The 69809-nt window shown below is 47.6% G+C and overlaps 1 protein-coding gene and 2 long non-coding RNA genes across 5 annotated transcripts; all 3 read left to right on the top strand.

The window, feature by feature from the left end:
• The first annotated feature begins 16828 nt into the window (after nt 1–16828).
• Nucleotides 16829–21284, top strand: LOC118170215. Its single transcript, XR_004752576.1, has 3 exons — nt 16829–18077; nt 20790–20889; nt 21005–21284. It is a non-coding gene; the product is annotated as an uncharacterized LOC118170215 (long non-coding RNA).
• A 1632-nt stretch (nt 21285–22916) lies between these two features.
• Nucleotides 22917–48451, top strand: NAB1 (NGFI-A binding protein 1). Of its 3 annotated transcripts, none has more exons than XM_035331441.1 (8): nt 22918–23117; nt 27399–28233; nt 33849–33982; nt 34986–35037; nt 40725–40835; nt 43249–43390; nt 44522–44647; nt 45732–48451. In XM_035331441.1, the coding sequence occupies exons 2-8, from the start codon at nt 27415–27417 to the stop codon at nt 45821–45823; spliced, it is 1476 nt and encodes a 491-aa protein (XP_035187332.1). In that variant the 5' UTR covers nt 22918–23117; nt 27399–27414; the 3' UTR covers nt 45824–48451. The 3 variants fall into 3 exon arrangements, with proteins under 3 accessions (XP_035187333.1, XP_035187332.1, XP_035187331.1); XM_035331440.1 differs by having other exon boundaries at nt 22919–23117; nt 44522–44671; nt 45732–48349; XM_035331442.1 differs by lacking the exon at nt 40725–40835 and having other exon boundaries at nt 22917–23117; nt 44522–44671; nt 45732–48349.
• Nucleotides 38558–40667, top strand: LOC118169800. Its single transcript, XR_004752279.1, has 2 exons — nt 38558–40366; nt 40542–40667. It is a non-coding gene; the product is annotated as an uncharacterized LOC118169800 (long non-coding RNA).
• Nucleotides 48452–69809: the final 21358 nt, after the last annotated feature.

The following is a 69809-nucleotide window of genomic DNA, read 5'->3' as shown; positions in this document are numbered from 1 at the left end:
ATTCCCAGGTGTGCCACTAACATCTCAACATGTGCTCCAGATGACTCAGGGCACTTCCTCTGATTTTTTTTTTCCCCTTCCCTCTTCTTACATCAGCAAACGGTGTGCTTTGTTTGCAGTTATGGGGCGGTCTACCCGTCTTTGGCCAGGACCGAGCGGCTGCAGGCTTGTGAAAGCAATGGCATTCCTTCTTCCTTAGGCTGGCGTGTGGGCGTTGGATTGTGTCACTCGTAGGAGGTGAGCGTCAAAGGAAGTGGGATCAACTGCTGGAGATTTGTAATCCAGGTACTTAATACTTGGTTTCCTGGAAAAAAAGGGAAAAAGAGAAAAACAGGCAGCCTTTGTGTCTTCAGCTTTCCCACGTAGTCAGAACAACACAATACCTATACGTGCCTAAGCATATTTCTGTGGTTTTTTTTGCTTTCATTTACTCAGGATGAAGAACTACTCTATTCCCTTTTAAATAGTTTCATATGTTTTGGCGGCTTCTGTTGAATGTTTATTCCAGTAATGCAAATAATTTGTGTTCCGTAAGTGCCCTCACAAACAATGCAATTTATTATCAGGTACATTATGTTGTCTTTTATTTGATGTAAATGGTCTCTTAGAGTTAAAATTAGACAGAAGAGCCATTTGAGACTATTTTGTTCATCTCCAGCTGTTTTTTCAGGAGTGCATTAGTTTGAAGTATTTCACTGGCAAAATACGGAGTTATTTTTTGGGGAGCAGAACTATCTACACAAGATAAGTACAGCTGCTTATTTTTCCAGCAGTTTTATGGTAATCTCTATTTTATTTGACACGTATAGATACCGAGCTAGGTACTGCTCTACTAGGGATATTTATCTCTCCTGAACTGCTCTAGGCAGCAGATAATCTTTTACAATCTTTCTTCAGGCTAAGCTTATAAATGAGCAAAGGAAATGGTTTTTGAAGGGTTACCTGTGTCATATTTTACTGATTAGGCAAAAGGGCCGTATATTGTCATTATGCTGTATTTTTTCTCTTTTTTTCTAAAACCTTTGCATATTTAATCTGAGTGCAGGGCACTTACTGTAGCCACCCATGCTTTCAAAGCCCAAAGTGCCAGAACACGCCTTTTGCTGTTCTGTCACTGGTGGGGGGTCAGGCAATCCAAGGCAATCCCAGTGTTTTTAGATAAACACTGACCTTTCGCAGCCTTTCCGGCATTTAACCCTGCGTTCGTTGGATGCTCGTTTTCCCACAGATCTCAAAAGGGCCTTTAGGTCAGAAGGGAGGAAAGCTCAGCCTGCTGATGGCAGAGTGTTTGTGGGAGGATGCGTCTGCAGTTTCTGGAAACAGACATTCACTTCGCTCTGCCTTCAGCCAAGTATTTTGGTGTAAGTTCATTGATCCCATTGATGTTATTCCTGATGTACACAACAGCAAGCGAGTTCAGCTCTAGGCTTCTGCTAAGTAGCAGTGGGCCTTAAATATTTATCTAGTTTATTTTTAGCACGCCAAATGTAGCTATATTTGTAGCAAGGAAGCAGTGATAGAAATCTTGCTGGACTCCTCTTTTGCTTTGCGTCTGCAGTGGGGAGGCAGTTTGGGTTGGTTTGCTGTTGTTTTTTTTTTTTGAACCGGAGCTCTTATTAGTGATGTTAAAGTTGCTCTGGTGAATATATGATAGATTTCATTTTTTCAGTCACCTCTTAACTCCCATGTTTAAATTGAACGGATCTTGTTACTTGCCTAAAGGAGCACCGAAACAGCCTAAGGAAATAAGAGCCGTAGCCACTTCAGTTACTTCACATACAGCCCTGCAAAGCATTTCCAATTCCCACTGATACCACAGTCCAGAAAATCACGTACTGCTCCACAGAAATAGCTTTTCTGCCCATCTCCTCTACAAGCAGAGACTTGTCTCATATGAGGGGAAAATGTTAAGAGCGCATTCATGACCCAGGCAGCTGTAGGAAAGCAAAGCCCTTTTCACTGAAGCACTTGAGAGTAAAATCTGAGCCTCTTTTAAAATGCAATTTAAATAAGATCACCTGTAGCAGAAGTCCCTGTACCCTGAGTGTATTTACTCGTGAGCTGCCCTTCCCAGCTTCCTTATCGGAGGCCTTGCGTGCTCTTTGCACGAAGTTGGATACGGTGCTGGCTCAGACCCGAGGGAAATGACCAGTTCCTGCACCAAGGCACGCGAGCAGCTTGGCACAGGGAAGTCACGTTCACCGAAGGGCCCCACCCCTGTGGCAGGGCGTACACCAAGGCACCAAGCACGGTGCTGGAGCTGAGCGTATCCCCAGGACATGCTGCAGCCACCCAGTCCCAAAATAAGCAGTCTGCTGCTACGCTGATGGTGCAGAGCAAGGAGCCAGGGAAGGGGGGGCTCCTTGAACCAATGACCAGATTTTGAGCCTTTTTCATTCCCAACTCTTTCTGCAGAGGTAGAAGGAGACTGGGGTAACAAAGTAATAGCAATTGATCTGGTCTCAGAGCGGCTCAGCGTGCCCTGGGATGGTGTGTAGGCATGGATACCTCCCATGGGGAAGGGTCCCAGTATTACAAGAAAACCCCCAGGCAGAGCCCCTTAGAGCAAACACTTTGAAAGCTGGCTCTATGTTTTAAGGACTTCTAGCACGCAGAACAGATAGAAAACAGACTTACAGGTGGTTAGCTGCTTACTGGCGGAGCCCTAAAATAAAAGATCTTCTCCTCTGGGAAACTTTTGCTCGATATAGGACAGGCAGATGGCCGCGCTGATGTGAGGGAGCCCACGTTTGTAGCTGCGTGGTGGGGGAAAGGCAATGCCTCGGAAAAGACACGTGAGGGATAAACTAGGCTGGTGGCTGGAAATGCTGGAAAACAGCATGCAGTTGGACAGCACGGCTCAGAAATGAGCACTTTGGGCTCTTGGGCCACTGATTTACATGCAGCTCTCAGCTCAGTACTTCCCCAAATCTACTACTTTAACTCTGCAGATGGTCGGTAGTAAATAGATCCTAGCCCAGAGATCAGTTGCTAAATAACCACATCGCAAAAGCCAAGCGCTCCTCCCAGTGTTGAGATCCCACCTGGTAGGCTCAGAAATGTGCCCAGGACATCACTGGGAGCTGGAGTCCTCACCACACAGAGGCAGACAGGCAAGTCGTGGTCTTGTTGCGTCTGTCCCGTAGGGAAACAGGACTCGCCCATCGCCATGAACTGTAAAACATCCTTCTAAATCGCAGGGTTTGATTTAAAAAGAGATTGTGAAAGCCTGGGAGGGAAGGAGAACTGACATAGAGTCAATCTCCCGTGTCTACTATTAAAATTCACGGGACGTGATATGCAGGGGGGCCGTGGGAACAGCGTGCTGTTCGTGGATAAGAGTGTGTGTGTCTGCCTCACGCTTTCAGTTTGATATTGGTGTTAACTGTTGTTGTTACTATGTTTATGTAGTAGCCTCTAGTAATTGTTCTGGGGTTTGACAAAGCACTCTTGGAAAAATGAATTGCTAGCGGTATTAAACAAATACCGCTTTCCAATGGCTCTTTATTTCCTGAAATTAAATTTTAGCCCTGGTACGCCCAATTACCTTCATGACTAATCTCTGTGCTGTCAGAACAGCTTGTCAAGCTCTTTTAGATCAAGGGAGGTTGTTAAGAAGATTCTGACCAAGTCTTCCTATCGCTTTGTAACCACACTGCTGCCGTTACTGCTGTGCCGTTGTACCTGCAGGGGAAAACCAAGGACTTTGGCTAAGCCAGGTGCAAGTTTGGATGGCACCTCTTCCTAACTGTGCCTGCCCGTAACCAGGGAGAGTGTCATACTGCCTCAGCGCCTGGCCCTTCGTGGTAATGCCCTGGGCACAAGTGCACTAAGTTGTCAATTGTCGGTTCTATTACAGGTTTTCTTGGGAGGCTTCGCTTCAGAAAACGCTCCCGTGAAATTTAGGAGAGGGTAGCCTGCCTCAGCCAAGGTGTCAAGGACAGAAGAACTCAAGAGAACGGCTTCTGTAACCCCGTGTGTCACAGTCCAGCACGCTGTGTTTGAAGCAGTCGGCACTGGTTTTAACAAAGCAGATGTTGGGCAAGAAAGGGCAACCTGAGCCATGCTAGTATCGAAAAGGCCCAGAACGGACAGCCCTTCGTAAAACTGCTGGGGACGAGACAAAGGTAGCCTGTGGTTTTTGCCTGCCATTTGATCCATTGGGTTTTTGGGTGTCTTGCTGCTTCCTCTTTTCTTTTCTGTGCGTGCTCAGACTGGTCCAGCTCAGGCTGTCTGTTCTTAACACACCCTTAATGAAGCATTTGCAAACTCTGTAACATTTCTTTCAGAGCCTGTTCGTTTTCAGTTGTTCAGTGCTTCTTTTCACAGCCTGCCTTTGCTTACCTGCACATCTCGGTACTCCTTTACCTCTCTCCCCCATAAAAAATTCCCAGGTTTGCCATTCCCATTATTAGTAAAACGTGCCAGTTTGGCATTCCTCCCCTCCACTCCCAGCACTCTTGGCTTCTTAAAATTTCTTCCTTTCCTGCTTTCAGACAGAGTCCTCCTCCATTACAAAGTTTCTTAGCCTGCTCGGGGTGCTTTAATAATAGGTGGATCTGGGAAAAGAAGGGTTTGTCTCTTTCAGGTTTGGAGTAAAACACCTAGCGTATTTTACGGCAGCAAACATGCATCTTGATCTAAATGCATCTCCAGACAGGCTGTGTTGCACAGAGGCAGCTTTCCAGTATCTCTTCCCAAAGCAAGGTGATGAAAGGGCTGTCCTGTGTAAATCCCGAAGAGCAAAGGACAGCAACGCACGTCGAAGTGCCTCGGTAGGGAGAGCCAGGATGTACAGTCATTTTGCCCCCGCTAGTCACAGCCGCTCTTGCCGACACTTGCGGAATGCAGGATGTGCCTCAAATAGAGCTTTACAAATATTCTCTGCTGCAGTCGTTTCAGCCTTTCCTGGTATTAATATTAGTTCTCACTGACAACAGCTGGGGATTTTAGTGACAGCGACTGCAGAAGAGTACAAATGTGTTTTGTTGTTGTTGTTGTTGGTTTTCCTTTCCACTTTCATGCCAGCTGAAAAGTGAACATCAGACTCCCTGTACTGACTCAGATGAAAGGTTGAACAAGCCCAGGCTCCTGTCTCTGGCAGTGGCCAGAGAAGCTTAAAGAAAGCGTAGAAGAGCAAAACAAGCATAGAACAATCCTTTCCCCACTCCATCCTCCCCACAAAGTGAATCTGTTCAGTTCTGGCACCTATCCTGATGAGATAAGGAAGAATAACTTAAAGAATCCAGTGGCAAGGAGGGGAGGGAGGTGCTCCCTTCAAAGTGCTGGCAGGTTTTTGTTTTCTGATCCAGTGCCAAATGCTACAGTGGTACTTGCCAAATGCCCTTGCCATGGTGCTTGTCCGAGGGCTTTACGGCATTACACACGCCGCCTGTGTTGTGCTGCTTCTGCTGAAGTCTGTGGGATTCCTCTCGTGCTGAAACTGCTAATTGTGAACACCCAGCTTGTTTGGACGTTAGCGTGCATCTCCGGAGCACGAAGAAAAGGAGATCCCTGCCCGTGCTGTTAGCAGGACAAGCAGTTGGTAAGAGACAGGTTTTTACCTGGTTTAGCTGAGACTGGAGAACACGCATGCTGCACAGGCGGGCGTCCTGGTTTCCGGAGCTGTCACAGAGAGCTGGTTTAATTGAGACCACACTCTGAAAGGTGGGGCGGGTGCCATTCTCCTCTAAGGACCCCTGGACAATCCCACCTCAGGATTAGGTCTGCACGCAATGATGGAGGCGCAAGCGTGATTCCTGAGGGGAAAAAACCACACCAACTTTTTAAGCTCCTAATTTTAAGAGCGACGCAGTCTGGAAGCATCAGCGTTTGTTCTGTCTCATTAAACCTCAAGCCTGAGTTCCCAGAACAGCTTTTCCAGAGGAAAGCATCCATAGGCAGGTGTTTCTTGCCAGCTGATCTGGACCTTCGGCAGTTCCTAGCTCCGAGCAGGCTCCCTCAGCAGAGGGACGCGCCAGAGCACCACAGGCTTGCAAACGCCGTTCGCTGCTTCAAAGAACTTAAAAGTACCAAACGCACCAGCGGACCTTGCCAGCTCCGTAAGCCAAGCAAGCTGCGGTGTAAGGAGGTCAGAAAGAACTCAGACACACCTGGAAATACTCATAAAGCTCTCCAGCCTAATCACTGTTGCTCAAGGTGTCCAAGAGCTCTGCAAACATTTGAACAACGTGTGTGAGCCAGACAGGTGTGGCTTCAGCAGCTTGGATGCCCAAAGGAACCCAGCAGGCCAGGAGCGCTCACCCACTTCTTAATTTGTTTGGGTCAGGATCAGCTCGGAGACCATCCAGCTCTGCAGGCAGGTGACCGCAGCTTGTGCTGTGGCTCTCCTCCTCATCCTACGTACCCTGCCTGCCGTTGGGAACAGCACCTTCCAGCACCACAGCTCTGAGGGACGATGGCCACAGCTGCTGCAAACGGAGGCTTGAAACGTTCACAGAACAGCAGAAATCAAAGTGGTGTGAAGGGACTAACCATTATGTGCCCAGAAACTGGTAACGAAAGCAGAAACGGAGGTGGGGTTTCTTAGCTGTGGGGATAACGCGGCCCAGAGCTCCTCTGGGGACCGTCTGCAGGAATCTGCATGATTCGGGTGCGTCATTTAGGGGGAAAAGCAGGAAGCAAGCTGAATCAAAAATACTAACAATAATGCTAGAACCCATCGTGGTGCACTCCAGCTGGATCTCTTTTGCTACGAGAAAGCAATGTTTAGAGACACTGATGCTATTGTACTCGTTAATTCGGAGGTGTTTTCTATAGATATTTCTTGAGAGCTGCTACCCCAGGGGGAAAGACAATAGCTACGGCATTTGCTTAAGACAGTGCTCCAGAATTTCAGCAGCTGGGGTAGAAATAGGAGCAGGAGACTGAACGCAAGTAGCGTCCTGTTGCAGCAGAAGGGTGGGATGCACAGGGGGCCACTGCCCTCTGTTAACTCGAAGGATAATTAACCATGAAGCTTCAAACTCTTACCTAAACAGCTAATGCCCTAAGGATGCTCAGGATCGGAGCGTGGTTGCCACCGCTGTGCTGTGGCTGGCTGCCTGGCCCAGGGGGACCTGCTTTCGGGGGGCACCTGCACCAGCCAGCGCTGCTTCTGCGAGCCTACTCGAAAAGAGTTTCCCTTCCTCCTGAGAAATGCTGACGAGGCTGTAATTGTTTCGGTGATTCTGACGCGGAGCCTGTTCAAAAACCCAGCTGCAGAGCGGTGGCATTATAAATACCGTGCAGTTCCTGTTCTTAGTGGTGTCGTTTTCAGCATTGCTAACAGCCCGTGCGGACCGTGCTGTGCGTCGCTCGGTGCTTCTCCGAAGTGATGTTCTCAGGGCAAGGTTTTCTCGCTCCCCCGATGCCGTAACGCACCGCGCTCGTTCCAGCGCGGAGGCAGCGTCCCGTGCTCGTTCTGCACTGGCATTTTCAGGAAAGAACATTTCCCATTCTTGGCCGAAATAACTCCTTTTCTGTAGGAGCTGCGTGCTTTTGGTTTGTTAGTGGCAGAACGTCAGACTAGAACCGGGTCCGCTCCTTAGCTGGCTTCAGAAGAGCGGCTATTATCACCAGCCACATCTTTTTTAACAACTTGTAGACCGCGGGGAAGTCGAACAACACCGTAGCAAATAAGGTATTTCACGTTTACGACCTGTGCTTTCACCACAGGCTGAAACTGCCCGTACTGGTGTGGTGTGGGGCACGGTGCTCGGAGCTGCAGGACCCCGCCTGCCTCGTGGTGCTGTGTGCTGTTACCGTACCTGAGGTGAGGTGCTGCTCGCTCATCGCAATGCCGAGCAAGCCTCCTTCTGATGTCCTTCAGAGCAAGGGGGCTGTGTTAGGAAGCATTCTGATCGCGACGGGCCTATCTCCTTGTCTAGAGTGAGGATAACTTTCATGTTGATTTTCGGCCGTTCTGTGCTGGGCAGCAGTTTTTCACAGCAGTGGCTTCTGATGGTGAGGCTGGTCCAGCCGGTGAGGCGTGAGCTGTGCATGCTGCGGGGGGAACTGAAGGGAATAAACTGCAAGATCTGCACGGGCTGCGTGGGCTCCAGCCTCCTGGGACTGTCCTGCAGCGACAGGGGGTTGGAGAGCATCACTGGAGAGCTTGGTTCTGTTACCAGCGCTGCTGAAAGAGGCAATAGAGCATCTCGGAGGAGCTGCCTGGGGCAGAGGAAAGGCAGGATGGGCACGGTGGTGAAGTTAGGACTAGGAGGGAGAGGGCAAGGCAATGCCATGCCAGCGTGGATGGGACACAAGTGAGCAGGGTGTAAGGAGCCTTATTTGGCTGCCAGTCCTCCCAAGTGCAGCTTGGCTACAAAACAGTGAACCTCTGGCAGCTAGGAGCTGTCAATTCTTCCTTAGGCGGGTATATTCCATGCAACAGAAACTCTGTTAACTCCTTTAATGACAGTTTGTAGCACGCGTCCTGACTGTTTAATTGGATTTATCGTGGCTATTGGGAGCATAAATGTGTTTACAGATTTGTTGTGAAAGCTTTTTAGTCTGTTTTTCTCATAGCAAGTCAACTTCCATGTGGTGCAATTATGTTCAAGATGTTCCCTGTAGCACTGGAATAGTGTCAGATTATATTGTGTGTGCATATTGTTCTCCAAAAGGATTTCATCCGAGGCACAATGCACCGTGTCAGAAGAAGGGAGTCTCAGTTTTTATTGAGAAAGGCGGGCTAAGCTCAAAACACAGGAAATTCTGTCAAATCCTCTCGTCTTATTAGAGAGAAATGCTTGTCTCTGCCTACTGAAACGTGAAACTTTTCCCCATTAACTCCCCTCCTGCGACATCCAGCTCTGCCAGAACTCAGTCCATCCATCTGCAGTTCTCCCTGTAGCGCAGCCTTTTCAGCGATGGAAGTTAGCAGCAAACGGCGAGACGTTTCAGAGAGGAGTCGGGGCGAAGAAAAGAGGACTTCCATTCGGTTTGAAAGGTTTTGCAGTTTTTGTTTGCTTCACCACCCTGTCCGTGTAGTTCAGCCTGGGAACTTCCCGTGTGCGTGATGTGGTCACGCTCAGAAGGCCTCTGAAGAAGCCAAAGTTTGTGATTCCCTAATGACGTTGTGGAGGGGAGCAGTAAAGCAGTGGCTGTAACAACTGCTCTGTGCTGTAGGTGCAGAAAGAAATGAGACGTGCTGTCTGTGGGGCTGGATGTCCCTCGGCCCCAGCACCAAACACGGCTGGAGGAAGCTTTCTAGCCTAACTGAGAAAGAGCTGAGGCACTTCTGTAGGAAATAAGAAGCTGTTCTCTGCTGCTTGTTCCTCGATCCGGTGGCTGAAGCCATTCCTGGCCTCGTGTGGCTGCTGCTGGAGGCTCTGAGGTCCCGCAGGGCTTGCTGGGTGGGGTGGGAGCAGGACCAGGCGTCAGCCCCTGGTGCCCCAGCTTTGCCTGTCACACCTCGATCACCAGAGCTGTCTGAGGAGCGTGCTCCACCTCATAAAGAGGCAGCTGAAGCATCCTGGCAAGGAGAAAGCAGGCAAGTGGAGGAGAGCAGGCTCCCATGAGCAAAATCATCACCTGCCGGCGCTCCTCCGGGGACAGCCTGGCATGGCCGGAGCCCAGCGGGTACCAGCAGGAGCAAAGCACAGTAAAAGTTCACATTGGCTTCTCGCGGGGGTGGCAGAAAGAGGTCGTGGAGCTGCATGGATGCTGCAGGGGGGACGTTTCGGTCCTGGACCCAAAGGTTGGATGTCAGGGGCTCCACCAAGCAGTGTTGCACCAAGGATGAAGCTGGCCCCTCATGCTCATTCTTGACGTGTTGGTTTTTTTTTCCCACTTAGGTAACAATGCCATTTCCTCTCTGATGACAGTTCAGATATTAAATGTCACATCTGCCTAATACTTTCATTCTTAGCTACAACAAGCTTTCCCAGCGCTTCTAAAGCAGACATTTGTGGTACATTTCCCAGCTGAACGATACTCAGAAACCAAAATTTGTTCTGTAACCCTTTGTTGTTGTTGTTATTAGTAGGGAGCCTTGTACGGGGCTTACTCAGAGCAGCAGCACAACAATTCTCCCTAACGTGGGAAAAGTCAGGGCTTTCAGACGCCACCATTTGGAGCCTGTAACCTGTATTTCAGTAGCAGGTTTTCTTGTTCAAAGTTGCACTGAAGAACAATTTCCAGGGACTTTCCTCTCTCCTCCGTCCACAAGGATGCAGCTACTTGCCCTTCAGTCTTGAGCGCTAAGGAGATGAGGGAGCAGGATAAAGGACACAAGCAGATCAGAGCTACGTGGGAAGGAAAATCCATAGTGCAATTGTTTGATAAAAAGGCAAGGGATCTCTGGCAGTCGTGTTTTTGGTGGCCCTATGCAGCTTCACATCAGCTGAGAATCTGGGCCAAGAACCTGAGAGTAGAGCTGTGACCACGTACGCACAAGCTTCAGCTGATCTTTCTCATTCGTTTAGTATATCCAGATCTGCGGGTGTCCTTTGCCAGCTGAAAACTTTGGCCTTGATTTATTTCATTTTTAAAGTCTGAAGGTTTGTACAAGTATGTAAGAGCATACCCAAGAATGCAGAAGCCTTTGTGTGTGTGCTTAATCAGGTAGGTATTTGCCGGGCTTTCCAGAGCAGTTTAATGTACTTTCAGAAGAGGGAGAAGAAAAAAAAAAAGGCATCTTTAAAAAGCACAAAATATACTCTGTGTACTCTCTGGAAGCTCAGGGTCCAGGTCATTTTACAGAACTCAAGTTTTTGCTATGCTTCAATCCAGTTAAAAAGCCCCAAAGATGAGCCGTTTTGAAGTAGTTCACAAGACCCATGAGTCATGCAAAACCCTATCACATTTTTTCCTCTGGTGGAAATCACAGAAGTTGTGAATGGTAAAAGAGCTATTAAATCATAGATAAAGAATGCTGCAGGATGGGTTGGTAAAAATTAAAAAAAAAAAAAAAGGAAAAAAGAAAAAACAACAACCAAACATAGAAGCTAGAATCTAGCTTCTAATTCCCTGGGCGTGAATTCAACAGGTTAGACTGAAATATTGCAGCTTACCCTCAAAAAGGAGTGGCATGCAGCTGTATCCTTTGGAGAGCTGCTATTCCTTTTCTTCTTTTCCTTACTGCTCCAGGCATACAAAGATTTTAATACTTCTCCTTTATCTAGCACAGTTAATTTCCCCACCCTATACCAGCTGAACTTCTCCGGCAGGTATGTTTGGGGGATTGTGGACCCAAGCTTTCATCTGCTCCCAAGTCTTCTGCGAACAAAACTGAGCATTTGTGAGCCCACAGAACCAGCTCCTGGCTCAGCTGCTGGTCCGGCAGGCAGGGGAGAGGCGACGCAGCGTCCGTACGCTCACATCTACCCGGGCAGCTCCGTTGGGTGGTGACCTAGCAGTTCCCCTGGCACAGGCCAGCTTACACTGGTGGCCGTCCAAGAGGAGGCTCCTGAACACGTGCAGATGGATTGCACGGTGAATAAGAATTTGGGAAACACTGTTTTTTGCACTCAGTAAATCACACAGGAACAACCTGATTTACGAGAGCTTTGCTGCCTTCGGGTCTGTGGTCCCAATAAATCACAGCTCTGCCCAGTGTCAAAATTCAGAGCCTATCAACTGTCTGGCACGCGCATTAAATCCTGACTGAACAAAACATATGCTTGAAAATGAGAGGCCAGCTTTGAAGTCTGACCTATGAATTCTTTGAATCAAAAGGAGATTATGGCATATTGTGCTCTTAACACAACTGCTGAGCAATTCCAGTAATAAGTTAGTAACAAGCCTTCTGTGTGCTATCTTCTAAGGTGAAGAGGAGGGATTAGGTTCAGGTATGTAGAAAGAGACGGCAAATCTAAAACCCATATAGACAAGATAAGGATAATAGAGGTTAGATTTTCTGGATTATTCTCTTTGCAATAGTTATTGACTTCAGAAATTGATTGTGAGGATATTTATACCCCCTAGATATTTTTATTACTAGAATAAAGCCTACCTGAAACTCCTGCTGCTTGGATCCCTAGGTAAGTGGTGCAGTGGCCTTCCATTATTATTGGTTTGTTTGTTTGTTTGTTTTTTATACTTATGTCTTATTCCACTGTAGTTGTCAGGATTCTTCTCCTTTTAGTTTCTTTTCCCTGAAACACTGTGGTCAGATTTCCCAGATCTTGCATTCTTTGTTGGCCAGAAATTTCTAAAGGCTGAAATGGAAACAAAGGAAAATGCTAGGCAAGGGGCTTTGTGACCATAAGCCATAAAAGCATTTCATCTGACAGAAAGTCTCGCTTCCTATTTCAGTCTCAGTTTTTTGGGCACATATTCCAGGTCAGAACCTTTGGCGCATATAGGCTAATAGGAAGATAAACATTTGCCTTATTTATTTATTTATTTATTTATTTTGCCAGCATACTGTGAAAAGATTGAGGGAAACAGTTATGTTTCTATACATGTATGGTTCCAATCTAAATGATTAAACTGTTTTTTAGATGAGGGAAAATAGTGTAGTTGAGTAACTTTGCTTGTTGCATAGAGAGAAACAGTTATGCTTCTCAGCAGAGCAGAAACAGTCTCACTATTAAATAGATTTCTGATGATTTCGAGCTACTTTTTCATGTTCCCATTTTCTCACATTTTTTTCCTCTCCCATAGTCACTTTATCCTCTCTCTAACAAGTTCCTGCTTGAGAAAAATAGAATGGATGAAAAGTAACCAAAATCAGCCAAAGTAAGAATTGCACGTGGTATTTGCAGTGACATCTCAGAGCTACATCATTGCCACCAGACACAGGACAGGGAACCCCAAACCCTGCTCCTCAGTGTGGAGAAAGCAGTGCTTGCCAAGCATGGCCGGTCCTTCTTTAGCATCTTTTAGCGATTGCTCTATAGCCTAATCCACTGCTCTTTGCAATGGAAAGGCAGCAGGCTGGCAGCAAGCTTTGGGCATTCTGCTTCTTTGTTGTTCCCCACCACTGTGGTGGATCTGCCATCTGATCTTCCTCGTAGCACGGCGAGAGGCCAGTAACGCTGTTGACAACGTCCTAGGTAAAGCTAAACATCTCCTGTTCTCAGATGGTTGCAAAATCCCCAAGTTGAACCTCCGTGGTGACTGAGGTGAGATACTCGTTTCTTGTAAAATTACTCTCAGCTACGCTAACTTAATGAGCGAGGTATTGCCAGTGCTATAAATAGGTCTGAACGTAGATAAGGCCTGTGGAATGAACAAAACTGCTCATTCCCCCCCAAAAAAGGTCATCTGTTGTCAAAAACATCTGATACGTGACATCTCCCTAGCTCTCTTTCCTGTGGAGTAAGAGCAGACCTGCTTCACGAAGTACGGGCTCTAGTGAGGGATTGCCGTGTCTTGTGTAGGGAGGATGCGGATGTCAGACTTCTGAGAACAGGTACAAAGTTGCATTGATCTTAAAATATTAACTTAAGGTAAATACCTGACATGGAAAATGTAATCCAAATGATTAAAGTTTAGCAAGATCAAAGCATCTCAAAAGAGGGTGTCATTACAGGAAATGTTAGGTAACAGATGAAACTCTCAGCCCTGCTGGTAATCATCACGTTAAGATGGATCAGCACCCTAACAAGATCCTATATTATTCTGTCTTTGAAAAGCTGGCAGCTTATTTTGAAAACAAAAAGGCCTGTACAGCAAGTGCTGGAATGAACCTCGCAGCGATCCACATTTTACTCAAACGTGACCGTGTGCTTTCTGCTTTGTTTCTCAGCAAACCCCTCTGAAAAGGTCGCGCGTGTATTTTACTTCACTGCACGTCCGTGACCTTTCTCACTGATGTCGAGCTTGCACAGAGGAACGCAAACCACGGTCTTGACTTCTGTTTGTTACTTTTTGGTTTTGGTCTGTTAAGCCCTGTGTCTCGCGTGTCTGTCTCAGCTACCAGCTGCCTTCTGACAGACACGCAGAAATCACGAGGCTAATCTTTATTCCAGTCCGTGCAGCTGGCACTCGCGCACTCTGAGGCACCCAGCCTGGGCCCTCCAGCAGAAGACAAATTTTGCTGCCCTACCTCAAGGAAGTAGCCAGAAGAAAATGATGGAGGAACGCCTTACTCCAAATCCAACAGCGGCTGGCGGTGCCGTGATGCAAGCTTGGAGGGTTTTGCTTTGCCCCAAGCACGAGAGGTCTTTAAGGACCAGAGGAAGAAAAGTTGCTCTTCATCTGTCTGTCAGCAGCACCAGGATAACTCAAGTGCAGGTCAGAGCCCCGTGGTGCTGTTGACAAGACAGCCCCCATGTTAGGAGATAAGAGGATGCTGTGTGGAGTTAGCAGATGGCGGGATCAGTCTGAGGATAGATACATTTACAGAGTTTTGCAGAAAAAAATAAAATCCTACTTTCCTAGGGAAAGAGTGACTTGTAGGCATCACGGCAGGAGTGCCTTTGACAGCAAGATGTCTGCTTTGTACCTTTGGACAGATTTCTTTCCACGGGAAGAGCGCTCTTTCTGGAACGTCAAACGCACATTCTTGGTTATCATGCGGTAGATTGTTCCCATGCTTGCTTGTCACGACGGCGCTGGGCTAAGAAAGCTGCAGATCAAAAGCTTTACAGAGCGGTACGGCTAAATTGTTTCTTCTTTCATCATCTATTAAAAAAAAAAAATAATAATAATAATGGAAGATGAGAAGCTGCCCACTTCAGGTTTGTATGCGAATAATTATAGGACAAGGCAACAGCAAGGTGCTTTCTGAAAGATGAGTAAATGGAGGGGCCTCTTCAGGAAATCTGTGGTAAGCAGGTCATTCAAAAATAACTTTCTGAGGCTATGGGAAGTGGGTGAAAAGCAGTTAAAAAAGAGCTACTGAAGAGAGGAAAATGCTGATGAAAGAGAGTGTTTTATCTGATACCAGAAACTGTTGGTTTTCCTTCTGATCCCGTTGTTTTTTTTCTTTAGGTAGCTTTTAGAGTGCCCTTCAGTTATCTCAAAAGGTTATTAATTTTTCCACTGGCATCAGAAAGGCTGAAATGATATTTGCAATGAGAGTAAGTGACTCCCTTGAGGTTTTCACACCCACAGCTCCAGCCTAACTGGAAATGCATTTAATCAATCTAAAAATTGGGACCTCTCAGCCCTCAGGGCAGTCAGACCAGAGCAGCCCCACGAGGGACATACATGTGGGAAAGCTGAGCTGTCCAGAATGAATGCCGGCTCTTAGAGCTCTGGACAAGGTCTGAAGCAGACTGAAGCAGTGAACGCTAATCCAGAACTGAGACCTGTCATGAACAGGGGATTGCTTCAGCCACTACAAGAGGACTGCGGCAGCCAGGTGGTGATCTTGAGTGAGCCTTCCTGGCAATCAGAGAACTCGCGCTGGTTCGTGCTCCTGGGGACGTGGTTTGTGCTCCTGGGGACGTAACATCATCTCAGTTGGTAATGCCTGAGACATGGAAGCCTGTTCCTGGTGGAAGCTGGCGTGGAGGTCGGTGATCAGGACCATATAACATGTGCGGAGCCAGGAAATGGACTCAGTGCCCCTTGTGGGTCCCTTCCAGGTCAGGATATTCTATGATTCTCTGAAGACCAGCCACCATCTATGGTATGCTGTCATCTACACAAAATGCACTTCATTCCAGCTTATCTGGAAGCAAAAGCATCAGTGAAAGGGCAGTGATGGGGGCTGAAAGCCATATGCTGAATGCCAGGCTGCTTCCCAGGGTCCTTTTGAAGGTTTTATTGCTGGTTGGAAATAGATCATAAGGTCTGTAATGCTTGGCATCGCTACTTTATCCTCGTTTTGTGATTTTCTTCATGTGCAGAGAGAACCATTTGCAATTTGAATTGGTGCTAGATATTGTCAATAGAAAAGAAAATAAAAATGGGCATGCTACATGGACAGAAGAGCTCTTAGAAGATGGACAAATCAGCACGGGACAAAAGGATAATACCAGGAAAGTATGTGTATGTACACGCACCCCTATAGACAGTTGTATCTCAACTGTACAGCATTGTTCTCTGCCTCACCATCGGTTACTAACTTGCTGTTTTCTTTCCAGAAAGAAAATCCTTGACAGAATTTAAGCAATGAGTAATGACTCCATTTTCTTCCCTCCTCGCTGCCAGGCAGGCACATACATGGGTCCCCCACTGGCCCACAAAACGTGAACGTTTTAACCTGTTCTTGTTGTCCTGCACCTGCACTGTCACTTGGTGCTTTGGCGGCGTTTTCCCCCTTTAGCCAGGCCTACTTCTCTCAGTAAGCAGGGCCATTGCATCTACAAGAAGCAAGAAAACACTTCAGTGGTAACAGCAGCATGCGTCTGGGGAAAATGTCAGCGCTTCAACCAGAGTCTTGCTATTCCCTCGGCGTTGTCATTGCTGGATCCTCTGCCCTTCCTTACAAGTGGGTTTGAGGAGGTGGTTGTTTTGGCTGGAATTAGAGAGGCACAGGTGGTATCACCAGCTGTAAATTGGAGGAGGCACTTCCTGATTATGACCACTGCCTACACTAAATCACTGCCAAGAGAGGAGCTGGGAAGCACAGAAGCCTTCTCCTTACTTGGAAAGAGGGCCTGGAGTGTAATCAGAACTCCCCTCTTCTGCAGCTTTTTCACCTGTGGGCTTCAGGGTTCTTTGCGAGCGCTTGGCTTCCCAAAATGCTGTGACATGGAAAAGCCTCATCCGTGTTTGACAGAAGGCTAGACTGAGGCATTGGGCAGTTAAGCTCATGCACTTAGCATTTGGGTCCTCAAGTCCCTGTAAAGCACTAGGAGCTCAGGAGACAGGAGTACAGGGTGCACTGGGCAGCCAGGACTTCAGCAGAGGTTCAGGTGTCTGTTCAACCACACCGAATCATCCCCTACGAGTGGTGGATAATCCCTTGGTCTCTGTCAGGCCAAGATTTTGCCCTCTGGCTTTCCATGTTTGTGGCGAGGGGCTTGTCCAAAGCTGCAGTGAGCGCTAACCTGGGGTCTCTGGCAAGGAGCCTGGGTGCTGCTTTTGGAGGGCACTGTTGGCTATCTGCAGCAACGCCGCGCAGGTGGGCAGCGTGCTGCTCTCAGGTGCCAGCACACCCAGCCACGCGTAGTTACGCGCTTTCATTGCCAGGTTAAGAGTGTTTTTTTGGTTTTGTTTTTTAATTACTGTCTGGCGCTCTACCTAATCACCTGTACATAATGAAGGCCTCTGCTGCTGGCCCTGACTTGCTTTGTCTGCAGGAAATTTGGGGTGTCGCGTCTCCTCATCTGCCTCCTGCTGAAAACCAATTCTGTGGGGTGATCGCTCAGCCCGTTGGGGGCTCATGGTCTTGGTTTTGGGGTGTCTTTTCCCCTTTTAACCCGTTGTATCCTAAATGCGGGTCCATTGCATGTACAGATGGAGAGCAGCAAATGAGGGAGAGGTGTTGCAGAACCAGCCCACCAATGTGTGCCACTCACCCACACACATGGGGAGAGGGAAAGATTAAAAGATTAAAGTTACAAACTAAAAACCGCCCCAGGCTACCGCTGAGATCTGAGTGACTGCCTGCGCAGCCAAACTCCCACTCCGGAGGTGCCGCGCCACGCTCGCTGTCACTCACTCCACACTTGCTTTCTCCCGCCATCCCTTCCTGCCACTGGCTTTGCTATTTTTACAGACCCCAGAATTAAATAATAATTTAGTCTGGCTACAAAGGAGGATCCTGAGCAACTCCTGGGCATCGCCTGGGGGCTCGTGGGGGTAGTTTTCCACCCCTCATTGCACTCCTGGACCCTGGAGACTCCTCTGGCAGCCTTCTCCTGTGCCTCACTTGCCCACATGGCAGCCAGTTTTGGTTCAGTTGCTGCCCAGGACTGGCGTGGGAGGGACGGCAATTCACAGCCCATAGAACTTCGGTAACAACGTGGGGAAGTCTGTAAGGTCTTTAATGCTCTCCCTTCCCTCCAGAGAGATGTCATGCAAGCCTTACCCTATCAAGCTTACAGTGAAGCGTGCCTACAGTTTTATATTCCTTCCTGCCATTTGTTAGTGTTTTCTCACTTTTTTTTTTCTATATCTTCACTAGGAATGGACGAAGCATGGCCATTTTGGTTTTACAGCTGAACAGTACAGAAGTAAAACTGAGGCCTGGGCTCTCCGAAACAGATACTAGTGCTGCGCCTGCGTTGGTATGTACGATACAGAATTAAAGATTCATTCTTATTTGGGTAGCAGTTGATCTGAGCCCAAACGATGGCTTTGTTTAATACTCAGAGCGTTGAGCTCCAAAAGTAATTTTACCTTTTTTTTTTTTTTTTATTGTTGCTGTTTTAAAGTTTGGGGTACTTTTTTATCAGAAACATGCTGTTTCAAAGCAAAACGTTCAGCTCTGCTATTTTGAAAATGTTGAAATGGTCTATTTTGACATCTCCGAAGTTCCTCCTCCTCCCTGTGCTCTTCAGATGAAGGTATTCGTCAGACGCAGGCTGAACTTGCAAATACGTTCGGTTCCTCTAGGGTTCCATCAGGTATTTTGCCCAGCTCTGCTAAGCACTGGGGTGACACTAGAGAAAGGGGAGCACTGGGACCTTCTTTCTTGCTCCTGCTTGGGACACGTGGGATGGCTGGACAGCCAGCTCATAGCTTGGCTTCCCTGCTGCTGAGGACAGTGGGAACCTTACAGATCAGGACACGCTGAGGTGATGTGTACCTGCCCTTAGATACCTGTGCATCTTCCGGCGTGACTGGTTTCTCTCATCTGCTGCCAATGGTCTTGTCAGGGCAAACGTGCTGCGCTGATCGGATGCCCTGGTAGGAATAGCTGCAAGGGGAGCTTTTCAACCCTGCTGCTAGAAAATGGAGATGCTGACCTTTACAGCAGGACTGGAACTGTTGATGCTGAGGAGTCGGATGGTTCCCCTGTCTGCCCCAAGGAAAAACTGTATGAGAATGTACAAGTACCTGGCTGCATATAAATTAATATAAATATAGTTATTGAAAACTGCTTCTGTCCGCTCTCCTGCTTGTGCCAGGGTCCTGGGCACGGTGTCAGACAGGTAACGCGTGTCCCGGGAGCAGCATCCTGCTGGGAGCTTCCTGATGCAAGCGCTCACAGCCCTTCGTGCAGCTCTTCCATGCCTTTGGCAGAAGAAGCTCAAATTGCTTGGGTCTGTGCCTCGAAGGAGGCCAGCAGCAAGATCTCTGCTTCCCACGGGAGGTGCAGTTCTTGATAAGCATCTTGCTGTCTGTAACGGGCATGGCTAAAATACCACGCTGGGCACAAATCTAAAATGGAATCATTTCCACGTTCCTTCCTGTTTTGATGACGACTCAATGAGAAATTTTTGCAAAGTCTTGTTTTATGCACCATATGCTTGCTTGGGTCTTTGTGATGAATCTGTACCTTCCAACTAATTATAATTAGTGTGCTATTTTGTTTACATAGGATTAATCTAATTCAAATGACTAGATGAAATTCTTTGATCTTCAGGGTAGAGGAGGTCAGGCTATGATGATTTTACACAGTTGCTCCCGGCCGTAAAATCTGTTCATTTGACAAAAAATAGAAAGATACCACTCGCAGTGTTGATAATCTCCTCCTCTCGTCAGCCCTGACTCTGTTTTCCTGGTTTTTGCTCTCCTGTCAAGTTTAAATCTCGTCTTCTTGGAGCTGCACTCTGCTCTGTCCTGCCCTGCTTTCTGCCCCCACTGAAGCCTGCGCACCCTTCCGTTTCCTAGTCTCCACCCAAGCTTTCTCCTTGACTGCCTTCTCTGCCCTCATTGCCCATGGTCTTGTCCATGTGTGTGGGTACTGTCCTCTTCATTTGAAGCCACTTTCTCATTTACATTCACCAAGCGTGCAAGTTCTCTTCCAGAACTCTTCCTAACCGCGCATTCCGTGAGGTGGTGTAGCTGCCAAAAGCAAAACCAAACCACCAAAGCATTCTGCTCCCTGTTTGTTCTTCGTTCTGTTGCACGAGTTTGTATGCACAGCGTCTGGGAGGCTGCAGGCTTTCTGGGGCATGGTCTGTAACAAGTCATCGGTCCAGCCAGCCCTGCCCATTGCACAACTCTGCATGCTATGAATATTTATAAAGCTAAATGATCATCCTTGCCTCTCACCTAGCACTCTTCACCAGCAGATCTGAAGTTGCTTCAGTGAGGACATCAAGTCGTGATTCCAGACGGGGAAATGGAGGCAGTGGAAGGTGAAATAACCTGCCGGGCATCGCCCCATCAACAGCAGAGAGCCAGAAGCCACGTGCAGCCCTCTCTGGCCCCAGCCACGTGTTCCAGCCGTGAGACCCTGCTCCACGATAGCTAAGAAAATAAGTGCTTATGCAATGCATTTTTGTCTTCTCCATTACGAGCAAACAATTTGAGCGTTTTCCTCCCGGGCATTAATAGCATCCTTGAGAAATATGTTTCAACATGCATTTTCGGTAATACTTGTGTGTTACGACCCAGCTAGCAGTTGTGACCTGCTAAAGGAAACAGACTGCAGCGAGGGGGAGAGGCGGCACCTACGCCCCCGCGCTCTGCTCTTCCTCCTCCTCCGCCCCTCAGCTCTGCTGGTGGCAGTCGGAGACGCTGGGGACCAACCACGGAGACGTTCTGAGCGGAGCTCTTCAGGGAGCTATACCAGCTGCTGTGTTGGCAGCCTTGGAGTTGCCTCTGGGTCTGCCTTGCCGTCTTGTCTCCTTGAATATAATTGCTTGCTGCTGATTTTTTTTTTTTCTTTGATTCTGTGGAACTCATATCCTACCCAGATTCCTTCTCAATCTTGCAATATGGGGAGTCGGAGGAAATAGAGGACTGATCAGCTGCCTGTTTCCTCTGTATATTATGAGTGTCCCTATGCCATGTGTGATTTTAATCTTTTTTTTTTTTCATCTGATCAGACAGCACATCAAAGAGTCAGACTGTGCTGGCGAGGTCTGTGCTCTGAGCAGGGAAGGATCCGTTCCTGCAGAGAGGCTCCCTGCTCTCAGCTCCACAAAGGTGACAGCAAATCTATCACCTCCCCCCTCTGTAACCCTGTGCTGCACCTCCCCCCCACCACACGCTATTCAGATTTGCCAATTTTCCATGGCACAGCATCTGATCTTTCTTGCAGAGCCCTCTGTGGCAGAAACTCTTCAGCAGCCATGTCTAGGGAGGGTCCTTCAGGAGTGGCAGAACGTGCCTGCCCGGAGGCCTGCGCATACTGTGAATAAACCCATTTCTCACTCTTTAGAGGTCACCGGGAACCACATCACTTCAACTAACCAGAATTTTAAGCAGTGACTACTTTCTCTTCTGTGTATAAATGATACCCAGCTCCCCTGTGACAGTGGTAGAAAAGCTCCCGCAGAAGGCTGGTTGGGTTTCCTTGGGTGTAAGGGCACGAGTGCTATGTGCGCGTTTGTTCTAGACGTGCACCACGAACTTTGGTGCAACTTTGGCTTAAAACTGCTGGCTGTGAATCCGTAGCTTGCTATTAGTGCAGAAAAAGAAGGTCTGACGTAGAGGTGGTCTTCTGAGCTACAGTTCTGCTCCCTCCATCGCTGGATCCACCTGATCTATTTACTTTCGTAACGTTAGAAATCCTTGCTTTCACCTCACCAGTCTCGGTGCACTGCAACCGTTTCAAAACCAAAATGTCAAAGTATGAAAATAGCTGTGAAGTTACCGGACCTCTTTCCATCCCATCCTTCCGTTTGCGCGGGGCAGACACCTTCAGGAGACTTCTATGTCCCGACGGCTGGGAGAAGGATCAGACCGAGCACTGGGTGTCCTCTGGGACGCCAGCGGAAGCAGTACCTGAGTGGGAAAATATCTGAATTTTAACAATAGAGGACAGCGCTAAAAACTACTGTAAAAACACTTCCCTGCCTCTCAGTGGGGAAGTTTTAATTTGTCTCAGCGGCTGCCTCTGGCTTTTCGCCCAGCGCTGCGCGATCGACTGGTGAAGGGAGACAGCAGAGCAAGTTTGTCCTATTCCTCTTCCCCAGTGCGCGACGCCAGACGCGAGCATGTAACGCTGCCGCTCCCGCTCGAGGCACGCACCTCGGGGGGCACTTCTAGGAGGGGGCTGCGGTCTCCTGAGCCCTCTCATCCATCTCCCTGATGTATTACGGAGTCCAGGACAAGGCTGACTGACACATCAGTCCTGCCGGCTCCCAGAAGCGTGGCTACACACGGCTGGTGTCTTGCTGACCCCCCTGAGCGCTCCCGAAGAGGTGGTTTTGCTCTCGTTGGGGCGGTCACGCACGGTTCTGGGTGGCAGGACTGCAGCACAGGGAACTTTTTGCCACCGAGGGGACTTCCATCAGCCGGCCCTGGTGTAAATGTTACTCCCCGTCTTGCTGCGCACCCCGCACACGACGCGTTTGGGCCGAAAAGCCTATAAAGGCGCGATGCTACTAATATTTTACAGCCTTAATTACCGCGAGCGTGGTGCCTGCAGGCGGCTGCGAGAACGCCTGGAGTGGGAGGGGAGGAGGCAGCGCGGCGAACATTTTTGTGGTTTCGCCGGGCACCGCGCAGCCGAGTTTTCTCATGGGAACCCCGGCGGGCCAGGGAGCGAGGCGGAGCGGAGCGGGAGCGCAGCCCCGAGGCAGGGCGGGCGGCGGCGGCCGTGTGGTGGCCGCGAGGCAGCAGCCCCCTGACGGCCGCCATTTGGGGGGGGGGGGGGGTGGGGGGCTGCGTAACGAGCGCGGCTCCTCCTGGGGCACCAGGAGCGGACGGGCGGAGGGAGCCCCCTGCGGGAACGCGGCCGGCGCTGGGGCCCGAGCGGGGCCCCGAGGGTCCCGAGCCCCCCCCCCCCCGCCGCCATGTCAGGCCCCACGGCGGAGGCGGCCCCGCCGGGCGCTGCGTCACGCGGCGGCCGCGCGGGGGCGGCGGAGCGCGCGCGGGGTCCCCCCCCGGGGCCGGGGGGGGGGGGGGGGGGGCGGTGCAGGGCCTCCCCCTCCCTTCCCCTCCCCTCCCCTCCCCTCCCCACCAGCAGGGGGAAGCCGGGGGGGGGGGGCCGGCGCCCCCCCCCCCCCCCCCGGCGCCTCCCCCCCCCTTCCCCGCACCGAGACGGCGACGGGGCCAGGGCCGAGGGGGCCGGGAACGAGGGGGCCGTGGCCGGCTCGCCCACCCGATGGGAAAGGAGGAGCCTGCGCGGGGGGGGGCACGGCAGGAACTTCGGCGGGGCTGAGGCTGCGGCGCCGGGACGGCGGCGGTGGCGGCGGCGGGCAGCCCCCCGGTAGGTCGCGGGGCGGGGGGACGGGGCTGGGGCGGTGCGGGAGCCCCGCCGGGTGTGCGTGTGTGTGTCCCCCCCTCCGGCTGCGGCGTGGAAGTGGGGTCGCGGGGGTGCTGCCCCGGGGGCGCTCGGACGCCGCTCGCCGGGGGCAGCATCCGCGTCCCCGCACGCCAACCCGCGGGGTCGCTCCGCTGCCCTGCTTCAAAACCAGCCGCCAAGAGCTGCTGGCCGAGTCCTCGCCCCGTGCTTCTGCCCCCCTGCGCCCCCGTTTCCCGTCCCCGTACCCCCATGCCCACCTCCCTGCAGCCCCCCAGAACGGGGAGAAACCGGCAGCCCCCCACCGGCACAGGCACGGGGCCGGGGGCTGTCGGAGCGCGTCCCCTCGGCGCAGGGAGTCGGTGGCAGCGGCTGCTTGCAGAGAGTTAGGAGCGCTGAGCTGTCCCCATCGTCTTTTTCTTTTTTTTTTTTTTCTTTTATTTTTTTTTTTTTTTTTTACTTTCCTCTCTTCCCAGGTTTGCGGTCGGAGTTCAGGTGGCAGCCCCTGAGCGGAGAGGAGGTGGGGCGGTGGGCTCTGGGTGTCGGGGAGGTGACACCGAAAAGGAGAGGGCACGGCTGCGAAGGCTGAGCGAAGGTCTGGCCGGTGATTTCCTGGCTCTGCCGGGGCTGTAGCAGCTCGCAGCCTGAAAGGTGTTTTAAACAGCCGTTTCTGTTAGGGGGAATTTCCTAGCTTCTTTGATAGGTCCGTGCATGAAAAATGGAAAGCAGCGAGCGCCCTTCCCTGCGCGCTCCCACACCCCTCGCTGGCAGGGATGCTCAGCAGCCAAGGGGGAGAAGCAGCAGCTCGGCTGCCACCGCTGCCTTGGTTTACCCTTGCAGACCCTGACACGTTGGCTTCTCCTTCCTGTCGTTTGCCACGAGAGGCTTTGCAGCTGGACGTCCCTTAGAAGATCTGCCCCTAAGGCAGCAGATTGCAGGGGTTAGCTCCTCAGAGTTTGCCAGGGGACATTACCAGCTCGCTGCTCCCCAGGCAGGTTTGTCTGGGGCTGCCAACGAGGAGGCCCGAGGCTTACCGAGCAGGCTGTGGACGAGGAGCGATGCCCGAGGTGCTCTCCCGGGTGAGGAGCATATGCAACTCCTGGCAGCCTTCTCGCTGCGTGACCTCGTTGCACGCCTGCCCTTTGTCCCAGCAGCGCTGCCCCTGCTGCGCTCAGGAATGGGAGCAACAGTGACAAGCATGACGTTAGGTCTCCTAGAAGCTGTTTTAAGGTCACCGGAGGGTCGTGTGGCACTGAGACCTGAGTGGGTGTGCTGAGTCTTGGACGCTACCCGATAGCTCCGCAGGGCCTGGCAGCGAGAGCCGTGCTGCATATCCTCCAGGTTAGCGGTCCCCTCTCATCCCGGTGCCGCCGCGCTGCTGGCTCGGCAAACCTTTTCTGTCGCCTGTCCTCCTGAGCCCTGCTGCCCAGGTGGACAAGCTTACCTGCTCCGCTGCCTTTGTGGCCTGCGAGCCGAGCTGTGGAGCCTGACAGGAGTCAGGAATGCCCGAGGAAGCGGCGCAGCCGGCCGCGTGGCGAGGCCGTCCTGGCAGGGACAGGAGGGGGCCTTCCTGCCTCACGAGCTCCAAGACGCCCGGCATGGCGGCGGGGCGAGCGTGGCTGAACCCACGGAGCTCAGCTTAGAGAGAGGGCGAGAGAGGTCAAGAGGGGGAGCGTTCAAAAATGTCTTCTCTGCAGAAATCAGGAGCGATCTTAAATGGAAAAATTGCACGGCCCTCTGAGGAGTTGCTGTACTAAATTTGGAAGACGGAGTTGGTCTTCCAAGTGCAAAACAGAGGGATTTCAGCCTTGCTTTTAACGCAAACCTCAACGCGGTCTGAACCGTGGACCCGCTACTGACGCCTCCGTAGTACATAGTAATCCAGTTTTATCTGTCAGGAGGAGATTTGTTGATTAGGAGCCTCGAGGTAAAGACTACTCCTGGGCTATTGCTGCTTCTTCCAGCCCGTGGGCTGGAAAAATTAGCTCCATGCCTTGCCTGGAGCGCTTGGGCTGTGTGTAATTTCCCTGCCACCTTCATCTCGGAATTCAATTTAGTTCTCTGCACAAAGTCCGTTTATGTAGATTTATGTAGATGTGGTGCAGAGATGGATGGCTCTCGGGGAAAATGCTGATTCTCGCAGCAGTTGTATAAATAAGTTGATTCGTGGTATTGATGGAAGAGATTCAACATCATTTGAAATGGGAGGCTAGGAACAGTTTACTGAAACACCACTAATCCATAAGCTGTTAGTTTTGTTTGTCTTGTCAAAGTTTGCATGGAAGGGGAGGATTTTTCAAGGAACTTCTTGAGAAGTAATGACAAATTTTAAAATACCGAGTTACGTATGGTTTAAAGGATTACCTAAGTGATTTGCTTCATTTTCCTTGTTGCACTCACATCTTTGCGTGCAGTACTTAACTGTTTTTCTGCAATTAACTGTTACTTTCTACAGTTCAGCTGTATTTCTAAAATAAGCATCTCTTCAGCGTTGCCAGTTTCACCCCGAGTTCCCAAGCGTACAGTTGATTAGGTCTTGGTCACACCAGCAGCTCCTTGAGGTGGCTGCCCAGATCTCAACAGCTAGCGCTGTCAGTCCTGCTTTACAGATCCCAACCTACAAAGAATGATACGTGCAGCTGTTTTATTTTTCAAGGCTTTTTTCCTTCCCCCCCCCACCAAAGAGACTGTTTGCATGTATCCTGTTGCTACCACACGGATCTTTGTCAAGTTCCTATTGGCCTCCTGATTTTAATTTTTGCTAGTAGAACGTAATCAAAGTTTTGATTTTGAACAGGAGTCTGATCTTTCAGGTGCCCCCTGAATGAATTTGTTACATTTGTATATTTATTTTGAGTTGTTAATTATAAAAAAGTGCCTATTGTAAAAATTATTTTTCCCATGGTTCTTCTGACTACCAGCATCCCAGTGACCCTAAAAATGCATTTATTCTTGCATCAGTTCTTTGGTGTGCTTGTTGGTTTTGTTTGTTTGTTTTTTATGCTTGTTATTACAACAATTCCCCCCCCAGTGTGCGAATCGTGCCATAAGTGCTGATTTTTAGGTTGCTGCTGTGTTGTTGCTTTTTGAAGAGCAAGGTGGTGGTAGAGCCAGAGCAATGCTAGCAGACCAGCTCCATGTTTCAGTTCTGTTACTTCCACAACCAATATAAATTGTGCGCTTGAGGTCCTATTGACTGGATGGTTTAGCTTAATGCTATAATACGGGAAATTAACCGCTTGTAGCTGTGAAAGCCACCGTGTGTGCGAGAGACCCGAGCACTCTGAAGAGTTTCTTATTTGTGGGCTAACTCGGGATAGCGTGAGTTTTATGGAAACAGTGTTTTCTGACGTTGAAACTTGTGGAAATGGTTTTTCTGCAGCCACGAGGGGGGTAGGATTATGCAGTTTGTCTCTTGGGAGCCCTTGGAGTGCGACTGCTGCGTTGCCTACTGCTATTTCATCTCGTAGGGATCAGTGACGCACAGGGCTCTTAGCAAATGGAACGGGCAGGTGAATTCAAAGTAATGTTTTCTAACTGTATGTGTTGGAATCCATCCGAATTCTTGCTTCCTCTGTGGATGTTGCTGCTGGAATTAAGATCAGCAGAGGCATTAGATCCTTTTTTTTTTTTTTTAATATGCAGTGGTGAAAACTAGAAACTTACTGAAGCAACCTTTTACTAATCTGGCTTCATTAATTCTCTGGGCTTCTGTGAAGCACCTTTTTATTCTTTGTTCTCCTCGTGCAGTCCTCCAAATTGCTATGGGGGAAAAAGATTTGAGAATTAAGGAGAATCACAGCTGATGAGTTTTTTATTTTCCTTCAGGTGATCATATATTCAGTAATACTTCAGGTTGTTTTGTGATCATTTTGATCTGAAGATAAAAAAAGAGAGTAGTAGAAGCAGTGAGCAATATTGAACGACATTCTCGGGAACAAACATGAAGTGGGAATGCTGAAAACAAGCTGGCTTCGTGTTTGAATCATCTTCTTTGTAGGTGCATCGCAGCTATCTGCTGATGTGTTTTTTCACAAATGTTTCAGCTAAGTCTCTTGTTTGATAATACATTATCAAATAAAGAGAACCATCACCCATTTTACCATTTCCGTATGTGTTTTTGTAATGAGAGAAAAAAGTCTCATCCCTTGAGTTGACAGTCTCAAGGGAGGACGGGGGATGGGGGGTAATATGTTGGAATGCCAGCACCTTGGTGTTCACCTTCTCTCTCTTTTTACTTTTTGCAGGTTCTGTCATCCGTGATGGCGTCAGCTCTACCCAGAACCCTTGGGGAATTGCAGCTGTATCGAATACTACAAAAAGCAAATCTCTTATTCTACTTCGATGCCTTCATTCAGCAGGGTGGTGATGATGTCCAGCAGCTCTGTGAAGCAGGTGAAGAGGAGTTCTTGGAGATAATGGCTCTCGTAGGCATGGCTAGCAAGCCACTTCATGTTCGAAGGCTGCAGAAGGCTTTGAGGGACTGGGTCACAAACCCTGGTCTTTTTAACCAGCCTCTCACTTCCTTACCAGTCAGCAGCATTCCAATATATAAACTGCCAGAAGGGTCTCCTGCATGGCTGGGGATATCCTGCAGTAGTTACGAGCGGAACAGCAGTACCAGAGAGCCTCACCTGAAGATCCCAAAATGTGCTGCCACAACTTGTGTGCAAAGCGTGGGTGCGAGCAAATCTGATGTGGTGGGGAACTTATCGCTACAGAGCGGCAGTGAACCGAGACTCTGGCAAGGACACCACACTACAGAGAGCGAACATAGTCTTTCCCCGGCTGACCTTGGCTCTCCAGCTTCACCAAAGGAAAACAGTGAGACCTTGGATGCCGCTGCTGCTCTGTCAGTTGCTGAATGCGTAGAACGTATGGTTCCCTCCCTGCCCAAAAGTGACTTGAGTGAAGTCAAGGAGTTATTGAAAACAAATAAGAAACTGGCAAAGATGATTGGCCACATCTTTGAGATGAGTGATGAGGACCCTCACAAAGAGGAGGAGATCAGGAAGTACAGTGCAATATATGGCAGATTTGACTCAAAAAGAAAGGATGGCAAGCATCTTACCCTCCACGAGGTAAAATCCCTTGAGCGACAGAGGGCTCCCTCTCTTGCTCCTATGCCTTTTTTGAGATGCTGCTTAGAGGGTACACTTCTTGTACGGGCACTTTTCCCCGGGTGACGAGAGCTGCGCGTCTGACAAGGGCTGTAGCCAGCCCTGCCCAGGAATGGAAATCCTGGGTGAAGCAGAAGCCTCCTTTCCTGGGGGCGCGTGTGTGCACTGATGACTTCAGCTTGGCGTCATCAGACTGCTCGGTCCTTGTGTGGTCCCTCAGACAGGGTCTGAACGGTTTGGCACTGAAGTGGCGAACCCGTATCGCACTGAGCATGTTCCTTGGGTTTCCAAGCATATGGCACCTTTTAAAACCAGTCCTGTCTTTACATTCCCTTGCGCCTTAGAGGTTGTTGGGAAGTTCAGTAGCTAAAATAGATTGTGTCTGGTAACAGGGTTGCCTGGCTTGCTTACTGCACTGCTGTCCTCCCTCACCTCCAGACCCTTCTCTCTAGCTTGTGTGAGGTGAAAAAGGTTCTGCTGATGAGGTCCCTAACCCTGGTGGCGTGCGGTTTTTGTATTTGGATTGGTGTGAAGCTTAATTATACAACCCGTGGCATTTTTTTGGGGGGGACACAGCGGACTTAGGCCAGCCAAGCGAAGTTCAGGCAATAAGAGTTGTGAGGAAGAAGGGGAAGGACTGTCACCAGAATTGAAGGGTGACTAATGTGCAGGTTTGCCCTTCAATACCTGCATACCATCTGCTCCTTCCTGTCCTTAAAAGTCTGTGCAGGCCTCCTTCACTTTTGTCCTGGCTTTCTCGAGGCTCACGCTGCATGTGTTGTAACGCCATAGGTGTGTCTGTGTTGGGAATAGTTCCCTAGTGCCAAAGTACAGTACAAGAGAACAAACATTAAGTCGAAGCAGTGCCAAAACACTGTTGATACGAGTGCTGCATCAGCGTTTTCACGGTTAACAGTGATTGCAAAATTTCAGTTGGATTTAAAATTTGGCATGTAAAACCGAGCTCCCAAAAGGGAAGGCAGTGTTTATGTTACGGGAGTGCCAAAAAAGCTGTACTGGCTTTAGCCTTTTTTCACTTCAAAAAGAGGTTTTTTAGGTGTGTTAACTGTTGTGTAAAACTAAGTTCTCTTTATGCTTCTGAGTAGAAGGGTAGGAGGAAACAATGCTTTTTTACATCTTTGCTTCTGTATTTACACTCATAAGGCAATTGCATATCACGAGCAGTGACTTCACGAGGACTTGAACAAGCTGGGGAGACACTTCCGAGGGAAGCTGTCGGTAGCGAGCTCCGTTTCTGTCACACGCTTCTAGTTGTGCAGCTTTCGTTTGCGTGCTTTGCGGCTCTGCGTGGCTACGCGTGTATCCTGTGAATTCACCCAGTGTGCAGGAACAAACGCAGCCTTTCTCCCCGGCCCTCGCAGAAGTAAGTCTCTCCTGTAAGAGACCATGTGGCTGACGAGGTGGAGGCAGGGTTTGAAAGGCTTAATTGTGTAGGTGCCCTGTGTACGTTGCCGCGGCCGGGTGGGGAGGGAGGGATTCTCCTCACGTGGCGATGGCGGCGGGCGAGGCCTACAGTGCAGCGTGTGCGGCTCTGCACTTTTTCCATCTCTCTCCGGGATGGTGGCTGCAGAAACACGGTGCAGGCTGGGCAGACAGTTTGCTGGCACGCAGCGGCACCACGCGAGGCGGGTGCTGGGGCAGCGCTCGCCTGAGGCGAGCCGGGCCCTGGGGTGGCTCTGCCAAGCTGGAGGAGTGAACAGCGGGGCCTGGGGGAGCAAGGAGCTGGAGGGAAGGAGGACCGCTCTGCTCTGTGACTTTGTTTTAGTGCTGCTCTGCAGATCTTTACTACGCCGCTGTAAAATCATGTTGAAAAATGGAATGAGAGCATGGTTTAGCTTTGGGAAATATTTCTATCACTATTATGACTAAGGGCACAGGATCAAAGGAGTATGTGGTTGACTTATGCCTCACTTACGCATGTGGGGCCTCGCTGAACTTGATGGGAACTGCACACATGCAAACAAGAGGAATTTGCTCACAATTAGTTTGCTGTTTGTTTAAAGAGGCTGGATTTCACAAAGCTTTGTCTTGAACAGTTTTCTCTCCGTTTCCACTTTAAAGCAGAAAATGCAGAAATACTACATGATCATTGAGACCTTTTTTTTTGTTTAAAAATTGGTTAACCAGAGTTTTATCTTTTGTGAAATCAATTTCAATGGATTTTTATTTTCAATGGCTTAAACAATTTGCTGCTCGGAAGGAAGGACTGTGAACGACCAGGGAGGTAAGTTTCTGCTCATCCAGATACTGTTTCTGCACATGTTAATACATTCAATACATTCCAAGGCTGTCACTCTGCCTCACGGTTCAAGGTTTCTCTGCAGCTGGCAATGAGCAGCTGAATAAACTTCTTTGTGAATTTAAAAAGCTTGTCTAGTAGATGGCTTCTTAAGGGAAAGATCAGGGCACCTCTGACTCCTCCGGCGGGGTGGAGCTGTGTGCACACTTGCCTCAAACTTCATACAAAATTAGCGGTGAATTATTGAGAATATTCTCTGTTAAGTGTGAACACTGTAGTGTCTCAAAGGGCTTGGGCAGCCATTACAGGCCAGTGAGAACTGGAGCTACTGAGCTGTTCTGAAAGTGCGTGCTATTGGTAGGAGTATCTGTGTAAGGCCCCTATCCAAACTAAATCTGATTTTAAAAAAATATTTGAAACAAGGAGATTCCAGAACTAATAAATGTACAGTCCTTAATCCATCCCATTGTCTCGGTATTACACACCTTTTCAGTCAGGGAGAGCAATTCATGTTTAAAGTTGGACTGGAGGAGGGATGAGTATGAGACGTGCCCTTGAACTCAGTGACTCTGGCATGTTTGAGTCAGATTTGTAATTTGCGTATTAATATTTCAGTGCTTGTCTAGGTACCTATAAAACTGCAAAAATCCTGTTTAATAGTTTGAGAAACAGGAGTAAGAAATGCAAATGATAAATTTTGTCTAACTTGTTGTCTTCTATTTTCCCTTGTTGACTCACCAAAACAGTAGGACTTGATATTTAATTATGTGTTTCTAGTTGGGGGGGGGGATTTATGAACCCCATCAGTTGAGAATATACCCGTCCCTCTCTGTAGAGCCTGTACGGTTACGTACTGCTCTGTCATCAAGGCTTCCAGCATACAGAATCATTATTTTTAGGCATACAGCACTTTCTCACTGCAGCATTATGCCTCCTGAAAAGGCAGGAAGCCATGATGCACTTCAGTTCAGTAAGTCTGGATGTGACCTGAAAGAAGAAAGCAGGAAAAACAAACAAACATTTGGCTTTTCTCTGTGTTTAGGATAAACAGCATTTGTCTACAAGTACCCAAAGCATTTCAGCCCTTTCAGCTCTTTGCAGCCTTTATTGAGCTCTTTGCAATGCTTTATTGAGGGATTAAAAAATACTTTGAATTATTCTGTAAACACGAGCAATGTTATTCATCCTGGGCAAAGTAATACCTATCACTCTGACCGAAATTATTGCCAGCTTTGACTGATAATCCTTTCTACAGGTGTCGTATTAATCTTTTACTTTTGTATTTTTTTTCTCCGTCTTTCTGAAAAGACAGACATTACAGAACAACCCTTCCTCTCAAATGGGTAGTAGTTTATTTTAGCATTTTGTATTGTAGGAACGTAGCGACCTAGAGATGTTTCACAAGTGAAACCTTAACTTCCCACCCTTGTACATCTGATCTCCGTGAGATTTTTTTTGTCTGTACAGAGAAAGATCAGGCAACATACCTAGCTTGCCTGTTAAAGACACGTTTGCAGCCTGCTTAGCATTCAGGTATCTCAGGAAATGTCCTAATCAGATCAGATGCTTTTCTGCTAAAGATGGTGAAAAAATGCTTACGAAATATTGAGAACAGCAGTTTCTTGTGAGGTGTTACTGGGCGCTGGCTGCTGAGAGAATCGCAGCTCTCCTGAAACATATTTCTGCTTTCCAACCTCCCTGGAGAACAAGTGTTGTGTTAGACAAAATTTCTCATTTGGGTGACATCAGGACTTCTGCCCAAGGGCAGTCTGAGGGCTGTTCACCTCATGGGACAGCTTCGGTCTGTAAGGGATGGGGCGCGCTGTAGTTCAGGTGAGTTGCTGGCCTCAGATCCATTTCACAAGCAATGCTCTGTCGTGTGTGTTAGTAGGAGTGAGCTTCCCAGCCTTCCTGCCAGGAGGCAGTGTTTATCTGCGGCCCCACTGGTCTGTCCTCAGCTTCACCTCCTTCTGCTCGCGTGGAAGGAGGCGGTAAGGACGGCGTTCTTGGTGTTCATGGCGTTGGAGGCCGCCTGCGTGCGCTGCTGCCCGCCTTCGACCACGTACGCCCGCGTGCTGACCTGCCGTTGTGTTGTGCCGCCAGCCCTGCCGGATCGAGGGTTGGCAACGGCACGGCTCAGTCGGCGTGAATATGCTGACTGTGCTGTGGAAAACCTCGCTGCTTCTTAATATTCACTAGCCTGAGACAGATACAGAATGTTTTGTTGACAGTAGCAGCAAAGCTTAGGCTGAGCTCGCCTGGGAGAAGCCAAGCCCATGCGAAGCAGCTCCGTTCCCAAAGGAAAGAAGATTTGAGTGCACTTTGGAACAAGTACCTGCAGCGTTATGTTGACCCCTTGCTGTTAGGCCTAATTACGAGTGCCGGCTGCTCTTCAGCCGAGGAAGAAGTGAAAATGTCTCTTTAGCTCCTGTTTACTGTGGGAGGAGCAGGGAATCTCTTCTCCAGCATCTCAGTTTTGATTTCTCTCGTTACGTTAATTCTGTTGTTTGTCCTTAGCTGATTGTTGATTGTTTGCTTTTCAGACAGCAATATTATAAAGCTGGTGTAATTCATGATATCACCGCTTCCTATAGGCTTCTGAAGAGCATTGTGAAACCATTTTGAGCCTTAACTTCAGGGTTGTTGTTTTTTTTTTTTTTTTTTTTTTTTTTTTTTTTTTTTCTCTTTATGAAACTATTGCCAGCAGCAGAGACACTAGAAATGTGTCCCAGCAGGCTCGGGAAAACATCCTTGAAACAAGTTACATTTGATTCATGTCTGAAGATAGTCTTCACAAACATGAGGGTGAGAAACATAGCTAAAAAAAGTTTAATCGTTTCTTAAACCATCACCTTCTACAGAATTTATGCTGTATTCACCAGGGAAAGCCATCTGTACCCACACTGTCAGATTTTTTTTTTTTTTTTTTTCAAGTCCTGGGCATATTGCAGTTATAAAAATAGTATTCCCTGTAAACCAGGCTTTGGGAGCCAAACACTGTGAACGTTCAGAGCTACTGTTTTATACTGAGATTTAATTAACGCTGGGTTGAGGCACAGGCAGGGCACATTGAGAGTGTCTTACAGTGATGTTGTACTTGAAAGGACTTTAAATGCACCAGCTACATGTGTGTCTTTTCTCAGAGGCTTACCTGTGTTATTAAGGATAAAAAAAAGTCGAAGAAACCGATCGGGGCATATTATACAAGTAATTTTACTTGGCATTGAAATCTTGCATTATTTCAGAAGAAGGGTACTTCTACAAATGTAATGGGTGAAAGTATACAAAATCATGAATCTCTGTGTTTAATTTCCAGCTGACAGTTAATGAAGCAGCCGCTCAGCTGTGTGTGAAAGATAATGCATTGTTGACCAGGAGAGATGAACTCTTCGCACTAGCTCGGCAAATCTCTCGAGAAGTTACATACAAGTACACTTACAGGACCACCAAGTAAGGTTTTAATTAACTCGAAGGACCTTTACTTAATCAATTTCACAGCATTTCTTTTGAAGCACAAGAGACGCTTTCTTCTTCCTCTCTAGCTAGCAAAGTGCTCTTCTGAGGAGGTTAGGAAAATGCTGTTTAAGTCATGAAGCCTTCAAACTGCAAAGATTTAGCTGTCTTGAATTACCTTTTTAGTTGTTCTCTAGTTTTCCAGAGTTTTGCATCGATAGCGCAGGTGGAGAGGCGTCTGAGAGGCTAGTATTTCAAGTATTTGAGGCAACTGTAGGCTTAATGTAAATTGGCAGAGTAGTCAAAGCTTCCTAATGTATCTTGTTTATTTTTTTTTAATATATACTGATTGGGTTTGCTAGTTTACAGAGAATGGATAAGGTCACGGGGGGGTAGCTTACGAACCTGCTTAAAAGAACTGGAGCTGAGTCTTAATTTCAGTCGTTAATGTTCTGTTAAGTGAACTGCTGTTACAAAAAAGTAACAAAGGCTTTAATAGCATTTAAGTACAATTAAAAATGAACTTTTCATCATGTTTATTAATTTTAGATACTGTCTGTATATTGCTTTCAAATTTTAACTGACTTGTATTGCAATGGCCTTTCAAAATACATGTTCATAACACTTCTGGGGGCTTTTCGTGGTTTTCTTTTGCTCTCAGTTCTTCCATACTGATTATACATAAATACACATCCATTCTGGGTAGTCAAAGGCACTTCTGTATTTCTGTGTGCTCAAGCAGATTTCCTTTCTGTTCAGAAGAAGGGTGCATGAGTCTTTTGACACTTCAGAAAACAACACAAGGCACTTGTATTCTTCTCCTGTATACTTGAGTGACTTTTACTGCCAAGCCCAAGAGAATTGGAGGCTTTTTCTGAGCATCTCGTTTGTTCTTGCTCTTTTTTTTTCTTTTTCTTGACCATTTCTCATGAGTATTTCTGGTGGGTGACCAGGGTTAATTTGCTGTTTACTGATAGCGTGTGTGTGTCTTGTCTTCTAGATCTAAATGCGGAGAACGGGACGAACTGTCACCAAAGAGAATCAAGATAGAGGTACAGTATTGAGACGCCTATATTTTAACCCGTGTGTGCTAAAACTGACTTCTGTTTTGAAGGGATCTGTCAAAGGAAGTTTGTCAGAAAAACATTTGACAGACAGTTGATGGGTGTGAGAGAGAGGGCGAGATCCATCGCCAGAGTCTCTGAAAATGTAAATACTTGTTGGAGGAACCTGTAGGAGCAGGGGTAAAGAGTAGGATCTGCTTTATGGTGAAGTTGCTGTCAGTGTTGTGCACTGCGCGTGTAGGAGGGGAAGGAATGGGACTGAGTGACTTCCTGCGGTGGAATAAACACGAGCACTATAGGAAATGTCTTCCCATAAGGCCTCTCACCTTCAAGTCAGTGTGAGGTAGGGTGTTGTTTTTTTCTTTTGTTTGTTGTTTTTGCGTTTCTTGGGTCAGCTTTTTATCTTGTTTAGAATCCAAAGGTCTGGGTAAGGATTGATGGGAGAATATTAGCTAGCTCTGACTATGCTAGGAATTCTAGAACTGACAATATTAAAAAGTCAAAAGCTAACAAAAAGCTGTATACATCAACACACATGGTTATGCCAGGAGTTATTAATTTACTGGATTTTGTAATTACTGTTGTGCCAAAAGCACAACAAGCATGTATATGTGGCTAATACATACACCTGCACAAGATTTTGCTTATGGAAATGGGTGTTCTGCTGGGAGTTTCGTGTTGAGAGTGCAGGGTCAGCATATATGTAGTTTACCTTTTTGTTGAGTTGCCACTTCGGAAAAGTAAATGGGAGGGCTTTTTAAAAAGTCACTCATTTAAACAAACAAACCATCATAAATATGTATACCTGTGTAACTCATGAAAGTAGCAGATCTTCCCCTTTTATTTATTTTTTTAAACAAATTACTGTTTCGCTTTTAATTCCTGTTTCACTTTTAGGTGGATGTCTAATTCATTTATAGTGTTGTGGGGCTTTTTACTGTGCTGTCTGCTCCAAAAGGTGCAGATTAAATGTACGTTAGAATGTGAGATGGGCCTGAGCTGGCATTCACGTCAGGGAAATACGTGATGCTCTTTTAGCTGTAGAGGGGAGCTTTATAGTATTCTGGGATGTGGATGTGTTTCTCATACATAACTTGACCTGTGGTAAGTGATGCACCAAATGCAAGCCTTTCATTTTTTCAGCAGTGCAGTGCTTTGTTACCTGTGCAAGGGCTTTTCCTGTGTGGCAAACCCCAGTGAGAGCAGTTAGTTTTGAAAAGGCAGTTATGAATAGGTATGTCGGCATGTTTTTGTGTGTTTTTTTTTCTTAAGTTCCACCAGTCTGTGTACAGTTGCAGTCTGAGTTTATACAATACTAAATGTGTGTGTGCATTGAGGGTTTACTTGTAGCTTTGAAAATAGTTCTGAAAGGCCATTTTTAGTCATGTTCGGTTGTGCTTCGACCTCTGCTTGTTCTTCAGTCCTTAGGAAAGATCAGGTAAAAGCTTTCATAAATGATTTTAACCACCTTCTACACCATTATCAGCCTTGACCAATACATTGCAAGTTGGTTCCTTGGTTCTCCCTTCTGTCCAGTCCACTCTTAATTGGTAAGAGCTGGTGGGGAGCCGCTACTCATTGCTTGACATAGTACTTCACAGACAATTAGCTTTCAGCAGCAGAAAGCCTGTCTTCATTCAGTGATAATTGATGATGAGCAAGTATCTAAAATGACACACTGTAAGGGAAGTGTTTTTTTTCCACAGGATCTTCATTGAGAGAAGGAATTAAAAGCCTGAAAAATATGGTCTGAAACTTCTTTTTTTGGGAAGGAGAGGGGGCAGGCAGAAAGATTAGGACAATTTTAAGGGACATGCGTTCTCTTCTTTTCTGGATGGTGAAATCTTAACAGTCTGAAAGGCCTGCTTTCTCTAGACACTGTTTTAGTTGAGTAATTCTGAGAATGGATGTTTAATTCTATCTAAAATTGCCAGTCATATTTTAAAAAGCATATGAAAATTTAATTGTACGAATGACTATTTCAGGAATAAGACTCTCTCCAGAATAAGAAGTTGAAAATGAAATTATCTTTCATATCATAGCATAGTATTATTAACTATGAAATGACTGCAGTCATCAACATAAACGACTCTTTCCTCTTTCTTCTGAACTCCCAAAAGTAAATTGTAACTTTGGTGCATAACAATTCTGAGGCACACTGCAAATCACTGTTTTCTTCAAAGAGGGAAAAGAAAAAAGAGAGGCAGTATTACTCAGTAGGTGATTCTTATATCTGATGGTTTGTGTTCTTAAGGGTTGCATTCTGGAAAAAAAAAAAAAGGTACTTTTTTGGTTGTAGCATGCCTGGGGATTTTTTTTTTTTAGGAAGGTGGAGGTAAAATGAAAATAGTAGTAAGTGCTGCAGATTTTTCCTTCTGTTCTGGATAAGTACTCTTTATCCTGTTTTTAAAGTTGTAATGCTTCAATGTGGCTTGATTAGCTTGCTGTCATGCTAATACCTTTATGCAGAGATCAGAACGCAGGTGACTTGTAACTAGCTCTGGCTTTTCTTTTTTCTTTTTCATTTTCTTTTCCTTTTTTTTTGTGAAGGTCATTTTGCACTTCTGTTCCAAGGCCAAACTCAGTATTTTGATGTGCCATTTCTTACCTCATTAGTCAGTAATGTCTCTTTACAGGGACATTAATGTCTCTGTGGTCTAAAATACTAGCTTGGATTTGGAAATGTTTCATACCCTTCTTGAATACTGTAAAAAGTTACTTAGAAAAGATTAGTTATTTTCCTGAGGTGTAATAAACACTTCACACAAAGATACACACACAAAAAAAATCTCTGGAGAGACTCTGAAGGTCATACTCGGGCAGAGCTGGCAGGGCTGTGCGTGCAAGCTTAAACATTGCTGGGTTACAGCCACCATTGTAAATTTATCCTCTTCATGAATATGAAACTCACACAAGCATTACAAAGAAACAATATGCCATGAATTACATCAAATTACCTGTAAAAGCCTTTCTCTTCCCCTGTGTGCTCTCCCCCTCTTATTCGTAGAGTGGGTGGGCAAGCTGTGGGAGTGAAGTGTACAGAGGAGAAGGGAAAAAAAAATCCAGGCAAATGAGAGACTAAAGGTGCCGAGGGAGTGAAAAAAGGAATGGAATGAATTGGGCTTTGGAACCAGAGTCTTTAAAATAACAACAACAACAACAAAAAGGTTGGGAGGGGTGCATTTCCTAAGTCTGCCCCGACAAAGAGCAGAATAGATGAACAGGGATGGAAACAGCGTTTCCCCTTCCAAAGCAAGGATCTCTTTTTACATAGGTGTTGTGGGACAGGGACACCCCTTATTTTGTCATCTTGCGTGACTCAGTACCAGCACCGCTCAGAGCAGTGAGATGAGCTGCTGCGGCAGCAGCTTAGAAAGCAAAGTCAGTCCCAGGTATGTCACCCGGTAGGCACAGAGGGAGAGGCCGTCCTCACCGCCGCTTTGTGTTGTGATTGACGAGGTTCCTCTTCCAGATACACTACCAGCAGGCAAGAGAGCAGGGCCACGGGGAGCTGAGCACATCCTTGGTGTCCGTGGCGTGAAGGGGTTGTTCTGTGTGTCAGCGTCTCCCTTCGGCTGAACGGGACGAGGGGAAGAGGTGGCAAAAGGTGGTTGTACAGTGCTCGGTGGTAACTGGGGGGGCATGTGCTGGAAGACAGGAGTGGAGGCTGTGAGGAAACATCTTCCCTTGGTGGGAAGCACGGGGAGCGGGGGAGAGAGAAGAGGCCCACCTCCACCGTTGCTGAGACAGTTGAAAAGAAAATCAGCACGAGTGTGGGATTTCTGTGTTTTTCACGAAAACAGCAAAAGCAGTCGAGTCTACTGTTTGCATAGGAAAAATGTCATTAGAGGGAGCAAAAAAGCACATGTGGGACTGAGAACATCTGCTGTACGAAGCAGCTTGAAAAACAACTGAGCAGCAGCAGAGGGAAACAAAAAGCACCGCGTGCAGCAGGCCCCTCCCGGGAGGAGAGGGAAGAGGAGCAGCGAGACCAAGTTGGTGCAAAGCAGGTCATCGCCTAGCACGACCTGTTCCTCGTCATCAAGGCAGTGGGAATGAGATCAACCAGCGATAGAGAGGGAAGATCTCCAAGGTGGGGATCCAGAGTTGCCTTGTCATCAAAGAATGAGGTGGAGGAGTGACGGGTGACAGTCGTGGCAGCAGGCTCCGAGGCCTACTTTTAGGAAGCAGCCTTTGGTTTTGTACTGGCGTGTGATCACAGATGCGTTACAAAGAACCGCCTTCCGAGCTGTTGCAAAAATAGGATCCGGAGCGATACGTCTTTGTGTATTCGCTTTTTCATCTGCCTACACACAGTCACTTTTCCTCTCCCAAACAATTCCAGGCCTAACTATGAAAATGGTCAGCGCTCATGGAAATGCCTTTGTTTGTAGAGGATGAGGTTTTGTGGCAATTTACCTGGTTATGAAATTTTACATACTTACCACGTTTGTTTTTCCCCAGGGGAATATGTTGGGTGGATAAAAGCCATGCGCAGTGATTCAGACAGATTTATTTTATTATTTTTTTTTTCCTGAAGCATGGAAAAATAACTTTATTGGCATTACATCGTGCTGAGGGTCTCGCCACCACCACTGTGCAGGACAGTGTGCAGCCTGCCAGCTGCGTAGTCTTTGCAGTCTTTCCCCCGTGATTTTTCTGAAAGATCAAATTTCTTGTTCTTGGATGGTAACCTGTTTGTTTGGCTATTGTCAGAAGTGCTTTTACTTGCACACATGTGCCTCCAGAATCCAAAAAATCTACATAATTTGGCGTGCTTTTGATACTTGGGTCTACAGATCCTCAGTTACAAATGTCACGTCTTTCAGGTTTGGGTCTATTTTAAGATCTCTAGCATCCTCTCCCATTTTAACGCAGTCACCTATATTCTGCTTTTGTAAATGTTTATGGATGTTCCTCTGTTTTACATGAGCTTTCCTTATTACGCCAAGCAAGATAAATTTCTCATCCTGAACCATCGCTCCGATGATTAATTTATTGTAATGGAGCCTGGCAGGCTTTCACAAGAACTTTATTTGCTTTATTTGTACATATGCAAGCTGCAGAAGAGATTTGCATGTTATAACTGTTTGAGACTGAAAGAATTCTTGAATCGTTACTTCCCATAGTATATAAAATCTTTGCTACTCTGCTTCTAAAACAGTATTTCGTTTTGTAAGACCAGGATAGTTTCTGTGTGAAGTATGTTGAATCTGGGGAGGCTTCACTCACTTTCTTGAGGTTAGTATATGCAGCTGCCGTGCCTTAGTCTTGACTACGTATAAATTTGATTTCTTAATCTTCAAAGCAGCTATATGTAAAGAGTGACAGAAACGGTGGACCTAAATTTGCCTGGCAAAGCTTGATGTAAACTAGTGTAATGTCAGTGAAAACAATAGGATTGGCCTGAAAGTGTGAGAGATGAGATAAAATTGTCTGGGTATGCCATGTTAGATATGGCCCTCACTGTAGAGGGGCTGTGTGTGTTTTAGACAAAAACTTAAATGAAATGGACCGTACAAATATGTAAACTCCAGTCCAGAATTCTCACAGATGTTCAGGAATGTTGCTTTTTTGTTGTTGTTTTGTTCTTGGGTGTAGAGAGAGACGGTGCAGAAAAAAAAACAGTAATATATTCTTCTTCTTGGTGTTTGGTTTCTTCTTATGCTCAACAGGATGGTTACCCTGACTTCCAGGACTCAGTCCCAACACTCTATCAGCCAGACAAAATACCACTTGCTTTGGCTAAAGGAAAGAGTGAAGACTCAGCAGCTCTTAACTCCCAGGTAAACACAACACTGTGAATAATACGGGCCGTGTCTTTGTACATTGATTTTGATGCATTGCTTTGATGACTAAAGCAATTACCTTCAATTTTCAAAGGCTACCTAGCTTAGCTGTGATTGCATCACTTTTAATTTGGGTTTACCTTCTGAAACTGTTCTGACACGGTGCTACAGCTTTAACCTTGTTCGCTCCAAGGGGGTAAGATCTAACATGGAAGGCTTGAAAATACACGATTCCTGTTGGAGCAAGTAGAGTACTATTGGTACAGCTTGTGCTCTTTTACTTGTGTTGTTAGCTATAAATGGAAAGTTCAAGTTGTTGAGCCTAGAGGAATAAATAGAGTAGGGGAACTTGGAGTCCTCAGTTCTGACGTTTCTTTTTAAGAGGCAATGGCACTGTATTTAGGAAATAGCGAACCTCTGGATCTGGGAGGATAAATTGCCTTTGTAAATAACATTCAGCCTGATAGAAGTACGATGTTTTTGAGTGTCCGGAAGGCATTCAATAAACAAAGACAGGTTTCTGATTCTTTCTTTGTCTTTTCTGTAGCGTATCCTGGCCTTGAGGTAAAATACACATCTCCTACTGCCTATTGTTTCTAAGGAGGCATTTCATGTCAAATTGCAACAAATTTATTTGGTATAACTGATTTGGGCAAATGTAATCACCAAACTTTCACATAAGATTACATTTGGGAGCTAGGCTCCTGTTTTCTGAGACCAGATATGTTACCCTGGCTTCCACGTTCTTCTGTTGCAAAGCAGTGTAGGGGCATGCAAGTTCTGTTCATTGTGCTGCATCAAAAATCAGCTATGCTACGTGTTCTGATGTCACACAATCGGCAAACAAACTTGGTTTTTAGAAGTTTATTTTCATCTTTTATATGCTTTCAAGTTTTCATTGGTCGGCGCTGTGTAACTACAGCAGGTGCATTTGAGTTTAAAACAAACCTCTTTTCCATTGTTAAGTGGAATTTGTTTTAAGCTCAAATGTATCTGCAGTTCGCTGGGTTTTCCCCATCGTTGCAATTTAAAATACTTCCTGTTCTTTTTATTCGAATTAAGCAACGAAGATTACATGAGTGAGAACTTAAATGTTTCATTCCCTTAAAAATGGCCTAACCATTCAAAAGTAGCAACAGCACTGCCAGAATAGCACAACTATAGCACAACTGAATGTAAGCTATCTGAAAATAGTTTCCTTTTTATCCTACCTCCCAAGACCAAGCTTGAGTTCTCAGTGTTCTTCTGCAGAACCTGACGACCTCTAAGTCAAAGTAAATGCTGGCTGTGTCATTACCCTGCTGTCGGGGTCACCGCCGTGCTGCAGAAACTCAGCTTCTGCTGGTCTGTTACACTGTCACTTAAGTGTTGAACTGTGCAGAGGAAGCAGACTTCCATGAGAAGTCAGGCTTTCATCATCCACCTGGAAAAGTTAAGTGCTCTTCAAAATGCCGTTACTTCTTTTTAATAGGCGTCTGTACTAGTCGAAACAATTACGGGATTGCCTAGAAGAGCAATGAAATCTCTCCTATTGATCCTAGGTGTTAACTTTGTACTCCTTCTGTTCTTATGTTCATTGGGCCTCTTCTAAATCAACTTTTTTTTGGCTTGTAATTTTCTTTTTTTTTTTTTTTTTTGCAAGATGCTTATTTACATTCTCAAGAACAAGATTATACTGAAAGTTAGAATGCTCCTGGCATTAAATTCAATGACAAACATTCAGACGCCATTTCCTCCCACGTTGCACTGCATTGTTTAATTTCACTCTCTAGAGGTGTATAGGTCTTGTTCTTCTTCTAGACAGACATTTCACACCTTTATCCCCCACAAACATACTGTCATCCTACACTTTCAGAATGGCAGATTTTTAAGCTTGTGTAGTGCTGTTTCTTAAAATAAAGATTCCAAGATGTCTAGTGAAATCTTGGCATAAGTTTTTTAGCAGATGTTGCCATCACTCTTGGAATACTTTGTGAAGACGTGTATTTGAGCAGAGCTAAGCTGGATAATTAAGACATTATTTTTTGCTTTTCTTGAGATTCTCTTCACGTAACCCGCAGTCCTAAAGTGCAGAAAGTGTGTTTTTGATGTGTTTTCTAAGAACAGAATTTAGCATTGCATTTTTTTGTGTGTGTGTGTGGATGAACTACAGGAACTTACATTTCAAGTATTGCTGAGTGACTCAGATGTACAGTATGAAAATCTTCATGGGTGCAAAAATATTTTGTTTGCTTGATAGTTTTTGAAGAAACTGTAAAGCACACATCTGTACATATGAGTCAACAAAAAAACTATAGGCTGTTAGTCTTATCATCTGATACTGCCTTTTTCCCTGTGTTTTGACTCACTATATATATGTATTTAAAGAGGTGTTTTTTAATTTAATTTTATTTTTGTGCTTTATTTGCAGTCTGAAAAGGTAATGGCAAAACAGATGGAGTTTCTTTGCAGCCAGGCTGGATTAGAGAGACGTCTTTCCACAGGATGTTTCAGACAAAACTCAGAGGAGCACAGCCCCAACGGCATGTCGTTAGATAACCTTGATGGACAAGGTATAGTAGCTTCCAGGCATGGTCTTGCTGCCAGCAAATGCGTTTGATATTATGCAACCTTTGTCAGTGGTGCTATTTATCTAGTATAGCATAGCAAAAACAGAACACCGAGCACTGAACGGACAAGACAAGATCTCTGCCCTCAAGTGCTTGCAGTCTGAATAACGCAATCAGATGTGCAGTCATACCCTGCCGTGTTACCGGGCAGACTGCTTTCCCTACAGATAACGTAGGGAGGGAAAAAGGTGTAAGGTGCACTGCTGTTCGTAAGGGCAGAACCTGGCTCTAGGTCTTTCCTAAGTTTTGAAAACAGAGCAGAACATTTGCGTGTCGCTTGTGTTCTTGCTTTGTGGAGATGGAAGGTAAGGCTGATAACGTAGTTGGTACTTCTTTTTGTTTACCTGGGTGTGCAGTCTAGGAACAACGGTTGAGGAGTTGGCGATGCAAATTACTCAGAAGCAAGCAGACTCTAATAATGTTCTTAGGAGCTTGCAGTTCTTCAGAAAGCTCGGTTTAGTGGTTATCTCTTTGATTTACCAACTGCCTGTTCCCTCGCTTGCATTAATTTTAGGAATGTTCAATTTGATTGCTTTCTGTTTGGATGTTGTGAAATGAGAGAAAATGTTAAACATGGGCAAGAAATAACTGCAGAAGACTCTTTTTTTTTAAGAGCTTTTTTTTTTAAGGATGGAAAAGAAGCAGTAAAAGGAAAAACTAAGGGAGCCAATACAAATAAGCATTAGAATGTAGGTTTCCACCTGTGTGTATCGGTCAAGCAAAGCAGCACTCAAATACCCAGAAAGAAATAGGTGTGTGGATCCAGCTCCTCAGATGGTGCAAATTTCTTTATACGTTGTGCAGTGGGAGAGGGATCTGGGGGGATCTCAATGGGCTTTTGGGGCAGAATAAGAGAGTTTTGTATGGATTGGTGCCCCTTTCTAGCAATGCCTATGGAATAGTCTGTAGCACCATATTTATATTGCCCTTGTTTTGCTAGAAATGTTCCTAGGCAGCTGATATTTCAGGCGAACTTGTGGTGATAGAATTAGTATTCATTTAAGTCTCTACTTGATTTTTAATATCACTTTTTTTTTTTTATTCCATCCATGTTTCACTGTGAACCACTTACAGGTGAAAGACCGCTGAATCTCCGAATGTCAAATCTTCCCAGTAGACAGTTGCAGCACATCTCACTTGATGGAGAGCAGCATGTTGGAAAACCTCTGTGCAGCGAATTAATCCGGCTTTACCCCGGTGGTGAGGCCAAGTCCCAGTCCTCGGGTTAGTGCCGTCCCTTGTAAATGAATCAGCTTTTTAGAAAAGCTTTGTTGAAGTACTTAATACGGGCTGTCTGAGTGAGGAAGGTAGCTCAGTCTGACATGCTTTGCGGGTAACCTTTTAACTAAGGCTTTGGACAAAACATCAAGAGTGGTGTTACTAGTTAATCTAGAAACAGATTGAATATTATTTGGGATAAACTTGGAGGATACAGTAACTAGATTAAGATAAGCAAGTTCTGGCACGTCTCTGTCCTCAGAGAGGTATTGACCCAAACTCCAGCTGTTATTACATTGCTGCTATTGCAATGCCGTTTGGTTGTAACAAGGCTTCAGTCTGTATAAAGGAATCACATTATAAACATGCTTTTCATAAAAAGGTTTTCTAACCTGGCTTACAAGGACCTCGTGCTGTTTCTGTACTCTGTACCACGTCATGCCACGTGTGCCTTGAGCTAGGTTTCCCATTCACTGAGCTGTGCTCGCTGTTTCTCTTACCATTTCACTGTGGCTTTGGGAGAAATTAATTTGAGGTTTGATAGATGATGGCACAAGTCCTTCGTACAGTCTATTTGGATGGTTTCAGTTGGCTTGCTGAGATAAAGTAAGGAATTCTTGAGACTCTCACAACTGTGGGAAAACTAACAAAATTCCATCTGAATTTGGAAGGTGCAATAGGAAAGATTATGGAAAGATGAGAAGAATCTTGCATCTTCCGTTCCGGAGTATTGAAATCTTAGGTCAGCTTTTGTGCAGTTTGGCCGTCCCAGTCCCAGGAGTCATTCACCAGGCAGAATTTCCCTTTCAAATCGCTAGCGAAGAGTGCGCTAAGCCCTGCTCCTGGGGAGAATTTAAGTAAATCTGTGGCGATTACTCTGTCATCGCTGTAATGTAACCAAGGTTATACCCCAGCTGGGTTAAAGCCCACAAGGAGGAGGCAGGATTTATTTATTGCTTCAGCTTTCAGTATCTGAAAAATTCATGTACTTTTTTTTGAAGCAGGAACATAATATATGTGTTTTCAAGCAGTACTTTTAACCTCTCTCTTTCTCTTATTCTCGCAGAAGGCCTTGGTATTCTAAAGGATTTTCCTCACTCGGCTTTTAACAACATAGAAAGGAAGGTCATAAAAACAGAACCTGAAGACACAAGATAGTCATCCTGCTCTGGAAACCGGTGTCATAATAAGGAATGAAACTTCATAAGAGAGAAAAAAAAAAAAAAAAAAAAAAAAAAAAAAAAACAGCCTTAATAACCAGTGTTGCCTCATTCAAATAAGAGATTTCAATAGCCAAAGCCTAAGAACTGGTACAGTAATCTGTGGAAACAGAAAAGCAAGAGACACTGCAAACTAAAACAGTAATACAGGTGGATAAACATTCCTGTTAAAATGGTTTTATAACGTGGAAGGATTCACAAATTAATATTGTGGGTCTACATTATTTAAGAATGTATTATGTATTTGTATAACTTATCAAAGTAAATCTAGATGTCGGGACGTGTATAGAGTCCAGTAGATGTGGCTACAGTTCATTTTACTTGAAATTTCAATGTCTACTTTAAGTGTACCTAGCGTAGATATGGTTGTTAAACATTTGAATTAAAAATCCTTGGAGAAGTAGGAATGCGAACCTCGTGACACAATTAACAGCAAGTTTGCAACAATATTTGTAGAAAAAAAGGAAAATGCATAAAATATTTCATGGTTTAAAATGTTATGTGGATATAGCATTTAATAGACCTAGACCCGGATTCTGTATTATAGCGGACTTACTTGACACTTACTATTGTTACATCACTTTTAATGGTTTCAGCAGCCTTTGTGTAACACACTTATAGTACAATACCTATCTACAGTTCAGGAATGTAGAAAATGCCAATTAGAGTATGGAAGGGTCCATATCATTGGCTCCCAGTTTGTTGTAAGCAACTGCGCGTTGATATACTGTACAATTACTGACGTCTCAGCTGGTAGGAGACCCAAGAGACAACGTAGCATGGACAGGGTTGCAAAAATTGTGATTCAGACCATTGTAACTTTTTGGACTTCTCTGTGGATCTTTAAAAAAAATAATAACAATGCTACTAAAATGCATCCTAGGTGTGGCAAAACTGAAATATGATGCAGGATTTATGCATCAGTGTAAAAGGTTGCACCTGATATCCAGAAACCATAAGATCTTTTGGAGGAGAGAGACAAGGGGTTACGTCTTTATATGTGACTCCTTATTAAGTGCTGTCCAGCCCACATGATTCTATGAATATACCGTATACTGCATACAGTATGCCAATACGTTTCTTTATATATGTGTTTAATTAACATTTGTATTCTTTATTTATTTGACAGTTTTTATTTTTTGTACATTTTCACTTTTTCAGATGTCATTTTATCTACAGAAAAACAGTTGGCTTGTAACTTTGGGATTTACCATGCTGTGTTCGTGTCCATCCACTTTTCCTCCGTGCACCTCCCACAACAAGGGTTGCTTTCCTGCAGTCGAGTAGTTATACGCCTTAGTTTCTGAATACAGTTTTTGCCTACAGTGCTTTCTGGAGGGGAAAGGGAGGGCTGAAGAAAGGAAGTTACCATGCAGTGGGTAAAATTCCCTGTTCAGGTGTGCACTTCATGTCTGCAGCTCGCTCTGTGTCATAGGTATGCGTTAATAATTCAGTCACAGTCTACGTTGTACTGAAGCGATCGGCAAAATGTGAGCTGAAATGTCTTCACTGCAGTCTCTTATCACTGTAAACATACCTAATTATTTTATCACTTTTGATTTGTGGAACAAAGCTTTATAGTAGAAACACCAGTAAACAACTTTTTATACTATTAAAATGTTTGTTTTTTTAAAAAAAAATGTTTCTTGAACTGTATGGTACTGTTTCACTTCCTGAAGTATCTTACTTCAAGTGATGGAGTTTGCAGCTTTGCTGTTAGAAATAAGAGATTGAATGTGTAGTTGTATTTCCTCTGTCCTGTTGTGTGAGCTAGTTAATATGGCTAAGATATTTCTTCAGTTTGTAATGTTAGCTGGTGCACTGGTTAGTATCTGAGTAGTTTTCATGAGATGTGTATGGAATTGTTAAAGGACAGCTTAAGGTTTGAACTGTACAGCTTGAGTAATAGAATGTATCGAGCAACAAGACTAGAGAGATGCAGGAAACGTTCTCTTTTTTCGATATCTCAACAGTTGTGCATGGATCACAGAAGAAGCTCTTAAGCTTGCTGGTCTTTTCAGTTGAAGTGAGAGGAAGGAACAAGAACTTGCTAAGCAGCACGCTGTTTCAGTTGAGTCCAGAATTTATTTTGTAAACACTAATGTATTAAATTTGCTATAAATTAAAGTATATAACAGTTATATTTTCGAGTTGTAAATACAGTACTTTGTGTCACAACCAGCTGGTTATCTCCAGAATGATATTTCAGTTTATAGTCCAACAGACCATTTCAGTCTCAGTTAGCTGGAAGCAATTTTTTTTACTGGTTTGCAGCTCTATGATTTTTTTTTTTTTCACCCTGAGAGAGGAGGGGGGGGAGGAAGGTGAATACATTCCAAGATTGCACATAAGTTTGGTAATAGCAAATATTCAAGCATTGGTCTTTCCACGACAAAGGTCTTGGTGGACTGCAACTTCGGCTAGTCTCTGGTGAAGGTTCACCTTCATCTGCTCATGGAAGGGTTGCTAGATTCAGGGTGCTCTGGATCAAAGGCCGGCCCTACAAATGATGCCTGTTCTTATTCACATGTTTATATTGTTGCTTACCAAATAAAAGTCACCGTGAGAACTCTTTAGTTTCCCCAGGGTTTTTTCTTCTTCCTTTTTTTTTTTTTTTCCATGGTGTTTCTAAAGGGAGGTAATTTTCTTGGGACAGGGGAGGAGGGAGCATCTTGAAGCGCAGCTCTCGCTGGCAGAAGGCTTTTTCCTGCTCTTGTGGTTGAATCCTTGATTATGGGTGGCCTTGTTACGTGCAGAGCCTGCAGGGCTTTAGAGGGCCAAGGCAAATAGGGAGGAAATGAAATCCAGGAAGGATCTGCAGCATGGCAGACTCACTCGATGCCACCTCCTGTACTCCTGTATGGCAGTGGAGAACAGTGGTTGTATGGGAGATGGAGTATAAAAAGAGAAGAGAAACAGACCAGAGATGAGGTGAAAAATACCAAAGAGAAGGGTGGTGGTGGTGGGGAATACGAGTTGCTGGGATGGCACCGAAGTCAGGTGTGATTCAAAGCAGGGAGGCGAATCCGCTCAGCCTGCTCGGCTCAGAGTAGGGCACAATCCCCCGTGCCTTCTCCCAGCACAACCAAGAGGGAATTAAAGGTGGGGAATTCAAACAAATAGTTGAATGTTGCTGGTTTTTAGTCTGCTCTGCAGTGTGATCTTGCCCTGTGCTGGAAAAGGAAGGAGGAGAAGGGAGGAGCTAGGCATGATTGTCTTAAATGTGCTGGGGTGGGTCGCAGTAAGCCGTGAGCGACTGGTGATGTTCTGGACTGCACGCAAGATCAGAAAATGTTTAGTGTTTTTTTTTCCACTTGTGCTGGGCAGATCAATGACCGAGGCTGAAGAAAACTACAGTGATGTTGGTCTGTTGCAGCCCTACCAGGGCCTACAGACTTGGGTAGCCCTGCCGGATTCAGTGTCCCACGGAGGAGCTACGGGGCTTAGTACTGTGACGTCTTTGGTTGGCAGCTGTTAAACAGCTGTTACAGGAGGGTTGTTGGGGCTCATTTTAAAATTTGGGATCTGTCTGTTTCTCGTGCAGCCAAAAAGCTCCTTGTCATTTGATTGCTAAAGGTCTCGTCTTTTCCTAAATGAGCAATTTACAGGAGGGTCTGAAGGGAAAGCACCCTCTCATGGCAATGGCTTTGCCCATGGCAACAACCGCAGAACTCACTTTCTTTTTGGAATACAGAAATCGTGAATGCAAACCTCAGGCTGGGACGTGGCGATGAAAGGTCTTCCAGGGCCCCTGCTTAAAGCCCAAACCCTTGTTACCGCCGTTGTGTTTTGGGAGCGCTTTGGCTTCCACCCGAGCCCTGCAGTTCGCTGCGTGTGAGGCTGGCCCGTCGCCCCGCGCTGCCTCCTGCGGAGGCGGGTGAGCACGCCGTGCCGCGGGCGCTGCAGCCTGCTCCTTCCCTCCAGCACGGGGCAAGTTTTTAGCTGACAGGGCAGAGCTCGGAAGGACCCCTGTAATTCATGCGTGACCTTGTTGTTTTAGCTGCTGCCTTACAGTAGGTAATAACGTCGACTTAAGTGCATGTTATGACGGCGATGCGTATGCAGAGGAATTGCTGCAACGCGGTGCTTGCTCTGAAATCACCTGTAAAGGTGGCAAATGATTTTCTAGATGCAAGGGGGAAGGCGTGGTGGTGGATGGGGCAGCAGAACCCTAGGGCATCTGACCTTCGGCGGGCTTGGCTGCAGTTCTGGGGTGCCAGCTGGTAGGAGGGAGTTTGTCTGCTCCCCCAGGAGGGGGCTTGGAGGTGTCGTGCTGGTTCCCAGCTGGGATGCAGCCAGGTCTCACCGTGGAGCTGACTGGGTGTCTCCTTAAGCAGGAAAATGAGGAGAAATAACACAGGGCTCTTTTCTGCTTGTACAGAAGGGTTGAAAAGATGTTGTGCTGCAGTGATTCAGTGGGGAAAGGATAAATCCCTCACATACACCTACGCACCACCACGAGCAAGAACTCTGTGGGCAGAGAAGGAGCAGAACACGCAACATGAATTTCCTTGAGCTGATGGGGAGGGCCGGCTTTCCAGAGCCCGTCCTCCGGCGGCTCTGCTCTTGCCCTGCCCGGCCAAGCAGCTCGGGAGCAGATGGGTGATGGGGGATGCCCCAAGCAGCCCTGACGCTGGGGGAAAGCCCCAAGACGAGGCTGCTCACCCTGTCCTGACTGCTTGCACCTGGAGCCTTCACCCTGGTGAAGGGCGAGCCCTCTTCTTGCATGGTTTTGGGCTGTGCCCCCTATCCAGAGAGCCTCTGGTCCCCACGTAGGTCATGGTGGAGGTGGCTCCCGCTGTGTAAAACCTTGGGAAGCCCCAGCGTGGGCTGCTGCCAAGTCCAGACAGCTGCTTTCCCCCCAAAAAAACCACCCAGATCTGTGATGCCAGTGGCTCCTTCTTCTTTGGGTGAGTCCACCAAGCGCCTTGTGCAAAGAACAAGGCTGTCTGAGATGCTGAAAGGTCTGGTCGTCGCTTTTGCATACCTCAGGAAATATTCAGAGGGCTTTTGCGGGGTGTTTGTCTGAGAAGCTCACCATCTGCCGCGGCAGCTCGTGCAGCAGGCGCCGCGCAGAGCTCGGCGCACATGTGGGTGCCCGCAGCGGCCCCTGCAGCGAGGGTAGCCGCTGCTGGTCGGGGTGGCTTCAATTCACACGGCGAGAGTTCAGAGTCAATGGTGTTTGCTCTCTTAAATATTTTATGTTGCCGCTTAGTAAATTTGCATCCCGACTATGTCTTTAAAATGCATATGTATGCAGTTAATTTCTTAATGCCCTGGGGATTTCAGACAGCTTCATTCTCAGAGCTATTTAGAAAATTATTTAATCACCTTGGAAAATCCAACGTAGCCAAAAATCTTATGTTTACTTATTATTCGGTTGTATATTGGCGGTGTGAAATATAGTGCCGGGTTGTAAAACTGCACATAAGTCTCCGCTGAAATCCAGTGCCAACATAAGAAGAAAACCCATTTAACTCTTCACACACTGACACAAATATGAATTATTATTTTTCATTGCACGAGTGGGCAGGAATTTCCGAGGTTTCTGCACAGCCTCGCAACCCAGCAAATGCACGGTAAATCATTGGTGACACACCGAATTAGGATGCGATCATATTTACGCATTTTGAAACCCTGTAATGACTCATCTCTGTGCCATTAGGAGCTCACACTCGGTAAATTGGTGTTTGACTGCTTAAACGGGGCCGTGTTAAACGCCCACGGGATCCTGGGCGAGATAGCCCTTCCTGCTGCTGCTGCACACAAACGTTCGTGTTTCACACAGAGCTTTTAAAATAACTCCCCTCGGTGCTTCGTGAGACCCTGCGTACCCACTGCAGCTTCGGCAGGCGGCCACAGCATCGCTCTCGCTCATTCAGGAGCTTTCCTTTTCCACAATGCATAAACCTGTCTGAGCAGAAGCCCTCTCCTTTCTCCCTTTCCTGGCTCAGGTCCAGTCCTTGTGGTGTGCGCCTGGTTATTACTTCAGCATCCAACGTGCTTTCCTTCAGATTCACATCTTTTGCACGTACCGGCCCACTCACGCGTTAGAGCCACACCGTCTTTTTTTCCTTCTTTTGCTTTTTGCTCGGCGAAGTGGTGATCTCTGGTATAACAGCAGCTGATTTAAACACGAGATAGGGAAGATTTTATGTTAGGGCTTGAAATCAGGTTTAAATCATGTCCCCGTTCAAACAACTTGAGGGGTGATCCCTCCATAAGGTTGCACCTGCCTTGCTGGTTTTACTGGGAGCTTTGGTTGCTCTCTCTGAGCTCTGTAGGTATTTCAGCCCTGCATTTATTTGTTTTCCAGCTATTTCCATGCATCTGGTGGAACTCAAAGAGGTTTGACATGACCTCCACGGCTGAGATGCTGTTCCAGCGCTGGAGCCTGCAGAACAGGTGGCGAGCCTGCGCTGACTGCAGGGAGGGGGGAAAAAAAACCCTGCAAACCAAAGTGAAAGGCTTTTAATTAAAACAGAAAGATTAGATCAACAAAGGTATTACAACAGGTGGTTAAATCCTATGGCTTTGTTCTGATGCATGTGGGGAAACTTTCCAGGGGGCAAAGGAGGAGCCCTGACTGCATGGCGTGGAAAGGAGGCCGGCATGTACGAGGCCACACGTCATGACCGGCGCTTGCTATTCATGGGCAGAGAGTGCAGACGTGCAAAGGGACAGCTTCCATTTCCAGGCCCTTCTTGAGGGTGTCAAAAGTTCCCATGGCCGTGGCACGGAGGGAGGCCACTTTGTTTTGCTGCTTGCAGCAGCTGGGTGAGGGGCTAGGGGTGCTCCTGGACACCCGGGGGCTGCTTTTCTCACCAAACTGTCCCTTGAATTTGGGCACAGCCACCCACCTCTCCGTGCTTCCATCCCCGTTTCTCAAATTACTGCAAAATCTGCTCCTTGTTCGCCCTCCTGTTGGAGCCGGTGCAGGTACGCAGGCAGGCCCTGAAGGAGTAATGCTTCTCCCACGTGCAGGCTCGCGGCTTCCAGCACCTCCCCGCTCGGCACCGTGCGCCCTTCTCCACCTCCTGAGGAGGATGCTCCCGCCCGACCCGGGGCTGCCTCCTGGGGGAGGACAGATGGTCCCCGGCGAACGCGTGGGACTGGGAACCCGGCGCTCCGCATCCTTTTCCCAGCTCCATCGGAAAGTGCTGTGCGGCACCACCTACTTCTTTGCCCACGTTCCCTCCTCCTCCTTCCCTCTCACTCGCCGCTTTTTCCAGACCTTTCCCCTCGCTGTTTGAGTGCTTTTCCTCACCAGCGCTTCTCGCAGCGGCGGGAGCCTCTCGTCACGCTGTCGCCTGCGCCGGGCTTCTCTTCCCTTGCCCTGCTGCACCAGCGGGTTTTCTGCCGAACAAAGCCCTCAGCGCTGGGTGCTGCTTTTCCTGCCTTCAAAACGCGCGTCCTCGGCTTTTCGTTTTGCTGCAGCAGCGTGCTGCTTCGGGGTGGTGCCTTCCCTTTCCTTTTCCAGCTGGAAGACGCGGTTCAGTGGGCTGAGCCTTCAGGTCCTGCTCGGCTGGCTGCCCCCCATGCCCACGTGGTGGTCCGACCACCGTGGTCTTCTCCAAGGGAGCTCAGCGGGAGGACACCCCATGGCGTCACCTCAGGGCCCCACTCCCCCGGCACTGCCATTAGCTCCAGAAGAGGGAAAGGCCACATGTTGTGGTGGTCCCGGCTGTGCCAAGGGGGCTGCTGCGTTCTTTGAAGGGGAAGATTCACATTTGGTGTTTCTAGGGCGGAGAGGCCACCTACCTTTACCACAAACGAGATTTGATTCAGCCCAGGTGTCACCTCTGACGGGGCCACCACCTCTGACGGGGCCACCACCTCTGACAGGGACACCACCTCTGCTGGGGCCACCACCTCTGACAGGGACACCACCTCTGCTGGGGCCACCACCTCTGCTGGGGCCACCACCTCTGACGGGGCCACCACCTCTGACAGGGACACCACCTCTGCTGGGGCCACCACCTCTGACAGGGCCACCACCTCTGACAAGGCCACCACCTCTGACAGGGCCACCACCTCTGACAAGGCCACCACCTCTGACAGGGCCACCACCTCTGCTGGGGCCGCCACATGAGCAGCACCTGAGGGCTGAGGGAGCAGGACGGTCCGGCAGGATACGGGGCTGTCAGTCAGGCCCTGAGCACACAGCTCCAGGCTTGGGTTTTCCAGGAGGGCCCCGAGGGTGGGATGAGCGCCGTGGGGCTGGGTGCTGCCTCCAGGAGGCTTGTGAGATCCCAGCGTGGCTAAAGGTGAGGCGGGAGAGGGACACATCTACTTTTATAACCCTTGACACGCCGTGCATGTAAACGAGGTGCCTGGAGTATTCCCACCACCATCAGCAGGATTTTTATCTGGCTGCAGGAGAGGGAGCCGGGTAAGGACCTTGTCTTACCGAATAATCCTGCAAGAGGGGAGGATGCAAGAATTAATTAAATTAAGTCTTATTTAATACTTGGCTCAGAGTTAGCACGATAATAAAAGAGGAGAAAATGTTTCCTTGTTGTAACACGGTACAGCGTTAATTAAAAAAAAAGCCCGAAGCTGCTGTGATGCCAAGTTCCACGAATATCCAGCTGCTGTGCTTTACGTCTCCCAGAAGGCTGAAGCCGTCCTTTAAAACAGGACTAACTGCACGAGTGATAGCAGCAACGAGGGCTGAGGGGTGACAAACACGAGAGGAGGCACAGCTGCTCTGTGGTAGGGGCAGGAGAGAAGAAAACACAACCCTGTGGTCCTTCGGGCCTCCCCCAGCAAGAAGCGGTTCTGCACCCACGGGGCTTTTTCCTTTCCACAGCCAGCGAAAGAGATGAGGGCGAGAACAAGGGGCTGTCGCTTCGGCTCTGAACCCATCGTCTTCTGTGACATCAAGGACTCTGACATTTCTTTTGGCGTTTTTGAAACCTGATTTTATACAATACTTTATAGCAAAGTGTTTTGATGTTTCAGTCAAAACGTTATTATTTTTATATTTCAATATATAAACATGTCATAAATTTAAGGAAAAATCTTAGGTTATCTATCTTCAGACCTCCTTAATAAAATTGAAACATGCCTTTAAAATATTCTGGTTTCATTAAATATGCTTTTTTTTTTTTTTTCTTTTTTTCTTTTTTTTTTTTTCCCCATGGAGAGCTGCTGGCTCAGAAAGAATTCAGGAAATTCTTGTGATAACAATTCCAAAACAAATTAGGCTTCACCAGCAGTCATTTGAAGATGACATTTTGGAAAATGAGTAAGAGACAGAGGTACAAAGCTCATCAAATTTCAGGATTCTTCTGAAATTTCACATAGGAAAATAATTTATACAAGCTGAACTGGAGCAAAACCAAATATTTTCAGTTTCTATAAGCTGGAGTTTTGGAAAAAAAAGTCTACTTTTTAGGATTTTTGAGGGAGAATTTGTTTGGCTCTTTCAGGATTTCTTTAACACATAGAGATGTTTTGCCACTGCGGTACTTCACATCATACCTGTGGAGGCAACGTGCCATGTGCCTTATAGCTACCAACACATCGGGACACGACATAAGGGTTTAAACAATTTTTTTTATTATTATTAATTTTTTTTTTTTAATTAAGAGCAGTTTGTGCTTGATACTGATTAACCGGCCTTCCCTTTGTGTCTAGATCAAAGTGTCGCTTGTTTGTGTTGTACAGAAAGGGTCTGACAGCGTTGTCGGGCACCAACAGGAGACACTTTGATCTAGGCACAAAGGGAAGATGTCTCAAATGGTACCGGATAACAGCCTCTCTTCGTGATTGTAATGGAAAATAAAGTGAGAATATTTCAACTATTATTCCTGTCATAATATGACATGATACAATAACTACTGCTGACATGTCGTTTAATAGGTAAAAATAATGTGGTAAGAAGGAAACTCCATCAAATAAGAATAACTTAAAAAAAAAAAAAATGGAGCACCCTTCATTTGTGAAGCGGAAGTTTTCATCAACACACGCGTTTGCCCTGAAGGCTGAATCCTGTTGCGGGTGCCTTTGGGATGAAAAATGCAAAGTTTGGCCAACACTTCGGGGAGGGGGCTCTGGCTGGCTGGGAGTGCAGCCGCGATGCTCTCACCTATGTGTGGTGGGGACTTTGTCACCGCTGGGTCTCAGAGGAGGCTGTTGGTGCTCATGGAGGGCCATGAAGCATCCCCGCTGCTGTCGTGCTCCAGGAACGAAGCCCAGCAGCGGGTGAGGGAGCACGAGCCCCGTCCCGAGCAGCCGGTGAGCATGGCCGAGACCTGCAGCGCTGCAGCAGGCTGTCTGGCCAGCCCCAGCCCCAGCCCCAGCCCCAGGTGCTCTGGCGAGGAGCAGCAAACAAAAGTTTAATTGTTCTGAGTATGCAAATTGTCTCCCGAAACAGGCGTTTGGCAACCCTGGCGGTGTTCTGCACGCCGGGGGGTGTAGCCGGGAACTAAAATAAGGACGTCTGTAGGAGGAACGGGAGGTGGGAGATCTTTTTATATTACTCCCCTTGCTATATTAAGAGCCACCGTTCCTTTTCCTGGCTTGAGAACCATCTCTCCCTGGTCTTCCCCGGCTTGCAGCGGTCTGCCCTGGTTTAACCACTCAGAAACTGGGATTTGGAAACTGAATTCGGGTGCTGCCCATTGGGGCCTCCTGCCTGGGAAGCTCCTGAGAGGCGAGGACTGGTCACCTCCCCTGTGCCCTGTCCAGGAGGAAAACTGCCACCCTTGCTGGGGGACAGAGGCGTTCTGCCCACATCCCTGTCCCACAGGGACACGACGAGGCTTTACCCACGTCCTGTCATAGGGTGAGACTGTGGACGTGCCCCCTTTGGTGGACCTAGGATTGAACCTCACAGAGCCTTCCTCTGGATCTCAGCAGCCTTTGGCCGAGATGCCCCCCACACGAGCTCCTTGGGCAGCCGACCACCAGCGGGGATGCCGTGTTGTCCCTCACCACGTCTGCCTCCGGGATCTCAGGTCCTCCTGCTGGCTGATGGTGCTACGAGAGACCTCTGGCAAGTAGGAAAGGTGCTGCTCTACGGGAGGACAACCATCAGCCTGCTGTGAGGGTGCTTCTGGCCGAGCAGGAGGGGCACGTGGACGAGGTGGGGACCACCCAGTGGTTGTGGAAGCCGACACCAAGGAGGGGACGTGAGAGCAGGCTGCTTTTCCCTGCAGAGGGGGGCTTCTGGAGAACCAAGGGGGAAGAGAACAAAACCTCGACAGTTTCCCACCAGAGGGACCACGTTTACTATCTGCTTCACGTAGGAACAGGCCGTCTGGGACAGGCCCAGCCCTGGGGGAGACTGGCTCTGTATTTGTCACCGTGTGTGTTTTTAAAGTCAGCAAGTAATCCCTTTGTTAGACATTACATGTATAAATGCCACTCTTAAATGCTCTGTTTTATTCCCCTTTCCTCCATCCTTTTCCACTTGTTCATATTTTGTAACCCCTTTTGAGCGGGGTCCGGATGCTGGTTGGATCCACAATTTGCTAACGTGACAGAAATATTGAGTAAATCCAAGATAGCTTCCTCCAAAGAAGAAAGAGAAGACACAAAGCCCTTTTGCTTTGAAGATCATCTTTGAGTCCCACCTGCCGTAATCCCACCACCTTTTTTGTTGCTTGCAGATGGAGCCAAATACATTTTTTAAATTATTTTTAATTTATTTTTTCCCTATCTAGCTTGCAAACAAGGTGCACCTGTGAGAGGGACAGCAGCTGCTGCCCGTTCCCTGGGGCTGATGAGACTTGCCCTGGGCAGGATAGGTTGCTCATAGGAGCTTGTCTCTCCTTAGGCTCTAACTCTGGGTAATTTTTATTTTTTTTTTCCTCTGAAAAGAAGGCAAAAACATATTTAAGCAGTTCCTGCAATCATCCCTGTTTTCTTTGCTCTTTAGTGAGGACTTTCCTTGGGAAGGATGGAGGAGGATGCAAGATGAAGGAGCAACCACGCCATCACACCACCTAAGCCTTCGGTGAAATTTCAGGCAGACATCCTCGTTGTTGCTGTCATTTGTTAGTCAAAGGTAAAGCGTGGGTGGGATCCACGCTTGAGCTGCAGCTTGTGTGAGTTTTGCCAGTTGTCACCCGCCTTGTCCTGCGCTGTGCTAGCCCACGTTGCAGCAGGGCATCAGCGGTCCTGTGGCATTAACTTGGCCCCTGTTTGTGCAGAGAGGCACCCCAAAATAGGACTTGTCGAGTAAAAAACAAACAAACAAAACAAAAACATTGTGGGCATATCCAGACTGGGGCTGTGCTGTGCTGGGTCTCACCTCCCATCTACTGGAGGTGCTGCCAGCATGTACGTGGTGATGCTGAGACCAATTAGCAGCTGGATGCAGCAACACTGATGTGCCCAAGCGATGGCCACCAGAAAGCTTTTAGTCTGGCAGCACAATTTGGATTTTGGTTACTAATTGGCTGTGTAGGAAGTGGGCGGGCTGGATTGACTCCCAGGGAGTAAGGGAAGGCATTGGAGTCATTTCAAGACTTGGAATGACCCTTGTGACCACTTGGTGTAACCCACTTGGCTTCTTTTATAATTTATTTTTTAATTTATTTAATTAAAAGCGAGTTGTCTACAGTGATGCAACATCCATTGTGCAAAAGTGCAAGCTCTCTGCACTTGGTGTTTCCCACCGCCAAGTCCAATCCTGCTGGGAATGGCACTTCTTACGGGGCTTTCCATCATCGGTAACCCAGGTGTGTAAATCTGTGCAGGTAAATCAGCAACCCCAGGGCATGAAGAGGCGAAGATTCGGGGTAACGAGGGACCAAAGCTCTGCCAAGTGTCAGGTGTGACACCCCTGATGGCTGAGGCAGCTTGGTGGTTGGTGTCGTTGGGTGTCACTGCTGCCTTCCTCCGTGACAGCAGCCAAATGCATTCCTGCCACCTCAGTTAAACCTCGCTGCCGGTGGCAGGCTGGCCCTGCCTCCTGCTGAAATGGGCATTTTAGTGCGTGGCACCAGCGCTTTGCCATCTGCAAGGCGAGGAGGAGGACACCTAGCTCTTGGAGGTGAAGGCTGCCTGCTGAAGCACCTCCAGGTGATGGAAGGGGTTTCAGAGCGTTGCTGTGACTGTACATCTGAGAACAACGCTGTCCCCGTGGTGTTATTTTTAGAGCACAAGTAGTTCTCGTCAAATAGGAAATGACGACTCTTCTTTCGGGTAGCTCACTCATGGAAGACGCTCCCAGGAATTCTCTGCTCCCGCACACCCGTGCATCGCAGCAGGGTCCGCTCTCTGCACGAGCCGAATTCATGCAACAACACCACCCATGCGGGCTCCGGTCGGCGGGGCTGAGATCAGAGATGGCTCCGATGACTCACAGGAATCTATGGAAATAGATCAAAGTAGCAGCACGCGTTTGAAGGGAGCGTTCGGCGGGGAGCAGGGTTTTTTTGACAACCGCTCCGAGCATGAGTCAGAGCGTGGGCTGGTGTGGGCGGCCGCATCTGTGGGTGTCGGACTGAGACAGACGCGGAGAGATGGCTGCAATTAAGTAGTTAGTGAAATGGCTGCGATAGTAGGATGGATTTAAAGGCGCAGGCTCCGAGGCGGCTCCCTCCCGGCGTGCCTCGGTGGATGTTCCCATGTTGGGTCCTCGTCGCCCTTCTGGTGCTGGAGGCATCTGGGTCCACTTCTGGCTGGAGAGCAGCCACCACCCGGGGGGCCAGGGACACCGACACAGGGGCACGGGGAGCAGGGAGGGGTGGGAAGGCAGGAGGCAAGGCAAGAAGAACAGCTCTGCATTGAGTGGAAATAGCTGCAGAACACCCACGTGCTCTGTGGGACTAGGATCATGCCCAGAGCTCGCAGAAAAGCCAAATCTTTGTGGTTTGCTTTTCTTTTTTCTTTTTTTCTTTTTTCTTTTTTTTTTTTTTTTTTCCACTGCTGCCATCTCTTTTTCTTCACTTTCACATCTAAAGCACCAGATCCCACTCCTCCTTCCTTGGAGAGGTCCAGGTGATCCAGTCCATAAAGCCTGGCCTTGGGCTGCCCCTCTGCCCTCGAGGAGCGTGCAAAACACTTGCAATTAATTACCTCCAGGGACCAGGCTCTGGCTCTTCTGCTGCCAGTCCTGGCTGGCGCTCTGCCCGCAGGGCAGGTGGGCCCTGCATGTTTTCAGGCCCGGCAGATCTGGCTGGGGATCACTTGTGTCCTCCAGGAACCCCATGCCAGCAGGGGTGACGGCGGGGATGGGAAAAGGGGAGAGCGTTGCCCGTACCCATCCCCGCATGCTTGGCGGCCCTTCAGCATGGTGAGCAGGCTTTCCTGAGACCCACCCCTGCGTGCCTTTTTCCTCAGCAGTGTCCCGGAGTGGTCTGACCTTGCAGGAAGTGGTGATGACCTTGCAGGAAGATATTGGCTTGTCTGCCCTTGTGCTTTCTCTTGCGTGACACCTGGCAAGTTGCTTTGATTAAGAAAAAAAATAGAAATCATCGTTCTTTGAACATTTTTTTCATGATTACTGAGCATTGGATTATTCATTTTTTTTTTAATTTACGACAGGGGTGAGAAGCCCAGACAAGGGAATCAGTCTTCCTCGCTTAAATTCTGGTGGAAACCACCCGTGTCTACCAGAGGCATTTTAATAAAGACCTCCTGCGGATCTTCTTTTATGATGTCTCTTGGTAAATAGCTGTCCTTCCCCCCTACCCTCCCTTGGCTGGCCCTGCGCAGGGACACGTGTTGTGGGGATTTCCTTCTCTGAGCAGATGGCTGCTCCATGGAAAGGAGGATTTATAATTTATTGATATATATATATTTATTTTTTTGAGAGGTTCAGCACAGACCCCAGGATTGCTCTTTGACGCGATCGCTACGCGGAGCACACTCCAGTGGGGAGAAAGGGTGTTATTTTGAATGTATTTTTTTTAATTGAAGTAGTAGATGTGTAAAATTAATGTATTTTTAAAAGTGTCAGTATAAGTGCTGCTAAATGTGGCCGCTGTAGCACACGCTGCCCACGCAGTTGCAGCATTTCCCGGCGCGAGCGAGCGGCGCCGTCCTTGCTGGCGCCTTGCAGCCTCCGAAAGGCTCGCCCCGTGCGGTGCCCGTGTGGGTGCCTCGCTGTGGCAGGAGGTGAGGCACCCACTTCATGGCTGGGTTGGATATAACGCATGGTGGCGAGGTTCTCTCTTAATTTCCATCAAGCTCAGGTCTAGAGCAGCATCGCTTATCATCATGTAAAATATTTGTATCCCAAACTGCGGGCTAGGAAGGGGGAGAACATAAGTAACAAAAACCACATTGCAATTTATTTTTGATGCAAACACCTCTTCCTAGCTGCTCTCAAGCTGGGGCGCAGTTGTGGCGTATTGGGGCTCTGAGCTTCACCTCCTGCTTCTGGTTGTCACGCCGTCAGGCAGGCGCTGTTCCCCACCTCTCAGACCTGTAATTTAGCTGCTGCTCTTCCACGACACTTGCCTCTGCTTTAATTACAATGATCACTCCATCCGCGGAGCTGCTGAAAGGGGGTGACGGCTTGGGTGCCTTTTGAGCCCTCCAGACTGGGGAGAGTTTGGTGAGGGCCGTGGTCCCCCCTGTGCATGCGCAAAGCCCGCAGAGAAGTCTCCTGCTCCAGAGCAGGTTCCACCACCACCCTGTTGTCACCATCAGCCCTCTCTATCCGTGCTGTACCAGCAAAGTAGGCTTCGAGACAAAAGCATATGAATAACAAGGTGGGTTGTTGGGTTTTTTTGGTCCAGGTTTACCCCCAGAAGAGAGAGCGATGGAAAGGGTTGGTTTTGTGCTTGCCACCTGCATCCTCCGCAGCAGATGTGCTCCCTGCCGCAAGCATCCTGGAGCTGCTGGTCATGGGGCAGATGAGAGCTGGGATATGGGGTTATAAACCGCAGCCAGGGAGGTGAAAGCTTTGCCAGAGCATTTCGTTTAAGTAAAAATTTCTCTTTTTTTTTTTTTTTTTTAATTGAAAGTCTTGCAGTTCAATGGAAAAACCTCTAGCCACCGTTTCTTACAGATGAATCATCTCTATTTGAAGGCGTTTCGGGTCAGTGTAGTCTGATGGAGCCTGTGCTCGAGTAAAGGGACCCGAGGGTGCTTGAAGCTCTGCAAAGAGATGTCAAACATCAGTACTCCCACGCTCTTATGGGGCTGTTGAAAAAAATCAATTTCTGTGAAGCATCCATCTTGCTGCTTGTTCCCCTCCTGGAACAAAAACAAAATAAGGAGGCTATGGGGACTCTGGAAAGAAGACCAACTTTTCTGGAGGCAAAGTCAGAAGGAAAAGAGATAACTCAAGCATAATTAATAAGGCTCCTCTCTTTATGAAGCATAGTAATCAATGGCTGTATTTATTGGGGTTATTATTGTCTTGATTTGCTTCTAGTCGAATCAAGATCTCCTAGTCACGAGACTTTAGGTCCAGCAGCTCTTTTCACGGAGAGCTAGCGCAGGCAACGGGCGCCTACTCGGTGTTCAGGAACCAAAGCTCAGGTCCCCCTTTTCAGGCCAAGCAGTGGTGGCTGCTCCAGAGAGAGAAGACCTTGGTCCTCGGGCAGCTGGAAGACAACTCTGTGTGGTCATCAGGACCTCGTACTCCAGACAGCCTGGAGATGGGGACAGGTTTGCGTTGGGCGCCCCTGGGTGCTCTGTGCCCAGTGAGAGTGGAGAGATGTAATGTCACCTGAGAGGAGACCTTATTTCCATGTGACATCTGCTGGTCGAAAGGTGGCATGGCTGCCCGTTAGCAGCAGGCCATCCATCAGCCTTGTGTGTTTTTATTGTTGAGGAATGCACGCAGCTCTTACAACTCGCCTGTGTCAGGCTTCTCGGTGTTCGGAGTCGGTGTTCTCACTGTTGTGACTCACGCTGGCAGATTGGAAAGTATTTGTCCAAAAGCCTTCTCTCTCTGGTTAGTGGGGTTTGTTGGTTCTGCAGAAGATGAGCTTTCTTCAGAGAAAAAAAAAACACGAAGTGATCTTTATTATCTCAGTGGCAACAGGAATTGTGAATGTGAACTAACGCAACGCAGCCTAACGCCATCGCTTAACAGAAAGATAACCTTGCTTTTGCAATGGTGCAGAGCTCTACCACCACCGCGCTTTTGTTTTATCCTTGATCATTTTATTGGGAACACGTGATCTGCTCTGTGTAACCTCTGCCCTTCACAGTACCTAACCTGCTGTCTCTCTTACGGGGATGGGGGTGCGGTGATGGGCACGAAGTGATGGAGAGCTCGAGTGCAGAGATCCCCATGGATGTGGGCTGCTGATGTCTGTGTGTCCTGGCCAAAACCCTGCCAAAATCTGGTTGACTGCTCTGGTGAAGGAGAGCGTGTTCACACGCAGAAGCAAAGCCGGAGCTGAGCAGGAACTGCAGGTGTTTTATGGGGGGAAAAAAATACAGTTGTTATGGAAAAAGTAGTGTGTCCAGTGCCCAGTAATGCTTGTGGTGGGGACTGCTCTCTGGCTAAACAGAAAATCCCTCTTTCAGCTCCTGCAGATCCACCTCAGCTTGTTTTTGAAATCCAGTACTGCCCTGGGAGCATCGCACGTCTCAAGCACGGTCCTCAGTGTTGTAAATGTTGTTTTATGGCGAGACTGTGTTCTTTTGCTGGCTGTTTAAGAAGAGTATCGTTCAACAAACAGCAGTTGCATGCATTCACGTCAAGTTAAATCATTCCTTCAAAAGGTTTACTTGTCAGGTATTCATTAAAGCAGGTTTCACATCAAAATGATAGTCACTAATACAGTGAAAACATCTCTTACAGCTTTCAGGGCTTTTGTGGTGCTTCGTAGAAATGACAGGTCTCCACTGGCACGGAGACGTCTTTGTGGACCTGCGTTTCTTGGGTCCCTGCCCGAAGAAAAGGAGCAGTGCACGGCCCTGCCACGTGCGGGAGGAAGAAGGGCATCGCTGGAAGGTTTTTACGTAAATAGGGCGTGATGGACTGTGCCTTCAGATTTAGTACGGTGCTCGGGCTCGCTGCAAGTCAGGCAGGCGCCTAAATACGGATTGAGGCGCCTCACTTCAGACTAGCTATTTTTGAAAATCCTGGCCCCAGCTTGCGAATTGATGGCACTTCGGTTTCGAGGAGCAGATGGCACCTGCTAGTGATCTGGGACAGCTTTTTCGCATCAGTGTCAGAAATAGAAAAAATGCCAGCTGTGTCCCTTTCGGGTCAGCGGAGGTGAGGGCACAGTGATGTGCACAACCTTGCAGTAGAGGGGGAGAAAAAACAGGAGCTCCTTTTAGCGGTGCAGAGTGTTTTTAAACGACGTCAAATGCTCTTTTTGCTCGTCTTTTTGAGCAGATCAATCGCCTGTGCGTAGCGCTCAGCAGTAAAATAAATTGCCTGATGTTATTCCTCTTAGGCTTAGACCGTAATTGGTGCAATTCAGTACTCGCATCCGGCGCCCGGGGAGAGGTGGGAGGCTGTGGCGGCGATGCACGGGCACATCGTGGCCATGTCACCAGGAGCCGTGGCTAAAATTAGTGGCGCTAAGCGGGGACCGGAGGGAAGGAGCTGCGGTGCCCTCGCTTGCCTCCCATAAATCAAGTGTTACGGGGTGGGTGGGAAGCCTGCCAAGCTGCTCAGCGAGCGGTCAGGAGAGGAGTTTGGTGGGAGTGTGGGTCTGTTGGAAAAACAGGGGTGGTGTCCGTTCCTTGGCCTGCTGCTCCTATTGCTGGCGTTGGGTTGTGCTCTCAGCCTACAGAGAGGTGACATAGCGTCTGTGCGGGTGACCCTCTTTCCTTAGCTTAATTGGGTGCCCAGCCTTCTTTTTGACTGAATAAAGCCGTGATGCACAAAGAAGAGAGTTGGCATCGCTTCAGCTGAAAAGCGGGCTGCGTGCGTGCGAGGAAGCTGATCCGCAGGCACACCCTGCTGGCTTGTGGTGAGAGTGCAAAAGGAAATAGAGGCATTTCACAGCTCGCCTGCCTTTTTATATTCTTGGTTAACTTTTTCCATACTACCTCGCTCTTCGTTTTCATTTCTGAAAGCACACGTGGTGATGCATGAGCCACTAAGTTTTCCTAAGTGGGAGGACTTCTGCAGCGATCCCAATGTGTTTGGAGACCTCTTTACCAGATTCGAGTGGCTTCAAGAATGATTTTATAACGTGTAGCTTGAAATGGTTGTTTTAAAGTAGGCTGTGTTTCACACTTCTCCATGCCCTAACAGAGCTCAGCAATACTGCGAGTGTGACCATTTTCAGGAGTTTTCCACATGAAGAACATTACCAGAATAGTAAATGATGCTGCTCTGGAATTTCTCCCAGAACCCTGGGTGATGATTGCCTCCATGTGGCTTTAAACACACACACACACACACGTAAATGGAAAAAAAGGCCTCTCTTATCCACAAATAAAGCGCCTGCACTGCGAGTGGTTCTGAAATTGCTTCTGTGGCTAACAGCACGGCTGAATTGCCTCTGAGCTGTAGGTGTCTTCCAATTGTATCTGGGCTTCGCAGACCAAGTGTTGCCGCTGATGTTTCGAAGAGTCATGGGAGATCATTGGGATTCTTATTTCAAACCTCTCAAGTGGAACCTGTTTTGAAAAATTGCAGTGTAGGTGAACATTGGGCTTGTTTAGAGATGTTGGGAACAACACACCCGTACTTGTTAGCTCTGGAGTGGCTGAACACACATGCTTTTCAAGGTGCAGACTACAATTTCATGTATTTGGGACATATTTCATGTTTTCCTCAGCCAAGATTAGGGTTACCACAGCACAGCCCTGCCTGTGAGCCCTGCATGCCCTAGAGCTGCAGGTGTCCTTTTCTGTACCAGCTTCTTGAGGTTATGGCCGAGCTCCCTGGCCCTGAAGACCAGGAGACTCACCTGGAGGTAAGCCACCTTCTCCTTTTGCCATTTATCATCCTTGTATCTAGTGTAAATAATGCTCATGTGGACTCTGGGTTTTCTGGACTTGGTGGGAATGAGATGATGTGAACACAGTGCCTAATTCGCTACTCCTGGAAAACCACTTCAAGTTTCTGAAGGAAAAATCATCACTGAGATGATGATTCAACTTTCACGCACCCAGTACACCATGCCCATGTTCAGAACTGGTTTTGAAGTCCTCTTTCAGCCCCTTCCCCAGAAAGGGTGGAAGCCCTTTGCTGTTGTGAAGAGAAGAGGGGTTTGAGCGCTCCATCCCGGGCGCTGTGAAGCTTGCATCGATCGCCTTTGTGTACACAACCCATTTTACCCTGTAATAAGGTCTTTATCTTCATGCAGATTTTTTTTAACACACCACCTAATAGTAGAGCAGAAGACAGATGTAGTTTTGCCTGGGACAAAGACAGATCTCTGTTTCAGCAAGGACACCTCTCCAACAGGCTGGGTTTCTTGCTCTATAGGGTCACGGGCTGAGCTCATCTTGGCAGCTGCGTGGTGCCTCCCCATTTGTACCCGGCTCAGCAGAACGCATTTCTCTGTCACTCACCGGGGGGAGATGGTCAGAGCAAGACACCAGGCCAGGCTGCTGCTCGGAGGGGTGTATTCCTCACCAAAACTTCCAGAAAATTTCCAAAGGAAGAAGCTCAGCTCGAGAGCTGCAGTATCGGCTTACACCTGCAGGTTGTGCTTAAGGACAGCTTTGCTGCTCGGCTCTCGCTGCTCGCAGAGTCCTGTCCTGCAAAGTGACGCACTCTCTATCTTGCTTCTCTCAGCTCGTGTTTGTCGAGGAAATTATTATTGCTTGCATTTGCCCGATTACCCCTGCATTTTGTATACGTCTATAAAGAGCTTGTGATAACTCGGAGTACGATAACCGTTGCACAGCAAAACAAGCAGCAAATATAACAACTTCCTTAATAATGAAAACCCATGCAGATATATGCTTGTGTGTGTTTATGATACTTTTATACGATGCCAATGCTGTGCTAAGCACTTCAAAGAGTTGGAAGACGGATCCTTGCCCTGCAGGACTTGCAAAGCAAACAGAAATTTGGGGAAGGGCAGCAATGGCAGCGGTTACACCTGAACAGTAACACTATCAGTTGCATAATGAACTTCATTGGCATGAGGAAGATGCTGCGGCTGATGCATTTTCCATGATCAGGGCTTTTTTAGGTTTGCTTTCCTTTGTTTGTTTTCCAGGATGAAAGATACCTGTCTGACCACACCTGCTGATGTGTTGGTTCCCAAACTCCGTGAAATGCGGTGAAAGTTGGGGCTAATTTCCCTGTTGCAGCAGGATTGTCTTGGATTGCCAAATGGAAAACTAACTCAAATGTGGCATGCACAGGAAGAAGTATGGAAAACAAGTTGAATTTAGTTACAACGGGTTTTATTTTGTTTTGCCTGAAGGCTTTTTTGCTGTGCTGTAGACGAAAAGCCATCACTCATTTCTGCATATCCACTTTGCATTTTTTTTAAGCGTGGTCCTCTCTTGATTCTCCTTTTTCTCACACATGAGAAAAATGTTATTTTGGATGAAGCTGTCACTGTGGGAGGAGCAGTGGTGCTGTGCCAGGAAGTAAACAAACAAACAAAAAAGAGCACTCGTGCTAGTGGTTGCACAGTTTTGTGCATCACAACTCTTCTCCCACTGCAGACCTACCAGGCAAAAGCATTTTTATATCCTCCAGTAGCTTTTATGATCTACTGGCCTTAGCTTATAGTGCTGCAATAGCATTTGCAAGATAACCTGTAAAAGCAATGAGAGGTACACACCCTGCCTGGTAGACAAGCCTCCTGTAACACAGTAGTCCTGGTGCTTATCACACAGTTTGAAGTGATGAACAAATACCTTTGATTAGCATGAGATTATATTTGGGTGGGGAAGTAAATCTGCCAGTGACTTTGCACATGTCTATGTGCTCATTTGTCACGGCTCATGCTGCTGCCAGAGTGTGTGGAGGCACCGTTCTCCCAAGACTGAGCACAGGCAGTAAACAGCTGCTTTTTTTGGGTGGAGAGTCTTATTTCAGAAGGTACTCTTCAGTGTCCCTTCCACAAGGAAATGGTGCTTTGTAAGAATCACAGAGTAGTTTATGTTGGAGAGGACCTAAAAGCCCATTCTGTTCCACCCCCCTGCCGTGGGGGACACCTCCCACCAGACCAGGTTGCTCCAAGCCCCATCCGGCCTGGCCTTGAATGCTTCCAGGAACAGGGTAAGAGCCTTTCCCACCAGAGAGGTACCAAATGTAGCACTTAGCAGACAGCAGCCACAAGGTGAGGGGTTGCAGCTTGTCCCTTCAGCTAACATGTCTTTTTTCTTCTCCCTGTGACATTATTCCAACTGAATGCTCTTGGAGTTTCAGAAGCTACCACGTCACTTGTGGGCAAATGGAATTTCAGCTTTGGAAGTGAGTCACCCCCTTTGAGCCACGGAGCACACAGTGACTCCCTTGAACTGCACAGCAGTGACTAGCAGTGACTAGCAGTGACTAGCTCCAGCCCTCAGCCTTTAAGCAGGCCTACAGACACAGGCCTACAGAAAAATCACCGTGGATATTGCTGATCATTTGCAAATAAACGGTAAATGCTGCTACCTTGCTGTCCCAAAGCAATTGCTGTTTCTCAGCTGCTTCAGCAGGGAAGGCTGAGGGCCAAGAAAACTCTTGGCTGCTGGCTTGCTGTCCTCAGCTGCTCTGTGTGCTGGAGGTTGTGGTCTTCCCTGTCATGTTGCTTTGAGAGTTCACTGAGTCTGTGCCCTGAACTGGATTTGGGCAATGTTTTCTTGAAGAAAAGCACGTTTTCAGGCAAATGTTTAATGAACTTCACACAGCAGTCAGTGAGGAGTTAATTGTTAAGACTTCAAGGGTTAGGATGCTTGACATGGAATAATTTCACCTAGTGTGTCATGACCATGGCATTCATCTCGAAACTGGTTTACAGTCCCTGCATTTGAGGCAAGAGTTGTTTTTGGCTGAAGGCCTGAGAGGGAGCTAGCTGAGCTGGTGTGTGCTATTTCTGGTTCTCCAGTACTCTGGGGAAGGATGAGTAAGGACCCATCCCAGCCTCCTGCAAACACAAGTCATTGTGGGGCATTGTTCAGTGGGGCTTTCTGTATTTTCAGTGGCACCTAGATGGCCGTTGCGCCCAGCCATCAGGGACTGCAGGCAGAGCTCTGTTAAGCACTGCACAAAGACGTGATGAAGAGACCAGTGCTGGTAATTTAGCTTCCTCAGCTGGAAACTGCAAACACCGTTGAGGCTACCAGGCATTTACAGCTGGGTGGAGAGTGCTCTTTGCCCTCAGTTTAGGAGACTTTCTTGGCTCTAGCTCCTGGCTGCCTCCACATGTCCTTCCTGGAGCTGTCACCTCCAGCTCCTGGGTCAGGGTGGTCTATAAAAGCCTGATGAAGACACGTGTGCCCAAGGGGACCACGGGTTTCAAGAGGGGAAACCAGGCTGATGGGGCTGCTCATTGTGCCTTGGCTCCCTTCCTGGGTCAACCTGGTGTTGGTGTGCTGGCTTAGCAACGAAGGCAATATATTTTTTTTAATAGGGTGAGCAGTTATGAGACACCACGGAACCTTAAATAGATGTCGACAGGAACAGTTTTGTTGGATCAACCTAAATAGATCCGTTAATGTCTGCCATGCGGCCACACGACTGCCGTGGGTTTCAGCGGCTCGAGGCCGAGGAGCTGGGCCTAGGAGCATAAGGCCGCCTTTGTGAGCGGGGCCTGCCCCACCGCAAGGCGCTGTGGCAGAGCTCCAGCCGCCGGCTCTGCTCATGCTCCCTCCAGACAGAAGCAGCATTTGCAAATGAGCAGATGTAGGGAAGTTCCCTCGCTCGTTTTAGAAAAGCAGGGCCAAAAGCGAGAAAGAACTGCGAGCTTGCCACGTGTGGGCTGCCATGCGTGATGCCAGGCCTCGCAAAGTCCGCAGGGCAGAGATGCCTGAGTGCTCTGGGGATTTGGATAAGGAGCTGATGTTAAGTGAAAGCTACAGCTCCCTCACAAAAGGAATGAGGGTGTGGGGTGGTACCGATATATACTGCTGTCTGTAGG

The sequence above is a fragment of the Oxyura jamaicensis genome, chromosome 7 (assembly GCF_011077185.1).
Source record: "Oxyura jamaicensis isolate SHBP4307 breed ruddy duck chromosome 7, BPBGC_Ojam_1.0, whole genome shotgun sequence".
NCBI lineage: Eukaryota > Metazoa > Chordata > Aves > Anseriformes > Anatidae > Oxyura > Oxyura jamaicensis.
This window is presented reverse-complemented; position numbering and strand designations above follow the sequence as displayed.

Coding starts and splice junctions, on each gene's coding strand:
- NAB1 (XM_035331440.1), top strand. CDS start 27,415: ATGGCGTCAGCTCTACCCAGAACCCTTGGGGAATTGCAGCTGTATCGA. Junction 28,234..33,848: donor AGCATCTTACCCTCCACGAG/GTAAAATCCCTT, acceptor TTTAATTTCCAG/CTGACAGTTAATGAAGCAGC. Junction 40,836..43,248: donor CAGCAGCTCTTAACTCCCAG/GTAAACACAACA, acceptor CTTTATTTGCAG/TCTGAAAAGGTAATGGCAAA.